The sequence below is a fragment of the Chenopodium album genome, chromosome 13 (genome assembly GCF_948465745.1).
Source record: "Chenopodium album chromosome 13, dcCheAlbu1.1, whole genome shotgun sequence".
Taxonomy (NCBI): Eukaryota; Viridiplantae; Streptophyta; class Magnoliopsida; order Caryophyllales; family Amaranthaceae; genus Chenopodium; species Chenopodium album.
The window spans coordinates 46,999,654-47,071,548 of record NC_137846.1 but is presented as its reverse complement, the minus strand read 5'-3'; the positions used below and the strand labels follow the sequence as shown (position 1 = coordinate 47,071,548).

Here is a 71,895-nt window from a genome sequence, read left to right as displayed (position 1 = left end):
CGAATCCACAGGGAAACTGGTCTTTCTACTCCTAATTAATTAATATAATCAAAATTATTAAGGTAACCAATTTGTTGTGTTTAATATGAAACTATACTACGGAGATTAAGTTCAGGGAGAAAATCAATAATAAGAAGGCCTAGGGTCATAGGTTCACCAATAATTAATATTCCGGGACAAAACATAACAATCAATTAATTAACATTGCACGGATAACATGATTAACAGGCTCTCACAATTTATTAACCAACATAGATCTAACAGGCTCTCGCAATTTACTAGATCTAAGTTCCTATTGAAAATAGCCTTTAATATTAAATTAACATCTGCTCGATTCATCAATTCAATATTGCTAAACATTCACAATCAAATTACATCTGCTCGATTCATAATCCAATTGCAAAGAATTAAAACAATTCAATAAGAAATTATCATGCAATATCAATAATCAATAATAACAAGTCATCCCTTCATATTAATTATGGATCCCCATAAACCCTAGAATTAAACTACTCACGCATAATTAAATCTAAAACATGCAAAGAAATAAAGTAAGTTATAAGGAATTGAAAGGAAGAAATTACTGAAATTAATTGAAATAGAAATCGTACCAAGACGGCGGAATTACAAAGTAGTCAAGAACAAGAGTAAGTAGAGAGAAAAGTCTAGAGAGAGAAAATATTAAGTAGAGAGAGAAAGTAAAGGGAAAGAGTTTAAGAGAAGAGAGAAAGAGAAAAGTTAGAGAGAGAAAAGAGAGAGTAAGGGAAGGGAGAAAAGAATTCCCCCCTAAATTCGCTTAACAAAAGCGTATTTATACTAAGCTAGAAAATCCTAAGTTAAAACAAATTAAACGACGCTTAAAACGTCCTCCAGAAACACGCGCCCGGTCGGGCGAGGCACCGCCCGATCGGGCGCGCCTTTTTGATCGGACGAAGGGCTGCTGCCTGCTGCGATATAAGTCTTCTTTGCCCGATCGGGCGCGCTATCGGGCGGATCATCGGGCAGACCATCGGGCGGATCATCGGGCAGACACCTTTGGGCCGCTTGGACTCCTCGTTTGGGCTCGTAACTTGGCCCAAACCAAATATCCTCTTTGGGGCTTAAATCATTCGGTCCAAATGCCTCGTCTTCACACAAGTCGAGCCCTTATTCACCGGCTTGATTACTCTAACCGATCTTGGGCTATGAAAGATGGTCGTGCTCCTCCAATGCTCGTAGTTGCTCCATAAAATCCCGGGAAAATGCTCCAAAGGTGCAATTCCCTACAAAACTCAACCAAAACTACGAAAACACTAGAAAACACATATTAGTAATAAAAGTGGCTCTAAAGAGCCAAAAACACTACTAATTATGACCAAGGGACGGGGGTAAAATACTATATAAAATAGACATATCAAACTCCCCCAAGCCAAACCTTTGCTTGTCCCTAAGCAAAGAGCTCATCAATGAACATATAAAACATGCCTCACCCCAATATAAAAATCAAGCTCAAACGATTCAAGGTAAATCAAACAAACATGCTTCAACATCAATCAATCTTATTCATCTAATCACCCTTCCTCCCCAACAATTGTCAAGTAGAGCAAACCAAATGAGCATATAGAATTCAAGACTAGTGCTCACACACTCAACTCTCATATATGTCGAGTAAAAGATGTACTCGATCGTTCTCCATCCCAACCCCTTTATGTGAACAATGCCCTCCCAAACTCACAACACTCGTGTGTTTAAAAGACATACACTCAACCTAATAGTCGACTCGGAATATGTCAAGTCATAACTTGCATTGATAAACAACACTTTCACATTTACACAACTCTATGCACAAGGTCAAAAGGTCTTTTAAAGCTTGTAATGTAAGGCTAGGGTAAAAGGGTAGGATAAATTTGGGAATATGTGAGAGAAAAGCTATGCAAAAAGGGAGCCATATCCTAATAAACCCATGATCAAATATAATGATCATAAACATCTCCAACAAAACTAAGTCCAACACAAATCCACCAAATATACTCCAATCATAAAAACCAAACCCAATACTTACAAAATTTCACTCCCAAAAATATGATAATATAAACTAGAGTGAATAAACAAACTTTGAACTCAAACTCAAATATTTACAATGAAACTCAATTTTCTTCTTTCTTATCTTTTGATCAACCTTCACTTAAAACATTTGAACATCAAACTTTTTTTTTTCTTTTTTTTTTTGCTCTTTTTTTCTTTTTTTTCATTAGAAGTTCACTCATTTTTTTTCACTTTTTTTTTTCTTGAACTTCTTTTTTTTTTTTCATATCATCATACTTTATTTTTTCTCAAGATAATTTAACTTTCAAACTCATCAAAAATAAAATACGGTCAAGAACAAATAACTTCTTAAAACCCACCCAAATTGTGCAAATACTAAGCACACCACAAACTCCCTCACCTCACTCACTAATAGTTCCCCCAAGCCAAGCTTGGGACTAGTAACCAATGGGGCAAACATGGCTTGTAATGTGGCTAAATAAACAATGAAAGGGCACAAGCAACAACATGGGTAGCAAGAAGGGAACAAATGTATCTAAAATCATCTGAAGGCTACCTAAAGAACAAATGCCTTCGTCCTCCACATGTGCATAATATTGAGTCATGAAACACTACTCATAGTTGCAAACCAATACTCAAATTCATTGACATACCAGGAACTAACACACATTCCTAACCAAATCAACTAGTCAAGCACTACATTCACAAGTAGTTGGACAAAATTGACGCATGTTTAGGAATCAAAGCAATTAAACTTAAAATCATGATCAACAAATCCACAATATTAATCATCAAATACCAAGAATCAAAACAAATTCGAAAAATTTTCATCAAGGGGCACAGGAAAGCATGATTCATAATTCATTGGAACGAAACTAACTTAAGAAAACAATAAAATCTATACTAAGCACGTCAAAAGAAAAAAAAAATAAATAAAAAGAGAGAGGGTGAAAGATATACCATGCGTACACGAGAACCTCCCCCCAAGCTAAATTAGACAATGTCCTCATTGTCTTAAAGGGAAGCTAGTAGTCAAGGTGACTACTCATCATCATCACCACATCAATGTCACCAAAGCCTTGAGGATTGCAATGCATCTCTTTAGAACAAAATTGGGCAAGAATGAAACAAAGTGTTAGTGGGAAAAAATCTAAATTTGAGTCAGGTGCACTATTCTGATCATAACTTTTGATATATAAATGATAATACAATGATTCTAATTGCATTGGAAACTAGACTTGAAGAGCTTTCCAACGACAGGTCACATGCAAAAATCGGATAAGAAACACAAAAGTTATGGCCTGTCGAAGTTCACAAACTTTGCTGACGCGTACGCGCGCCCGATCGGGCGAGCTCTGCCCGATCGGGCCCGTGCTACTGATTTGACGGACTGATCGCTGTTACTCTCTGCCCAAATATCTTTTGTACTAGTTTGTCGTCTTCTTTTTCGCTCTCTTGATCAAAACCTGCACAAAAAGGTACTCCCACAAGCATAAGATACACTCTCCTTACCTCTCTATAACAAAACAAAAAGAAAATACACAAAAATAAAAGACTAAAAAAAAAAAAAACTAAATAAAAAGCAACAAAATACGGGTTGCCTCCCGCAAAGCGCTAGTTTATCAAGGTCCCGCTCGACCATACTCTTTCTCTCAATCGGAAGAATTCAACGCCTTGAGTAACTTATCAAACGCTCATGCAAACATTTCATTAAGCACTACATAGGGTAAGGTAGAGAGAAAAGTCTAGAGAGAGAAAATATTAAGTAGAGAGAGAAAGTAAAGGGAAAGAGTTTAAGAGAAGAGAGAAAGAGAAAAGTTAGAGAGAGAAAAGAGAGAGTAAGGGAAGGGAGAAAAGAATTCCCCCCTAAATTCGCTTAACAAAAGCGTATTTATACTAAGCTAGAAAATCCTAAGTTAAAACAAATTAAACGACGCTTAAAACGTCCTCCAGAAACACGCGCCCGGTCGGGCGAGGCACCGCCCGATCGGGCGCGCCTTTTTGATCGGACGAAGGGCTGCTGCGATATAAGTCTTCTTTGCCCGATCGGGCGCGCTATCGGGCGGATCATCGGGCAGACCATCGGGCGGATCATCGGGCAGACACCTTTGGGCCGCTTGGACTCCTCGTTTGGGCTCGTAACTTGTCCCAAACCAAATATCCTCTTTGGGGCTTAAATCATTCGGTTCAAATGCCTCGTCTTCACACAAGTCGAGCCCTTATTCACCGGCTTGATTACTCTAACCGATCTTGGGCTATGAAAGATGGTCGTGCTCCTCCAATGCTCGTAGTTGCTCCATAAAATCCCGGGAAAATGCTCCAAAGGTGCAATTCCCTACAAAACTCAACCAAAACTACGAAAACACTAGAAAACACATATTAGTAATAAAAGTGGCTCTAAAGAGCCAAAAACACTACTAATTATGACCAAGGGACGGGGGTAAAATACTATATAAAATAGACATATCAATTCGATTTCATATTTGTATGAAATTCTGAATCTTCCGCAAGCGCATCAGTAGCAGTTGCGCTGGGTGTTGTGCGTAACCTTGTGAGTTGTGCGCGCTAGACCAGCACGACTCATTGAGATGCGCGCAGATTTTTCTGCGGTAGCATTAATTTTAACCTAGGCGCCTTTAAATCCGTCATTTTTAGGGTTTAAGCTCGGGTTTAAGCCTAACTATGATCGGGCTTAGTTGATTGGACCTTAATGCTTTTGTTTTTGGGTTAGGCTAGCTTATTTTTATGTTCTTGCAATTCAATCAGTTATCCATAAGTGTTCTTCACGTTAATCCAACACGAAGATGGTTTTATTTATCGTCATTGCACTTCCTGTCGAGACAGGAGGCCAAAAGTAGATGTCTACAACAATCCGTGATGTATTTTTGTAAATCTAAATACGGTCTGCGAATCATTGAGTATTTTTATACCTTAATATTTAGATTAGTCCTAATCGTAGATACTAGTATTTGCATAATTATGGTCATGTCTTGAAGACGGAAGTTCTTGGAAGACGAAGCCATGAAGTTGCAAAAGCCGACCCTTGAAGACTTGAAGACTCAAGGGGTCATGCTAGTTGCCAAATGCATCTTTATTTATGTTTTCAATATATATATATTTATGATTATATATATGTGATTTATATGTTAGATGCATGTTTAGGATTTCGAATGTTGCGATGATTAATTAAGTTCACTTAAATCAACCAACATAGAAACCCTAGGTCCCTAAAATATTGAGTAAAATTGCCATTCCAAAACAACACTTGTCGACCTATTGAGAGTAGTGATGAGCCACACCAAAGCGAGGCATCACTAGGATACGTAAGGCATGCCGGGTATGCAAGTTGGTTTTGGTTATACTCAATGATATAAGTGATAGACTCCTAACATGTCGTGGCAAAGTGGATAAGTTGTTGAGAGAGAATTAGATGCGACGATTTATCCAACCAAGAGTGGATTTGAGCCATTAGCAAAGAGTTGCTTACCTTAGAAGATTGAGTGTTAAGACAAGCCAAAGCATGCTTAACCACTCATTGTTTTTTTGGATCTTGGAATCGCTTTATTCTCGCTAAATGGGGACAAATTTAATGCATGGATAAGACGCTTAATAAGATTGAAAGTTTGCATGAATTCTTTTAAATTTCAAAAATATTATGTTATTTTCTTGATAAATGGTTATACTTTGCACTAATATTTGTAGAATTCCAAATCAAACTATATTGTTTTTCGTGATTGGTAAAGGAAATCTTTGAGAATAGTTCTCAAAGAAAGGAAAGGCATTTTTAAAATACAATTCTCATAAATGACTTTTATAATTCCTAAAGGACGATTGGACATCATGTATTCAAAATACTAGGTAGTTTTGATAAACATGAAGTATTGAGTTGGAAACTCAAAAATTGTTAATGCTTGACAACCAAAATATCTTTTTGCTTTATACGCTGGTGAGCACAACTCATTAATGTATTAATTCAAGTACGAATTAAAGGAAAAGATGGAACTTTGTTATATGGCGCACTAGATGCTTAATCATGCCTAACAAAGTATAAAAGTCAAACACTCTTAAAGAAATGGTTCTTAAAGATTATGAGATGAAGTATGATAAGAAATATAGGAAACAAGGAACAAAGAAAGGGAATTAGATTCCATTTCTACTAAAGAGTTCATGTTAACTTAGCAAGTCATTATCTTCACAAGTATCAGATACTTCTTGAGTGTTACACTTTGAAAGTGACCTCAAACTATTGAAGATAAGCTAAGTTATTGACTTACAAGCTTAAAATGAAGCAAGAAGTGTTACATCAGTTGTAAGGTCGTATGCTTTGTTTAAAGACCTTTTAAGCTAAGGCTGGAACAAATAAATGGTTATTGTGTTCCATAATCAGCAAACAAACAGTTAACACACGGAAAGACTCACATTCAAAGTAAAAAGCAATAGTTGCAAATTTATTTGAATGGCATGTTTGTCTAAACCATGAGTCAAGAATGCTTGATTATAAACAAACATTTCCCTAACATGAAAACTCACAAAGTTCAAATCATAGGCATGATTTGTGTTCCGAACATCTTTAGCAATGTCACATTAACAAGAATGTACTCAAGGCTATATAGGCTCTTGACAGTTGATCAATTCGGAATCGATCTAAGATAAGCAAGTCTTACTTGTTAAAAACCGACAAAGTAAAGAGCTATTGTTCTTGATATAGACAATTGACTCTAAAAGCTAAAGAGGATTCAATTACTTCAACATTTCACGAAGAATTTGAAAGAATATGGCTATATTCATCAAATGTGAACAAACTTGACCTTGAATAGCTCAAGAGTTCAATGAAGTACAGAATCGACTTGGAAATATATCAAAACGTCTAGATTAGATCAAGCGATGTTTGCTTGAGCCAAGCGTGACCATCAAAAAGTTATGAAATTGAAATTTTCAAAAATATCTCCACAAAGAACATAGTGTGTCTTCACGGAGACCTCGATGCCATTTAAAAATGACTCGAACAATGATGGATCACATCCTTCCTATAAATTTCTTAAAGATTTGCACAAATGACTAATGTTACACTATACAAAATGTCGAAGCTAAGAAAGGACACCATATTCAGTTATGGATAGAATTAACTTCTGAACGTCTTTTCAAGTATATGTCTAAAACTCTTAGCCTCGGTGGGAGCTCACTAGCTCATAGGGAGCTAAGTGACTCAATGGGAGCTCACTAGCTTAGCAAGAGCTTGGTGGCTCAATGGGAGCTTAATGGCTCATTAAAGGCTAAGATAGCTCAAGTAGGAGCTAACTATTTGTTTCACAACGAATGTTTACCCAAAGACAATATACATGTCTCTTTGTAAGCATTCAAGTGAGACTACAGGCATTTCCTCCACAACCTAAATGAGAACATAATGTTTGTTTCTCTAAGTGGTGTCTTTCTGGAAAGTAACACATTTCCAAAACGACAAGTGGGAGGAAAATGAACTCGATGACTATCGAGCTTAGCAACAAACTAGAACTGAGAATCTCGGAAGAATCAAAAGGGCTTCATGAGAATGATTGATCAAGAATACTCAAAAGGGCTTTACAAGTGCCTTAAAAGAGAATTCATTATTCACAAAACTACTGATAAGTTGGAGTAAGATCAACATAATGAAAGGGCTTTGGAAGCGCCTTGAAACTCAGTGTTTGATGTAATAACCTCGTATAAGTATAGAATTCACCAAAGTTTTGGATTGAATCCTATAAATTTTCTATTAAGTTAGAAATAAACCTAAGACTTACAAGCATACTATTTACTATTAGATAGTAACGGAATAATTCCTTGTAAGATAAATAAGACAAATCCAAATTCCGAATAATGGTTAGAGGCCATAAAATCCGAAATCGACTATATGTTTGAAAATCATGTTTAAAACTTGATTAATTTGCATGAAGGGTGAAAGACCCATCGATCGCAAATAAGTTTTCAAGGATAAAACTAACAAATGTGGAAATGTATATGCATACATAGCTAGATTGGTTGAAAAGGATATAATTAAATTCACGGAGTTGATTTTAATAAAAACCTATTCACCAATCGAAATGCTCAAGTCTTTTCGTGGTTATTCTAGCAAAATTGCACATATGAAATATGGCAAAATAGATACCAAAACCGCCTTCCTAAAATAGGATTTTGGAAGTGACTATGAAAATAGTCTAAGGCTTTTGAAATCTAAATAATCCTAGATTTGAAAACAAGCTCAAGAAATCCATTATGGGATTGAAGGAAGAATTGCATAAAGGAATTGGAACGTGTTTTGTCATAAAGTTAATAAAAGGATTGGCTTATGAAGAAACATAGGAATTCTTATGAATAAGAAGTTTAGTGGGAACAAGAGTCAATCTTGTAAGGTCCAACAAGAAGTTTACGAACTCTGTTGTAAATTAACTATCAAATGGTAAATGCTTAGATTTGAAATTATTTTCGACAATGGACCAAGCTAACGACGATACTTAGTATATATTGGGAATTAAGATCTATTATATAGACTTAATAAAATGTTTAAACGAGTAAAGGAATTTACCGTGTTAAACATGAATTGAAGGACTTTGAAAGGCTTTCGACTCGTATGTATAAAACTAAGTATGAGCTAGGCTAAATACTAAGTCAAACAAGAAAGATTCTAGTAGAGACTTTCAAACGTATCACATACCAAACAGTTTAGCAGGACTTAGTGAAACTGGATGAGCTAAAATGTAATGTGGATGAAAAAAGATTAAGAATCATTCTACAATTAAATCCATCATGTACGCTACGATATGGAATCGTCACACGACTTACTTGCTTAGAGCATGTGAAGTATGTATATAGTACCAATCAACCTGAATCAATGTAATAGATTGTTAGATTATGGCCAAGAACATCCAAAGTACTTGGATAAGTATGAGGATGAGTTCTTGACGCATGGAAACAAATATGATTTGAGTATTGATGTTGCAAGCACAAACCTTAACAAGGGTCAGATCCTTAACAAGGACGCCATTTGTAAGCACGAGCTAAGAAGCGTCGTGGCTTGAGAATGGTAACATGGATGTGCATCCATGTGTAAGTGCGGAAATTTAAGGTGAATTTCCATGATCACAAGTGATTAGGGTATCCCAAATTATTGTGAGCCGCTTGAAATGAAACCCAAGCAAAGCATCATTGGGAAGTCTACTAAAATATATGTTGAGAATATGGTTGCCTTAAAGGCAATAATAAGGAAGATGTTCTATGGAAAGTTCATTGTTGAACGTTAATGATTGTAGGTTGTCAAGTTGAATATCTCAATCATGAAAATGAGTGGGAGCTATCACTTGGACAATAAATCCTAAATCACATATAATCCATGACACTCTCAAATTTTTTCATCTTATATATTATGAAAGTGAACAGTAATGAAGATGCTAAGATTAGCAAAGTAATTATAACTAAACCTATGCAATAAGTGAACGACAACATTCACAATTGCACGAAAGAAATCAAGCATATTAGATATGGGTGTGATTTCTATAAATGTTTTATAAAGAGTGTTACTCTTAAAACATTGGAAAAACCATTTATCATAAGATGAACCATTCAGGTTTTGGAGTAATTTAAATTTCATGCAATTTTGTCACTCTGTTTGCTATTTAATTGTGGTTTAGGATTAAATAATGAGTCCATTCGATTATGAGAATATTCAAAATAGGGTATCAAGACCAGTCTTGATAAGGAAACACCTATTAAGTGAACATTAAACATTATAATCGAAAATTATCTCTTGTTTGAGTACTAGTCCTTTTTGATTTTAGTCAAACGTCTGCCGTAAAAGGGGATTATAACGGCAACACTCGCACGGCTAGGTCCTCTCAGTAAGAGAAGCTACATTACAAGACTGGGAATGTCCCCCTACTAAAAGTAGGGAAGATGTCTTTGTTGTTTACAAGACCTCTCGAAGAGCGAGACTGTGAAAATGCATGGCCGTGCTCGGATGGATTTTAGAAATCATCTGTTTATTGACAGTCGGACTCGGATATCGAGAAACACTTCTGGACGTAATAAGGATGACGAATAAATCTTACCTTATAGTTCATGAAGTGACATTAAGAGGAAAAAGGCTATACACTAAAAGCACACTTGTCCGGAAGGACAAGTGGGAGATTGATAGGAATGGTGTCCTTCGAACAAGTGTATTATTCCGATAGAGGGTTAGGAATTATTAGAAAGCTAATTATTCAGTGAGGTCAAGTGATCGGAATGCCTAGGTGGAGGCCGCTTCCGATCAGTAATATTAATGAGTATTTAATATTACAGCTTAATCTTGACTGAACCCTTCGGGTCACACCCAAGCAACTAACGTTCCAACGCGACGAATTAATCCGAAAGGAATTAATAAGTCACTCGAGTATTGTGAACAAAGATGTTGGATTCCGATCTTAGAGCGTCGGAACCGAATCTTAAAAGTCGAGCCAAAATTTAGGAATTGGCGAGACGGAAAACGCTTCAAGTAACAAGTAAAAACCCTAGCCACGTGAAGGCTAGGGAAGCGCGCCATGTGGCAGCACACGTGGCATCGCACTAAGTGGCGGTGTGCCACGTGGAAGCGCGCCACGTTGGCAATGCCATGTGGCAACGGGCGTGGACCCGGGTGACGGGTCATGGACGCGGGCCCAAAAGTGGCGGCCCAACCAAACCCAACTTGGGGCTCAAGGTTGGGTGGCACATGGTTAGCTCACAATGCATGTGAGTTGTCTTGGGGAGCAAGTGAGGAAGTGGTCCTCACCTAACCATGTGACACTTGTTACTTTATTATTCCTTGGTTTATTTAACTAAGGATTAAATTCAACATTCTTTTTATGTGGGATCTTTTTGTGAAAAAGTTCCACATTGAAAGATGAGTGGAATTCACAAGGAAGCACTCCTTATAAATAGCCAAGGCATACCTTGGGGTTCTTCACTTGAGTAAGGTGTTAGAAAAGGCATCTCTATTAAGAAAACCTTTAAAGACATATAATTACTCGAGTATTAGGCCGGGCTTAGCTAACCTCTAAGCATTGGACCTTGTCGGGGTCGAGTTGCGGGCGGATTTCCGTAGGAGGTCTTCGCGCGTGCTAGACTAAAAGCTTTCCCAAGTAAGAGCTCGGATTACGAGCGAAGCACGCATCAAAGGTATTAATCTTTCCTTAATTCTTGTTGTTTAAATTAATTATGTCTTGTGATTATATTAATTGTGAGTGTGGTCTTGGCTCGGGTTTTCTTTCGCGGTGAGTTGGACTCATCGAAACGCAACACCATTTGTACACCATGATTTAAAATTAAACTTATAGATTATCTCAAGATAGAATATGTTGCTCATTAACCTTATTTTATTGGAGTTTTCATTGTTTTTTTTTTCTTTTCTTTTTTTCAAAAATAAATAAACAAGCAATGATACTTGACCAAAAACAACGAATGTAGTTAGAAACAATTTGATTAGTTGTGAGGAAATCGACAAAATTTGTTAGGAAAAATTCAATATGATACCATTAGAATTACATAAATTCTTATGTACGGTTAGTCACATGGTGTGACCACTTCACATACGTACAGAGTATAAGCAATTAGTTAAATAGTAGGGTTATGAAGATGATCAAATGAGGTTACATTGACAGATAAGAGGTTACCGCAACGGAAAAATAGGGTTTGTCTAAAAAACAGGTGGAGTTATTCTTCTATTAGTCAAATCAAAAAAGAGGGGTTACTTGAATGATCAAATAAGGTTATTTATTTTATTAGATAATTGATGTTACTCTTATGGCAAATTAAGATTACTCTTATGGCAAGTTAAGGTTACCCATGATTAATTTAATTTACTTATATTAAAGAATAATGATTACTTCCACTATATTTTATTACTTGCTCCATATCTCCATGCGCGAAATTTTATGAGGAATAGTAGAAAGTAATAAAATATGATGTAAATGGGGTTGGTAGAAAAATAATAAAGGATCTAGATAACGAACGCTCCCGGGGCGTTAGAACCCTTTAAAATAGTTCCTAAAGTGGCACTCCCTCCGTTCCTTTTTATTGGTTACATTTTGAGTTAACACGTTTGCCAGTGCTCTTGTTGACCATTGGTATCTTTTAGAAAAAATTGTCATGATTATTCTCAACTTTGTTTCATCCGCCAACATTAATTTTAACTTTGGATTATTTATTTATTAATCCAAACTTTATATACCCGTTCGCCAAAAACACTCCCAACTAATCATCCAACCTAATATTACAGGTTTCAAGACACGTGTCAACATATAATTGGAGTAAAAAATAAAAATAAATAAATAGATAAAAAAACAAAGAAAATAAAAACTAAACGACCAACACAACCACCCACGGCCAGCGCCCAGCCACCAACGACCAACCCAACCATCTTCAACCCTAGCTTCGTCCGCCGCCCAAATGCCCTTCTCCTCTCCCGGTGCTAGCGCTGCTGTAGGGAATATTTCAAGCCATCCCACACTTGAACCCCACTGTGATCATACACTTAAGCATGGTGGCGTCCAAAGGGAAGGAAGCTGGAGCAAAAGAGTCGCCAACAAGTTTTAGGAACTTGTAAACCGTTCACAAAGTGAAGATTACACCCCTTAACGATCCATGAGATCATCAACTCCAAAAGGTCTTGAACCAAATAGGGTTTGGGGATGAGGGTACAAATCCAACCTAAAAGAGATTGAACCTGCCCTAATAATAGGCCTCTACTTTATTCTTCTCGTATTCATGTGCGCTTTCTGACTAACATGCAAACAATAGGTTAACCCTAAACCTGTTTATCTATGTTGGTTGAATTTAATGCACAAATAAAACTATTATTGGCGATCACTTGAATTATAATCAAATTAGCCTAAACAAGATTATTAATTATCTTATTAAGCGTGATTACAAGTACAAATTCCCTTTAAACATGCATAAAAGGCGTGATCAAGCAATAGCAATAAATAAGCAATATCAAGCAACATAATAATCATAATAATCATCACAATCATCATAATAATAATAATCATAATCAAAATAATCATGTTAAAGCATAATAATAATAGTAAGATCCTAGGCATAATACTAACAAGATTAATAGCAAACCCTAGCATGTCACTAAGCAATAAAAATCAAAGCTTTAGCCCTAACATGATACTAACATGATATTAGAAAAGAGTAAAAGGCATCCTAAACATGATACTAGAAAGCAATAATAACATCCTAACATGATACTAGGAATTAAACAAATTTAAACATGCTTTCTACAAGAATAGAGCAATAAGACTACATACTTTGATGCCTCGTATCTCTTTCTAATAACAAAATACACGTGTTAGTAACTTCAAGGAAAAGTAATAAAATCAAACAATCAAATTAAATAATTGAAAGAGAGATTAGGAACCAAACCATGGGTAATTATAACCTTTCACGTCTAGGGCGAAGGCAACTTCGAACTTGGCTAGGTGTTTCTAGATCTTGTGAATGCAGAATTTTGTTTTAAAGCTAGAGAGATGAGAGCATAGAGAGAATTGATGATTGTAGATGATGAATTAATGATTGAGAATGAATAAAAACAGAGGTTCAGGACCCTATTTATAAGAAAACAGTCCGAAAATAGGTAGAATTTGATAAGGAATAAAACTCTACTCTGTCGCTGCAAAACCGACCTTGTCGCCTGGCGACAGGGTCTGTCGCGTGGCGACAAGCCTTGTCACGTGGCGACAGGCCTGTCGTTTGGCGACAGCCTTGATTCCTACGCGCTTTCAAACACGGAGTCCACTTATGAATCAAAATTGATTTGTAAAGTCCGTATGAAAATCGAAATCGTATTTTTCATAAAATAATATTTTATTCCAAATAAAACTTATCAAAATATAATTATTAATTCTAATTCTATTAGGATTTAAAATAACCTTCTAGAGAATTCTAGAAGACTATAATTAATTCTAATAACTCTAGGAATAATAATTAACATTGGGCCCTCCCCTAAATCATTGGGCCGCATGTAAAGATCAAACCGGGCCCAGTTTAGTATTTTGGCCATAACTTCCTCATTTCATCGGAATTAGGCTTATAATATATCGTTAGAAAGCTCTTTACAAGCCCCATCCAACTACACTATTATTGGACCCTTGTCGTGGACCAAACTAAATTGGATTGGCTGTTTTCATAAAATAGAGTTGTTTTTCGAAAACAGAAAGAAAGAATTTTTAATAAAAACCAACCGCAACACTTGACCTTTCACACTTTCACCTCATTCGATTATCATTCGATGCAAAAGGTATTCATCACTGGGTTTGGTTTTGGGGAGACACATTTGGGTGTCTACAGCTGCTTGACCACCCTCCCCTTTCCCTCTAGCCGTTCACCTGACATATGCGTACCTCATGATCAATCGCAGCGACTGGCTCCCTAGTTGTCAATAACGCGACCCCTCTAGATTTATTGCTAACTAACCGTTCGATTGACATATGGTTTTCAATAGATTACTCAACTTCCTTTTGGTTTAGTAAGTGCTCCTTAATCGATGTTCGCTTCGCGATGAATTCTATTCAACAATTCTCTCCCTAAAGACCTTAGGGTTTTGTTTAACTTCCGTTTAGGACACTGTTAGTCAAACTTTTGACTCGCGTCCAGTGGTTCGTAACTGTGAAATACCAAAATATAATAAAATGACAATTTTAACCCCCGAGATAAACAAAATTCGTTTGTCACCGAGATCAACTTGTATTTACCCTTTTTTTCTCCTACCTTTGTAAAACAAAAGATTTTTTCACTTTTACCACCAAAAAAAATCACAAAATTGTTTTTTACTACAAAAAATTTTAAAAGTTTTATTTTACCACCAAAAAAAAATTAAAAATTATTTTTTACCACCTGCCGTCAAAAATCTAACAGAATTTTTTAAATTCTTCGATTTTTGTGCCAAACACATGGTATTTAGGGGTTTTGGGGGCATTTTGGTCCTATGAGTCCAATTTGAGGTTAGAATTGACAAAAAATGATAGGAAATGCTTCCTTTTGCGTGTTTAAAAATACCTCGATTTGCGTGAAACATGTAAAACAAGGCATTTTCGATCATTTTTTGTCAAATCTGACCTCAAATTGGAACTAAAGGGCCAAATTGCCCCTTTAAACATATGAACAACATATTTTGCGCACGAAAATCGAAGAATTTTTTTTTTTTAAACCGTTAAATTTAAGGAAAATAACAAAAGAAAATAGTACTCCGTAAATAAATTCCAAATCCCCTGAAATATCAGTTTTCCCTCCTTCCTAATCTAATCAGAAGATCAGACACCAAATCGCCGCCGTTCGTCAGAGCTTCTGTCGGAGGTTGAAAGCGCAAGTGTCGTCAACCTTTTTCCTTCAGGTATAAATTTCAGTTGTTCATTGGTATGTTTTCAAAAATTAAGATTTTATTTGCAGAATTAATTGTGATTATATATATATATATATAAAAAAATAATAATAATAATAAAAAAATTACACACTTTTTTTAACTACTTTGTTTGATTACTTACTAATTTTATGCATGTTCTCTTGTTCAAATACCATTTATCTCAATTAATTTGATCTGCATTTGTTTGGTCAATATGTTTCTGGTGTAATTTTGGAAAGAGGGATTATCTGATTATTTTTGCTCAATTTACCATATTTGTGAATTTAGGTCAATTGATATTGATGAAAGTGATTACGTTTAGTTTATAAATAATTTTACGGCCTGCTTGGTACGCGGAAATAAACGAAAAACATAAATAATAGAAATATCAATGTCCATGGTTATGAAACGAGTTAGTGTGTGTATTCGATATGGTATAGCTAGACTTCTTAGTGGCCAATCTGGATGTCTTTTGACAAATGATGTTTCAGTATTTTGATCAATACATGATTGATGAAGTCTGTTCTAGATTGCAACTTAAAAGTTTGAGGAATGGATGTCTGGATCAGGATTAATCAACCATGTAAAGTATGATTAGCAGTCAAAAGTTGTTGAGAACGATTGTTTGAAATATGGAGGTATAAAATAGTCCAGCCATTGAGAAATTTATGTTTTTTCATTGGAAATTTGAGTGATTCCTTTCTGTACATCTAATATTCAACAGCTACTTAGGATGTACTTGGCTAGTGACCGTAATGTCTTTATTTCTCTCAACCAATTGCCATTATAAAATATAATTTTTCATTGTTGCGTGATATAGGCACTTTTCAGTCCATCAATTAAAGGTATATGGGTTTAAGCCTGATCATGCACAATCAAAATATTGTACCCCTGAGATGGCCAACTGAATTCTCTCTTTTTGTTTAGGGTGGACTAGCAGCAAAGTAATTACTGCACTCTATAGCTGTTGAATAGCACAGTTTTGCAAACTTATTTAGCGATTTTACATAGTCCACCACAGGATATAAAAAACTTATGATTGAAAAGGTTTGGTGAGTTATTCAGTAATACCTTTTGGTTCTCGCCTTATTCTAGCTGATCTCATGGGGAGGGAGTGGTTCTTGTTAGCCACTTACCGTGTCCATCTGAATAGCATCATGGTTGACTTTAGTAGGTTTTAAAAGTAGAAGTAGAATGTATATGAGATAATGGATGGAGAGAGGAAAAAACAAGTGCAAGAAGTGCTGTGAAAGAGGGAGAATTGTTGATGTGATGGACAGAGAAAATAACATAATAACTTTCAACTCGTGTCTTTAGCTGGAAGGAAAGGAGGATTTTTCTTTCTGGAGCATCTAAATGTTGTAAGATTTTTGTTTCTTTGAAGGGAATAGTTTTTACCTGTTTTCTACTACCCAGGAAGGAGGAGGAGCTAGATATATGAAATGCTGATATAATTTTTGTGGAAAGCAGGTCATAGACGGAAGAAAGAAAGCTTGAACCCATCCATAAAAGTTGTTTCTCAGGCTCACAATGATGCTTGTATCTCCATCGGCCACCTACAAATGATACATTAATAGAAAGAACTTTTTCTTAGAACTCTCCCAGTACTACTGTGTATTGCAACTTTGCAAGTGCTTTTGACCTTCTCCAAATCAGTCTTAAAATATTAAAGGTATAGGTATTTTTATATAAATAAGCATATTGCATGGCTTACAGTAAATGAAATAAAAGCTGTATTTTCTTGTGAACAAGCTTTGATTACCTGATCTGAATCGACTGAATGTTGTGTAAACATAGGCTGTCTTCTACACAAGATCTTTCCTGACTGTTTGCCTGTGGAGCCATAGCAAATGTCTGATAAAAAACTAGGAACCACATTTGTATGATCTGCAGCTTACACCTCTATGCTGGAGTCAATCACATCCATGTCAAAGGTTATCTAGTTAGCAGGTTCTTTTTAATGAAAATCATTATCGACTGTCTTCTCTGATTACTGTTCACGGGTCCGTACACTCGTGCAATAGGGTCACTATCTTACAAGTTATCCACTTTATAGTTGAAGTCAATGTTTTAATGCTTTGAGTTACTCTTTCTTAAATTGTCACATGTATAACATAAAAGAATAAAAAAAGCATGGCACACTATAACTGTTATTGTGCACCCGATACACGAATGTGCAGGGCACATATCAGTTCCCATTTAATTTGTAACTTCTACTGGTCTTGGTATGGTATTACTCATATAAGTGTTCTTTTTGTGGACTCTTTGGCGGAGCTTTTACAGACACTTAAAGTTTTTGACCATTGATATGCTCCTATATCAGTTAAGCTGCATATTTTGGGATGTTTGTGTACCCTTTGAAGGTTTTGAGCATTGATCAATTCATGTGCAGTTATGGCTTTGCTGCAATTATATACTTCAATAGTTAAACATGCAAGTCCAAGACTCTCTTTTCTATATATTTTTATGTTTGTAGAGGATCATTGTTATATTCTAGGTGATTTTTTGTCATCAGTAGTTTACATTGAGCAGGTCTCCTTTAAGCACAAGGTATTAGCTTACAAAGGTGGTGATGTGAAATTGCAGATGGACAGGGAAGTGTCAGAGCGTCAAGTAAAAGAACGTTCGAGGACAAGGTGGACAGCTGCCCTTGATAAAATCTTTGCAGACTTGGTTGTGGAGCAGATTCAATTGGGAAATAGGCCAAATAACGTCTTTGACAAGAAGGCGTGGGGCTACATACGTGATGAATTTAATAAGCGAACTGCTCTAAACTTCAATAACAACCAATTGAGAAAGCACCTAGATGTTCTTCGTGCTCGGTATAACCAGGTTAAGTCTGCTTTAGTTCAAAATGATCTCATCATGGAAGATTCGTGCTGTGGGGGATTTGACTTATGGGAAGGCATAGAGGTACATTCTCCCTAGTTGTTTCTGCATTCTTTCTCATCTTTGATGTTGCAATTTCCATTGTTGTTGAATTGGCAGTAAGCTGCTTATGCTACTGGACTTTCAGGTTAATCCTAAACCAGAGCCAGCTAAAATCAGGGACTGCCCCATTTATGAGCAATTATGCACTATATTCGCTGATAATGGTGCTGATGGGAGATATGCCCAGTCAAGCCATTATGAAGAAGTGGAGCATAAATCTAGAGCTAATAATGCTAATCCTCTTGGCTCAACCTGTGTTATGAAAATTGAGCCACCAACTCCTGAAGCTCCGTTGTTAATGAAACCCGTGGATGTCAATACTACTTCCTTTATGAAGGGAGGTAAGACTGATTTTGAGAAAAAGAGAAAGCATACATCGGATGTGGATCAAAATGATCAACAACATAGGAACCATAAGACACTTGATTCTATGGCAGAAGCAATGCTAGGTATGATTGACTCCTTTAAGCTGAGGACAATTACAAAGACGGAAAGTAAGGAGCGGTTTTCTATCACAAATTGCATCAAGGCATTGGATGAAATAGAAAACATGGGAGAGTCGTTATACTTTGCGGCTTTGGATCTCTTTGATGACCCTAACATCAGAGAAACCTTCATATCTCTTAAAGGTGTTGACAGAAGATTGAGTTGGTTACAGGTGAAGTGCAGTACTACTAATTGCTTTGAAGTGCAAGGGCAAACCAGAGATCATTTTTGGACACATTCGGTACAGATAAACTGATATTGGATTGAATTTGTTTGTAAGTATCAAGACAAACTAGGGGTAATTCAATGGAAGTAGATAAAGTGATTACAAACATATGTACTATTTTACTGCATCAGCATCACTATATGAATGGAGTAATGTAAATAGTGCACCTCATTCTTGTACCATGCTATTGTTTCAATAAGGTTAATTAAGGTTGCATAGAGAAAGTAGAAATATTATGTCGATAATAATGTGATTAATGTCCATGTTTAGCTCACGAAAACATTTCATGCAGCTCATTACTGCTGATGGTGCTGATTAGTTATTACCATCACAACCATGCATTCTCTGGGTGAGGGGGGAAAAAAAAAAGAAAAAAGAAAAAAGAAAAAAGAAAAAACGAGATTCAAAATCTAAAATATCTGCTGAATTCATCAGCATGCTGCATTTCACAAATAATGTTACTTTACAAGAGAAAAAAAAAAACTAGCAATGACTATTGCAGCACGCTACAATTGACTAATGTTTAACAAAATTGTTACAATTAAACAAGCTAGTAAAAAACACAAGTATAACAAAATTATGGCTTAGTGCCACTCAATTCCGCCAATGGTTTAAGAAGATTCTCAACCCTCAAAGGAAAACTATGGGCTATGGAGCATCATTTAGCAACATACAGTGCTGCTAGGAGTTTGTAGGACCTTTGACATGTCAACTAAACAGTGCTGGGCTCTTTAATCCCCATTGAAGATGAATCTTCAAATATTCTTTTATTCGTTGACTGCGTAAAATTGCAACATTTCTGCCTCCACGGGGTGAGTTTCGCCAACAATGACAAGGCAATGCAGTGGATCTCCAAAATCAATAGTTTGCAGTTTCTTCATTGTACCCGCAACAATGATTTGATCCTCACTTCCTAACCGGGCAAAACCCACACAAAGAGTGTCTTCACTGTAAGCTGCAATCCACATGAAATACACTCAATCACAGGTCATCAAAGTAGTAAAATTACATGTATTAACAAAATAAAATGTTCCAGTTAAGAATAAACATAAAAAAAAGAATATATTCTTCTGAAGCACAACAAAGCGGTAGATAATCATGTGAGGAGAACAACCTACCTGATTGACCACACTTCTGCTCAACCTCAAGGAGCTGTTCTATTGCAGTTCCAATGGACATGAACCTTGGTGGTTCATAAATCTTTTTTCCCCTGAAAGTAGTTATAACTACTGGCATGTTATAATGCAAGTTTAAGAAAGCAACAAATAAAAAGACAAGATTACATTCAATTGAAACCAGATGTTAAGCTCCGGTGAACCGGGTGGGCATCCTAAAAAAAAAGAAACCAGATGTTAACCTGCAGAGAGATTCCAGTGAGGGTTCCTTCACTTTTATATCTGCAATTAACGGAAGACAAATATCTCAGGTGTGAATGCAGTAGATCCAAAGAGACGTATATATGGTCTATATATCAGGTATAGATCCAAGAACATGGCCTGAAGATTATTAATCTAAAGATACAATCATGGTTAAATAGTGTCCATATATAGAACATGGACTCCGGCACATGGAGAACTTATGCTAAATGCCTTTATGATACTTTGTGATAATCAATCTAACCATACATGACCTAATAATTGACAATAAGTTTATTAGAAAGACATAAAGGGGGGTGCTGCCGGCTTAAAAAGTATGAGCCGGGGACAAGAACAAGCCTCAACTTTAAAGGGGAAGCAAAAAATACAAGTAATAATAATGCTTTCAAGCTATAGGGGGATCTTTTCCACAAAATCAAATTAAGTTGAACAATGCTCCAAATGTGTTTGGCCCTAATAACACAAAAATTATGTCACTAGGGCTCAACATTTCAACACAAGCATTTGTGTAGGGTTCTTAACAAGTCAACATACAAAGGAGCAACTAACACACACAACAAAAGGAGCAACTACATGCACACCAAAAGGAGCAACTTACATACAAAGTCTCCCAAAGACCAATGCCCAAGGGACAAATACAACAAATCGGATTTATACAGATCAGTAATCACAAGGAGAAGCCACAAGTTCAATAAATCCACGGTGTTTGTGCAACTCTTTCTTGGTTCATTAGAGGGTCAATGTCCATCTATAAAACTATAATAATCACTTAGCAGCCTTATTCGTTCAATGCTCCCCCATAACCACAGAAGATCAGGCTCGTAGGACCACATACATATTGACACGATGGACTTGATGGTTAAAGCATTTTTACTGTGACATGAGACAATTGAACAGCATTCATGACGCTAGAAGCCATTATTAACCACTCTTGTATTCTACATCACAAGCAAAACCAAAACCAAAAATCCATTGCAAGCTATGGCTTTGGAGTTTGGACCACTATGTTTCTAGAAATACAAGAGTGCTAGAAATGTAGAATATGGATCAACAACATATGCACTATGCATGGAGCAAATGGTCTGGCAAAAAAAAAAATTCATGAATAGAAACACGATTCCAATTTACAGTACATTAATCCAAAGTTCAATATATAATTCATAATTGCAATAAGAACAGCAACTCCAAGGGCAAGGGAAGTTCAAGGTTGAACAATGACGAGCTTAAGCGAAAGGAAAGAGTGAAAACCACACCTAACAAACACAGAGTATGCAGACCAAGATCACGGTTTCTTTTAATCTTTTCATAGAAGCTATCAGGTCTCCATGTCTCGGTAAAGAATGGAATTGAAATCGTCTCTCCATAACGATACAATTGCAATCCACATACTCCAATTGCATTCATCACTGATGCATTGTGCACCACCTTGACCTTAACTCCAATCTCCTTTGCCCGAACAACAAGGTCCGTGTGCGTAGTTGCTCTACATTCCAAATATGATTTAGACAATAGCAATAATCACAAATATACACACCCAAAAGCAAATACAACCATCACAATTACTCTAAAAGACCAATGTCATTCTTCATAGTAGTAGTTAAAACAAGTAACATACACACCCAAAAGGATCCCCAACAACAAGGAAAGCAACATCAGAATCACGAGCTTGCGAAAGCATAGAATCCGCCTTTTCCTCCACCATTTCTCTATCAGCCACAATCACAGGTTTCCCATACAATTTTTCCTACAAAAACCAACTCCAAATTACAAATTACGAATTTTAAATACTTGGTAAAGGGTTTTATGAAATACCCACAAAATTAAACAGAAATTTAAAGGGGTTATTCTTACCAAATTAGAGAGACCATCAGAAGAAATACCAAAAGAAAGGAGTGAAGTATAAGCTTCAATGTAAACATTTTCACATTTTTTGACAGCTTCTAAACCTCTCAATGTTATGTCTTTCTCATCTCCCAACCCCAATCCTATAATGTATAGCATCTTTACTTTGCTCTATTCAAAAATCTTAGCACTGCAAAATCTGGAAAAATACATGTGGAATAATTCAGGGTCTAATTAAAAATTTGAAATTTGTTCGAAAGAGTTAAGCAAGGGAAGAGATTGAAAAAATCCAGTTGATTTACCTGAGAGCAGAATTCGAATTCCGGGAATTATCAATTACAAGGCTTTAGTTTGAATGTGATTGCTGCTGATCTGGGTTCTAAGATTTTGCGGCTAGTAGTTTGTAAGAATAGGCCGAGCCACCGAGGAGAAACACTCAAGTTCGTACCGGAACCAAAAGTCCAAAACTAAACGCTCAATAAATTATTGAAAAAATATACTTTAATAATTCAACTATTGCCGATTTACTTCTAATAATTCTCATAATCCTAATTAAGGTTTATTTTTTAACAATTTTAACTATACCATAACTTTGCCTCCAATAGATCCAACCGGTCAACATCAAGTTGTAATAGATAACCCATACAGGTGTCAGCACGTGATTGATCTATAATTCAAAACAAAAATAAAAAAAAGAAAAAAGAAAATAAAACTAAAAACCCTAACAGCCACCACCCCCTCCCTTCCAGCCACGGCCAACCCCAATCTCGTCGGATTCAATCGGTTGTCCCATCCCAACCCCAAAAACACCCTAACCGGCCTACACCCACCCCCAAACCACCCATCCTTCTTCGAAAACAGCAACAACCACCGTTATGGGGGGGCAACCAAAGCAACGGCAGCCACCGCAATGGGGCAACCAAAGCAGCAACGGCCACTGTAATGGCGCAACCAAAGCACCGGCAGCCACCATTGATTGCAGCGGCAGCCGCAACCCCTGCTATTGATTTCGTTGTGGTTGCAATTGAAACCCCAATTCGCACCAAATTCACAACAATTTCGGCCTTAATTCGCACAACAACCACAGTAAATTAAAACTCAGATTTGTTCTGGCCATTTTCAGGGGGCAAGGGTGGTGGCCGGCGGTTTTCGGTTGGCTATGGGTGGTTGAAATTTTCACGGTGGGGGTTGACTGGGATAGGGTTCTTTTTTTTTTTTTTTTTAATTTTTTTTAATTTTTTTTTAATTTTAATTTTTTTTATACTATTAGGCCAATCATGTGCTGACATGTGGCATTTAAAAATAAATAAAAAAAAGCTTTACCATTTCAACAGGTAACCGGTTTTTAGGTCTATTGGAGGCAAAGTAAGGTCATAGTTAGGATTATTAAAAAATAAACCTTAGTTGGGATTATTAGAAGTAGCTCGGCAATAGTTGGGATTATTAAAGTGTATTTTTCCTAAATAATTTTTGTTCAACTTAAATTATTTTTATTGAAATTTATAAAATTTCAATCAATTGCGGTATACTCTCTCTATTTTTAAGTACTTGTTTTTCATTTTCGGTTGTTTTTAAATACTTGCTCCATTTCCTTATTTGAAAACCTTTTATAATATTTAATTCATTTATCTCAACTAGTGGGTCCAAAATAAATTACACTTCCTCCGTCCCATAGTATAGTTCCTGTTTTCCTATTTTAGAGCTCCAAAATGTTGTTCCTTTTTCTATTTTTGAATAGTATGTAAAGACCATTATACCCTCACTTTTTAAACTTTATTCATTGTACTTCCTAATTTACCCTTGAATTTTGCATATGTCTTGTACTTTTTTCCACACACTCTCTCTAACTTTTGTCTATGATTATACTTTTCACTTTTATTAATGTAATTCATCCACTTTCTCCTCCTATTTCTTTAAATATCGTGAAAAAACATAAACATAAATTATATTATGGGACAAAAGGAGTATTTCTTAAATACCGTGAAAAAACACAGAAGGAAACTATATTATGGGATGGAGGAAGTATCTTATTAACTTCTGATTCTCTCTCCTCCAATTCTCTCAAATACTTTTGTTTTTTTTACAATTTTTCATTCTTCCACCTACTGCACTACCTCCATACTTCATTACTTTCTCCAAATCCTAAAACTCTGCGCATGGAGAAATGGAGCAAGTATTTAAAAATGGAGGGGTAGAAAACAAAGAAATTTGGTGGTTGAACATAATTACAAGTAAATTGTCTTATGATTAAAAAATTAATTTTAAGGTAAAATCACTAACACAATTATGACTTTACCTTTAAAACCGCTAATGTTTTATACTTGAAACCAGATGTTAACAATATACCCTTTTTATGTCAAAATAAGATTGATGAAATGCGAGAGTGGGAGATAACTCAAGTGTTTAGACAATTAAATCTTCTCTCCCGGTTCTATGAGATCGTGGATCAATGCTTTCACAATATTGTACTTACTCTGTTTTTTTTTATTTGCATCAGTTTGACCGGCACATAATGTAACTTTGACAGTGGATTAAGGCTCCAGGGGATTTGAACTGTTGAAGAGCTTTAGCAGACCAAAGAAAATACAGAAAATGGCGGCAGCTTCACTTAGTCATTTCTTCAAACACCTTTCCTGCACCGTGCGCCTCCAATTTCCAAGACGCTCACACCGTCTTCTTCATCGTCCCTTACATTCCCACTTCTCTGAACACACCTCTTCATCCACGAAGCTCAATCTCAATCATCAATGGCGGCCCTGTTCTTCATCTGCTGCTGCTTCTCTCTCTTCTTCTCCAACGACCTCCAAGGATTCCAGTGCACCCCTTTATCATTCTGTCCTCATAAAATGCCGTAAAGATGTCGTTGTAAGTTGCTTTATGCATTAATTTACATTTTAGAAAGTGGGGTTCCATTAGAAGTCGAGACAACATTTGAATTTATATGGGTTTTGATTGATAAATGTTGGAGGAGAAATATTTCTAAGAATTTAGTCCGTAATTTCACTGAAAGATTGTCACTTGGGATTTTGTTGTTAAGCTTGTTTGATATATTTATGCGTTAATTGTGGTCTAAACCGTTGGAATTGTGGTTTATTGAGGAATGAATTGGTCTGCAAAATCAGTCCATCTATTACCAAAGAAAGATACTTCAATGTCGAATTTTGCGCCACGGAATGATGATTTTGGGAATATGCACGAATTATCTTCAGTTTGTATGATTAATTTGTGGTTTAGTATGTGTAAGTAATGATTGATAAGTTAAAGGATGAATTCAACATACCAATTGATTGTTGTAAAATTATTTGAAAAAGGGAAATTCTCTTATGGGAGAATTATATGCCTGGTTTTGGGTGTTGATTTTGGATTACTTAGACATGATTGTTATGGATATACAAAGTACAAGTATATTGAGTATAGCATAATATTCAATTATACAAACAGAAGCTGACTTGAGGGTAACTAGTTTTGAGTGGTTTAACCATTTCTATGATGGGGTGTGTGGATTTGGCTACTGGGTGGTTTTACTTGTAGGATCCTGTTGGAGAACTATCTAATCTCAATAGTAGAATTGTAGCCAATTGGGAACAAATTTAGTAAAATTTTACAAGTTGGATAGATGAGTGTTATGTATTAATGCAAAAGTTGCCCAGAGATGGTCGGTTTTATTTTTCAAAAAGTTGTTGAACCTTTTGTTGTTGATATTTAGGACTCATTTACGGAAGCTCTTATGAGCTTCGGTGCAAATTCTGTCAGTATGGATGAGCATGATGACTATGAGGACTCCGATGAGGTAAATTGAATACAAACCTTGGCATGAGTAATTATTTTTCCGTATGTTTCATTCACCATGCTTTCCTTTGGCTATTTTCATTGTGGTTCCACTATGAACTATGATACCCTATATACATAATGTTGTTACACATTAGTCACATAATTGATTTACGATGTTCCTTACACATTGTTTAAGTGCTGATAGCATTGTAGTGAATGGTTCCATTGAAGTATGGAAGATCTGAACTAAAATTTTCAGTTGAATATCGATTACAAATTGATTTTGATAAGAGAAGGAAAACTTTAAACTTGTTAATGGCTCTGGCTTTGACCTGAAAAATGAGACAGGAACCAAAGTCAGTTTCTAGCTTTATATTACCGTCTGATTATCTTGTTTGGAGGAAACTTCCAGATTTTATCTAGAATAAGTTTCCTTGTGGATCGTCCAGGTAAATGTTTGTTTTTTTTTTTTTTTTTTTTTTTTTTTTTTTTTTTTTTGATTTTTGATACAATCATGCCTTACTCTCATATCAGTCGTATGTTGCTAAATTGATGCTCAAATAATGGGAAGTTTTCCTCGTTTTCTATAGACATGCACGCACCCATATGATATAAAAAGCAGATGCATTAATTGTGGTGATGTTATATTTACTACTCTTACTACCCCCTTACCAGATTTACTTGGTATTTTGCTTATATTTCCAATTCTAAGATACACTCTGCTATGGATGTCACTCAAAGATGATGGGATATTGAAATATTCGATTTGATGCCTTGCTACAAACTTCCATGCAGGTCAGCATTTGTTCAATATTCAGTGGGATGTGGAGATGTGACTTCATCCATATCATATGCTGCTGATTCCATTGGCATAGAAATGCCAGACTTTGAACTCTTAAAATATGATCCCTATGACTGGATAAAAAGAACTCAGGTTAAAATGTTCACTTCCTTGCTATTTCCACTGCATTTTAAATTTTTATATTCCGATGTTCCTATCGTATCATGTTTTCATTTTGTCAGAAATTATTTATGTACTATTTTCTTAATTATTATGACAGATGAATTTGACAGTGAGATCTCAATGGTAATACCATACTGCACCACATTATTTTCCCAGTGCATCAAGATTCTAATGGTTATACAGCTTATACCTATACAATGTTATATAAGTTGTTGACTTTCTGTTTAGTGTTTGTCCTGCTAATTCTGACATTTGTTATTATTCAAAGTAATGTTAATTTCTTTGTAAAAAGATTACTTGAAAGTGATGATTCTTTTAACTAAAATGGAATCCTGAATAGGCTTTGAAATCAAATAACAAGGGAATTAGACTTGGCATTCCTAGAAACTTATTAAATCAAATGTATCAATTCGCGTGGAAATGAGAAATGCATATAGTCTTTGAACTAGATTCTGACAATATTCATTTCAGAAAAGAAAAACTTCTCCCTAAAAATATTTGAAGCACCTAGAATCCATCCAGGATTTTGAATGCTACAGCCTACATGTCTGCATATGCGAAATATGATTAGTAGATTGACCTGAGAGAAGTGCTAAATGCTGTCTTTGCTGATGTATTTGATTTTTCCTTTCCTTCGTGAATAGTTTTTCTTAGTTCCTGATGTAGATCTTCATTACGTTTTATGCAGGAATCATTTGATCCATTGGAAATAACCAAGGGCCTCTGGATTGTGCCCGAGTGGAAAACTGCTCCAGTATGTTCATTGTTGTCTTTGTTTTCTTATTGGAAATAATCAGGTTTTTGTTTGGTTTTTATAATTAAAGTGGCCTTGTTTTTGTAATCAGATGGTCAATTACTTAAGGCCTCTCTGCCTTTCTCAAAATAAACAGATAAAATAGTTGTCACTTGCCAGCTTATCTTCCCACATATATTCTATATAGATAAATTTAGAAGCTTATAAGGATTTAGTGCTCAGTTCTGCTGTCATTCATCTTTATTGAAAGTTATCTTCCTTGATGCAGGATGCCCGAGCAACAAATATAATTGTAAATCCTGGTTTAGCTTTTGGAACTGGAGAGCATGCTACAACCAAGATGTGTCTACTGTTGCTACATCAAACTATAAAAGGAGGTGAACACTTCCTGGACTACGGCACAGGGTCTGGAATTCTCTCCATTGCGGCACTGAAGGTATAAAGCATTGACTCAAAAGAAAAATTTTATTGTTTGAAACCCGTTTGTATTGGACCTCTATCTTCATTCTGTAAAAAGATATACTCCATTTCAATATTCCTATATTGAAAATCTTATAATAATTTCACCATTTCCTTTTTTGGTAGGTATATTATGACAAAAAAATTATAGACTTTCAAATTTCCCTTTAATGACCCCACTCCCATCTCTCTCCTCATCCTTAGTAAGGGTAGTGTTGTCTTTTTAACATTCATTTCCCGCTTTCTTGCTGCTAAATGGTCTATGTAGTTGAAGATCTTATTCCTTTGTTCAAAACTTTCAAAAACTATTGTAGGGTAATCTTCACTGAAATATGTCTTTATGCATAGGAGGTAATCCATTCTCACAAGAAACTGCATTTACACAATTTTAAAAGAGAAGACAAATACTTGACCTGAGAGAAGAGCATAGTAATTAAAGAGGAAAAGAGCATTAAAAAATGGACCTTCTATTTGACTCTTATCTTGTGCTATTTGTAGATTGTCTCTCAGTATCTTGCTTACTAACAAGCTTGACAGTGAATTTTTGGGAAGGGCTAGTGCTGGGTGAAATTCTTAAAATTATTACTGTAGAAATTGTAAATGTATGATCGACTTATTGTTGATATTGATTTCGCTGATCACAATGTAATGTCTATAGCTCTGACAACAATGTCTTTCTGTTGTTGATTGCAGTTGGGGGCTACTTTGTCAGTAGGAGTTGATATTGACCCTCAAGCAATAACAGCTGCTCGTCAGAATGCTGAACTGAACAATATAGAACCTGAGCAATTGAAGTTGTGTCTAGTTCCCTCAGAAGACAGTGCTTCTTTGGTGGATGAAAAGGTGCATGAAGCTCTCTGTGCTAAGGGATTGCCTGCAGATCAAATAGACATGTATAAATATGACATAGTCATTGCAAATATATTGTTAAATCCACTGCTGGCATTGGCAGATGAGATTGTTTCACATGCTAAAGTTGGAGCAACTGTTGGTCTCTCTGGTATAATACATGAACGGGTAACTTACTAACTTACCAATCTCAAGCCAATTGAGCTTACTGTGAAGATCATAAATGGAGTTTATTGTTTTTCCTTTTCCCATCTTTGGTTTAATTTGTGGTAAACTAGAAGAAGATGCTGCTAGATATCTGTTACTCCACATATCTTTGTCCTTGAGACTATAGCAGTATAAAATTGTGACCCGCAAAGTTTAGCAGGGAAAATGAAAGGCCTACTAAACACATAAAGAACAATGTCAGTAGTGAAAGTACCGGTTAAGATCAAGGTTTTGTGTTTTTGTGAAAGTGTGATGAATCAATAATGAGAGACAATTTGCAGACACAGAAAAAGAAGGGGACAGCTATGCACTAGGAGACAAATGCAATTAACATTCCACTAGGAGAGGAGGCAACATGAAATAGCAGACCTGAGATACTCCAATATAATTGGGGCCAAAATTCATTGATGTTAGGGTTATGGTAGTGCTTGAGTATATAAGAGAAGTAGGGTAGCAGTAGGAAGTTAGGCAGAAATTGAGTGATATTTTGAATGTGAGATTAGTAGCCTCAAGCTACCATTGAGAGTTCTAGCCTAAAGCTATATTTATCATTGTAACCTTTTGCTAGTTTCAATTAAAAAGACTCGAGCTTTCTTGCTAATCTTACAATCAAATTATAATATTTACAGCAGCTAACCTAGTCTACAACAAAAAGTCCAAGTTTACCTCTCATTAAAGGTTAAACAAAAGTTAAATAACTATGTTAAAAATGCTTCTAATTACAAACATGGCCCACTGCCAGTTAAATTATAGCCAATATAATTTGAGAGTAATGGCAGCAGCCAGCAAGTAATTATTACTAGAGAAAATTTTGATAATTGATGCGCTGCTTGTTTTGCCTGTGATTTTGGAGATCTTTAAAAGTTACAACTTCTGGTTTACTGAATTTGATGCAGGTTCCATCAGTCATAGAGCGATATTCTCCGTTTTTGGAAGACATTTCAGTCTCAGAAATGGAAGATTGGGCTTGCATACAGGGAAGAAAGAAGGCTGGGATTTGATTGCAGAATGAAGCCGCTACAGATATGAATAGAAGTGAAAGATTGGTTGTAGTAGGAGTTTTGCAACGAGGAAGAAACCATTACAAGAGCAGTGATTCTGTATGTTTCATTGAGATATAATTAAGCGGTTGCTTGCTATATGGCAGGGATTATAATTCTGAGTTTTGACATCCATAACTGAAGGAGGCATTAGTGAGAACTAACTCTTGTTTTCTGTAGTCAAGCAGTGTTATTACTGTAGAATTCTTATGTAACATTTGTTTGAGAGGAAAACAAAAAAAACCTCTACTTGTAACTTGTTTAACAATAATACAAGCTTATTTATGGTTACGGCCAACGGCCAAGCAAGTCATGGTTTCCTGCAATTGTTCAAGCTTCAAAATCAAAACATCACTCAATACGCTGCAACAATTTCATATTAATAATACTATGCTCTGCCTTTAAGAACTTCTAGATATCACAACTCTCAATTAGAGTAATACATAAAGCAACTACCAAGTGCTACATAAAAGCAAGCAGATATGAATACCTGCTGTGCTTAACACCCAAAAGATGCAGCTTAGACAAAATTTATTGTTTGATCCAGAAGAAACATCTTGGCCACCACTTACATTGTCTGCAATGGTGCAAGGAGGAGCTTGAGTTGATCCACAAAGACCTAAATTGTCCTCAAAACTTGAGTTCGGAAAGCTTTGAAACTGCACACCTACAGGTATTTTCCCCTGTAAATGATTATGTGCCACACTAAATTTCGAAAGAAATGTGAGACTATTAAGTGACGAAGGTATTGATCCATGCAAATCATTGAAGGACAAATCCAATACTTCAAGGCTCTGCAAACCTGATAGTGTATCAGGGATATTTCCTGTGATGTCATTCCTGCTCAAATCTAACACATGGAGTTGTTTTAACCTTCCGATCACTAACGGTATAGTACCCTTAAACCTGTTGTTGCTCAAATATATGGATGGTGGAAAACCAGAAATTTTATTGTACTGCAACCAGCTAGGACTATGGTCCCTTTTTACATATAATGGAATAGTGTTGAATGTAAAAGGATTGGATGAGATGTCACTTGAAGAGATCAAGCTTTTTAGCTGCATCAAGGTCTTCGGAATTTCACCTGAGAGAGAATTATTTGATAAATCCAGGTAAAACAAACGCTCCAGCTTTTCAATCCATAGTGGCAAATTGCCACTTAAGTGGTTCCATGACAAATCAAGCACTTCTAACTTCCCACAATTCAGCAACCAAGTAGGAATCTCACCATGCAGAGCTGAATTTCCAAGTGCCAGAACCTTCAAGTTATCAAATCCAGACAAATTTGTTGGAATTTCTTCACCATGAAAGTTCCTCGAAAGAATAAGAATCGAAAGATTTTTGCAAAGTTGCAGGGTGTTTAAAGCTCCTGACAAGTTCACCAAGCTGATGTTTGATAAAGAAAGGATTGCAAGAGATGAAAGATTTCTGAAACCACGAGGTAGTTCACCATTTAACTCGTTCTTAGAAAGTTCTAATATTTTCAGCTTATTACAGCTTGAAAGTAATGTTGGTATGGTACCATTGAGATGGTTTGATGCAAGATGAAGCTCATTGAGATTTGTTAGTCCAGTGAAATCAAGGTTTACATTGCCTTCGAAAGAATTGTTTTTCAGATCAAGCACCTGAAGCATGGAGCATTGAGACAAGCTTGCAGGCAATAACCCAGAGAAAGAATTTGAATGTGCAACTATTTGCTCCAGTTTTGTAAGGTTATGCAGAACATCAGGAAAAGGGCCTGAAAAACGGTTGTTTGAAATCATTAAGGTTCTAAGGTTAGAGAGCTGACCAACTGCCTCGCTTACCTTGCCAGAGAAATCATTAGCAGAGATTGAGAGCTGTTCCAATGAAGTTATGGTGTAGATAAAGCTCGGAAGATCACCATTTAGTAAGTTGTAATCAGCATGCAACTGCTGAAGCGATGTGCAGTTCTCCAAGCTGTCAAGCACACCAGTAAAATAATTCATTGATATGTCAATTACCCTGATTTTGCTTGAACTGCAAATATGGGGATTAATTTGTTCGGTAAACAAATTATTGCTAACATTAAACACAACCATGTTATCGAAGAGGATCCCAAAATCGAGAGCTGGTCCATTGAAAAGATTGCTGGAAATGTTTAGTGATTGTATATTTCTCAAACCAGAAAATGCCACCAGAGGTGATCCTGAGAGCTTGTTCCAACTAATATCGAGAAAAACCAGATGCTGCAAATAAGAAAACTCGATAGGCAATTCACCTTCTAGGTGATTTCCAGAAAGATCAAGAACCTCCAGCCCGTCCAATTGACCAATGGAGTGCGATATTGCCCCTCTAAGACCCTTATTCCGCAAAATCAACTTACTCACTCTACCTGCAGCTGGTGCATTATTGTCAGTTTTACAGGTTACACCATCCCACTTACAGCAATTAAGGGTGTCAGCCCAAGCTAAAATTATTTTCTCATTTGTGTAATTACTGAATAGTTGCTTCAGTGCGACAAAATCATTATGATCACATGCCTCAAATCTAGGAACAGAACAGGCAAACCAAACCAAGAAAACCCATGTCAGAAAAGTAACTGTAAGAGAACTCATACCACTATTAATCAGAGATTAGAAGAATCTGCAATATAATATCAGAGAGATAAAAGCTATGCACACTTGTTTAGCAACCTAATCAAGAATTCATGCACTGACTTACACATGAGATCTAAAGAACACTAGCAGAAAAAGCACTCTGCTGGGTCGACCCTAACACTGAGAGGTGAAAACTAGGGAAAAGAATGCAATTTGAAGCAACTAATTTCAATCAAAATCATCAAATATATGCTTGAACAAAACAATTCGAGGGCCAAAGCTCACAATTCTACTCTAAAGGAAAATGAAATTAAAAATGTGATACACCACGATAAGAACTTCCCAATCAAAAAAACAAAGACGGAAGGGAGATTCACACACTATGAAGGCATGAAGAAAGCGATTTTTTTCGGTAAATAACACATTTTACTTTGACCATTAAGTATGAAGATATCAAGAGAAGATCCCAGTCTGGACACTGAAAGACAGCTCTATGCTATTTAAATTTTAAACAACAGGTCAATTCCCCATATGAGAATTACTCTGTAATCATCAGGAAGATTACTCAATGAAAATCCCAAACTATCAACAACTTGCATTTTCTTTTTATCCCCTTATCTTAATTTTATAAAATTCAACTTGAATTTGAAACCCAAGCAAGTTGCTAACTTGCTATTAATGGATGCTTCATAAATACTAAAAAATAAAACAGATCTGAAAATGTAGCTGACTTTAAGTTGTGTAAAATTTTTACATTTCTAAACACAGCAAAAGACTGTAGAAAACCCCCATTTGACTATTATTTAAATGTTTTAGCATACATGACATTATATACTACAATAACCAAGGTATGAAGTACAAGTGAAGCAAATAAAAAATTAAGGCATATACTGTAACCACTCAAACTGATACATTATTATTCAAGATTTTTGAAATACATGAAACATGCTAAAAAAATGTATTTGCCTTTACCTTGGTGACAGGTAAAACATCATGATGACATACTGATGAGATTCAGTTTCAGGGTTCGCTTCTTACAGTTTCATTCACATCTCTGAACACTAGGGGAAAAAAAAATTGTATACAAAATAACAAAAATATCAATTAATACACAGAAGCTGCAGAACTAGCTTCTTATTGTTTCCGATTTTTTTTCCTTAAAATTATACTTCTTGCAGGTTGGATTACTAGCTAAGGAAAGAGTAACAATGGCTAAGATGAATAGATCCACCCGCACTACAGGCTACACTTACCCACTGCTGAGGATAGGGAGTGTGCCAATACTGCAAGCACAGGGCTTAGTGAAATTATATCCTTCTTACAGAAATACAACGCAGGGGATGTGTTGAATGTTAGGCCAATCCTCCCCACTTGGGTCTTGGCATCTTTCTTTGAGGCATACTGAACAGTTATGAACATCAAGTTGAACAAGGGATGTGAGTTTGGGCATCCAATTCGGCAGTGACTCCAGACCTTTGCAACAGGAAATCTGAAGAGCTTGGAGGGCGGTCAAATACTGCAATCCCTCCGGCAAAGTTACCATTTGTGGAAGATCCCTCAATTGCAAGGAGCGAAGATTGTGAGGAAACCATGGCATGCCAATGTCAGTACCATCTTCTCTAACATCTGAAATCTTCAGATTAGGACTGCTGGATACATATAACTTCTTCAAGGCAGTGAGATGCTCCAACCCTCCAAAAATATTCTTCAATTTAGGACAATTTTCAATACACAAGGACTGCAGGGAAGATGAACAACTGTAAATCACCTCCTCAACTTCTTCCAAACACTCAACCTCTTTGTCACAGTTAATGTCCAAATAGGTAAGACCCGTAAAAGCCCCCATTGGTAGTGAATTCAGCCATGCGACATTGTCTATTCTAATCACCCTTAATCTGGGAATGCAATGGCTTAAATTTCCAGGATCAAACTGCAAAGATGGATGATAATAAGGGAATGAGGGAGTACTAGTTGGCTCTCCATTATTATCCCTTTGGGCATCTATCACTCTCATTATTATTCGCAGTCCTTCATTAAAACCCATTAAATTTAAATCTTCCACCATAGGACACAGTGGGAAAGACGTCAAGCCAGGGCATCTGCGTATTACCAGTGTTTTCAATTGAGATAAACTCAGTAATGGACATTGCACCAGCCTGGTGCTACCAACTAGAAGATGATCAGCTCCCACTTCCATCCACCATCCTTTCAACTTTGGTAAATCATACAATCGAAATCTTTCAAGGGCGGGAAAGAATGAAAAGCCTTCTGCACTTGAAAACCCAACTGATGCTGAAACTGGTGGATTACAGCAAGCTACTGATGCTGTACTATTTTCAATGCACTCCAAATTTAGCAGGTTTTCAAGATCGAGGACTTTTAAATGACACAAGTTTCCCAAACAAGAAAGGTTCTTCAACTCCTTACACTCTGAAAGTTCTATTCTGACAAGATTAGGGAGAAAGGTCATCCAACCTGGCATTCTAACACCTTTGTATCCTGAAACCTCTAATGCCATGAGATTAGGATGTGGTTGTAGCTCTTCCATTAATACTTCCTCATAACCCATTTTTCCATCAACCTCCTGGTTACTCATAAACCTAATGTTTATATGATTGAGATGCTTCTTGCTCCTCAAGTATCCGCCTTTCCTTCCATTATCTTCCATATCTTTTGGTCCATTTTTGGGAAGCCGAACCTTAATTATTAGAGAACCTTTTAGTTTTTCGAGAGCTTTTAGGTCTTCTAGATGATCAGCCCACTGTTTCCAACTTGAGCTTGTTTCACCCAACACAAATTGAGGTAATGTGTGAAGGTACGTCAGCTTACCCATACCCCCAGGCATACAAGTCAGATAAAAGCAACCCTCTATATCCAGGACCCTGAGTTTGATCAGCTTGCTCAAATTTTTGGGCAACTCTTTCAATCTAAAGCAACATTTTAGCTTTAAAGTCTCCAAATTATGCAATTTCACAATTGAATTAGCAAGCACATTCAAGAAAACATTATCTGAAAGATCTAAGTACCTTAAATGTAGCAACTCACCTATTGAGTCTGGCAGACATGTAATATTTGAATTACTAAGGTCCAATGCCCTTAAGCACAAGCAATTTGCCAGTAAGGCCCCCAAAGCAAACTGATCCATCGTGGTACAATGCCCGAAGCCAACTTGAAGACATGAACGAATGCGGGTCTTCATAAAAGAGTATTTTGCAGATTTATTTCTTATAAGAGTTAGATGTCGAACTCTGTTATCCACAATGCTAGTGGTGGAAATTGTTCTGCAGATCTCCTTGCTAGCTACATTTTGAGCAACATCGTGCATAAGATCATGGATCTTAAATGAGGTGATCTCACCATGTCCATCTTGTTGTATATCTTGGAAAAAACATCTACGCAACAAAATTGAAAAATATTCCTCAGCGGCATCTTCCATGCTTTGACCTTCATCTAATGGAACAATGTAGCCCTGTGCCATCCAAAGGCTAATTATCATCTCCTTCTGTATCTCAAAATCCTTGGGAAACAATGCACAATAGCTGAAGCAACTCTTTAATGGAGATTCAAGATGATGGTAACTAAGCTTCAGTATAGGCATGATATCATTATGGCTCTCTCTAACATTAGCAAATCCAATCTCCATAAATGATAGCCACTTGCTTTTGTCTTGACCATACAAAAGACTTCCGACCACTCTTATAGCAAGAGGGACTCTGGCACATCTTTTGACAATCTCTCTCCCAACTTCAATCAAGTCATCTTTAGAGTTTGGCTGTTCTAATCCAAATGCCGTCTTTTGAAACAAACGCCATGAACTCTTTTCAGACAAGCCTTGCAACTCATACTTTAGACCATCTCCTATGATTCTTGCTGTTTCCTGTGAACGTGTAGTAACCACTATCCAACTTCCTTTATGACCTCCAATCAAAAACTCTGCTAATTTAAGCCAGTGGCTCCGATTCTCAGTCCATACATCATCTAAAACAAGTAAGAATTTACTGCTAGCTAATTTTTCTCAAACTTGGCTTTGCACCCAATCCATGGTGGATCCTTCATCCTTCTGACCAGTAGCAGAAGCCAGAATTTTAACAAGAATTTCTGCTGTATCCAACTGTTTCTGATCATGATCAGAGATACAAGTCCACATCCTCAACGTGAAATAAGTTTACCATCCTTTCATCATTAAAAACAAGCTGAGCAAGAGCTGTTTTGCCCAGCCCCCCAATCCCCACAATTGTAAGAAATGATACAGCCCCTTGGACATTACCTTGCAACATATGTACAATATTTTCGACATCATTCTCTCTCCCAATAATAGTACCTGCATACACGTAAGAACAAGTCTCCTCTCTTCTCCTCCTAATAGGCTGATGATCAACACAAAAACCAAACTGCCTGTGATTGCTGGCAACAGAATCCAACTTCTTCCTGACCTTCTTGACCCCACGAGACAAATTGTAAGCAACAACAAGAGGATTGAATCGAGAAAAGAAGAGGCGAGCCTTCTTGGAGACTTCCCCTCCCTTGAGATGTTGCTTCTGCTCAGCGAGAGTGACAAACTCATCAAGCAGATCATCAGCATCATACACCGCATCCTTGAGCTCCTGAATCCAGAGCTGTGCCTCATCAGACAGCTCTTGCTTGGCCTCTGCATCACAAAGCACAGCTCTGATAGTAGAGATGGTGCGTTGGAGATCATCGAGTTCAGATTTGTATCCCAAGATGGAACAAATCTCTTTCAGCTCTGAACATCGGAGTGCAGAAATAAGTGTTTGAACGACAGATAGTATTGCTCCCAATTCCATTATTTCAGATTGAAGCTAAGTAATGTGGGTTTTCTTAGACGATAATGTGTGATCAAAATGATATTAAATATGCAGTCCTACATGCCTCATACAGTGTATAATGGACAATGACTTGTACCTACTGAAAAGAAAGATTAAATTATACAAAGAAATTCTTTGCAACTTGAAAAATGAAGAAAAAAATGAAAATAACCTATGAAATGAGACAATTATTAGCACTTTTCTACTTAAAAAGAGTCTTGCAAATCTAACAAAAGCATCCTAAACAAATCTTAAAAAACAGGTTTCATACGAATACACTTATACACCCATTAAATGTGAGATGTGACAAATTATTATTTAGGGAGAGTATTGACCAATATGACCATCGTGTAAAAAAAAAAGAAAAAAAGAAAAAAAAGGAAGAAAAAAAAAAAAGCGATTAAAACTCTTCTTCATCTGAGCACTCAGTCATAAAACCAACCCAAATATACACCTTCCATTGGAAAGACAACATGTTTGTCAATTGTAAGAACACAGAAGTACATTAGCCTTTTATATTTCCCCAGAAAGCTTAACGCATAAGCATAAGATACTAGTCAACTACGATGGCGCATCCCAAGTACTCCCAATTCCATAATGCTATGATCGAGTTACAGAGATCAATTTAGTTAGAGAACCACTGATGATATTCACAGTTCCCTCTCAAGCGACTAAATATTCAGACAAGTATCCCATTGTTAGTCATCTGCCTAGGACCGATATTTATAGACTCTTTGAATACAAGAAAGTCAAGAAGGTGCTAGGAGAATAGAATAGTCATTAAAAGAAAAGTAGCGGGATTACAAATGCCAATGGCATTGGTGGTTCTTCTTAATGCCCAAAATGAATTGATTTTACCCGATTTTACGTGGACAGTATTTTGAGAATCACACATTTACAAGTACGGAGTATCTATTTTGAAAAGCAGGGTCATTTTAAAACCCAGAATAATGTCAATTGCCTTTTCCTATAACTTATTAGGGAATCTGTTCTTGGATTGGTTAGCCTTTATTTGTTCCTCTCCCTTTCGCTAGAGCAACTTTATCTTTTCATTTAACGAAAATGAAAGCCTTCACAATTGAGAAAGATCACTATAAATTCAAAAGACTAATAGGAACACTGGTAATGCAAAATTACAAAGAAAAAAAGACTAATCCTCAGCTGGAGCAGGAGCTGAAGCAGGAGGTTGATCTTCACCAGATGAGCCCTTGTTTGCCTTCCTTTCCTGCCACTTTCCCCATGCCCACTTCAACACGATGAATCCACCAAGGGCATATATCTGTCAAAGAATTCAAAGGATCAACTTTAATCTCAAACTACTAATAAACATTTAGTTTCCAAAGAGCTTAGAACCAAATATTAGACAACCAAATTGCAAATTCCAACAATCAGGATTCATGAGCAAATCTCGGATGAGACAGTTTTGCACAGAATAATCATAACAATTTACCGTTACAGAAAAGGTTAAGAGTCATTCTACTCTGTCTCACAAAAGTTATACAGATAGACTGTCTTAGACAATATATTGCCCTACAGAATTAGACAAAGCTGTCAAGTCCGTAATACTTGTGCTTTTTTTCTTTTCACCTGGACATGTTAAGTTTCAGGATAGTATAGATACTGCTACCCATGCAAGCCAAATTCACAACTAACATAACTTGTGATAACTTTATGAAAAATATACATATAGTGAAAAGAACAAAGCCTAAAAAGAGCACAAAGATTCTTAAAAACCAAGGGCATATACATAGAGTGATAGAGCACTAATCCACATCATTTAAGCTACGACGCATGACATCTACCAGTAGAAAATAGGTGAGCATTATACCTCACCACCTTCCTTTTCTAGAACATAGAGCACTTGCAGTTGATTTCGTAAAAACTTCCCAAAAAGAAAGTTCACGTGGCAATCAATTATCGTAATTCATAAACCAATATATTTATGGTCTAGATTACAGCTTCTATTGTGGACTTCATTTAATTGACAGCTCCCATAATGTACACCATACAATCTTCAGTCCACTGTCATGCTTCAACACCAATACATATTACAAAATACTCCATATTCAACATATTTTCTTGGTATAAAGTATCCTACATTTTAATTAACATGATGCATTAAAAGCCATTGCAAATAGATTTCAAATTCCAAATCATCGTACATTTGGAGTAACCCCAAAGATTGTTATCAAGTAAACTAGATAGCATTTTGTCACGTGCTCGCACCCACTCAATTTGCATATCCATAAAGAAAAAGATACATTAGCTTCTTATTAACCTTTCAATTTCTTCCACATTCGAATTTAGTTGTCACGTTGTAAATTCAAATTACACTATCATATCAACACGACTATTAGTGAATTCAACCACTCAACAAGGCAATCAATCCTCGAAAATACAAATCACCTAAGAATTTTCATCTCCAATTGAACCATATATCCAATAGATAATCAACAATCATTTTCATTTATTACACAACTGACCATTAATTTTCAATGTAATCTCAAATTACCCATGAAATTCTCATCACATCAAAAAAGTAAACATTCTTACCTCTGTGCTCTGTCTAATTACAAAGCTAAACTTAAAAATTAATCATTTCTACTCAAAACGCAAATTCAACAGTACCCTTAGATCACAATTTCAGTCTAATTGCATAAATAAACAAAACCCAAATCCCAAAAATACAAATTAACCAAAATAAACCCCAAAAAATAACATGAGAAATAGATTAAATGCAAAATAAATCAACAACTACAGAAAAATTTGTTACCTGCCAAAGAATTAAGGGATTAGTATCTTCTTGAGCATCTTCACGTTCAACCTTCAATGGAGAAACTTCAGGCTTAGACCCAGGAAACCTAACAACATCTGGGGTTTTAGAATTACTTCCAGAACTTTCTTCAGCATCAACCTTTTTCACAGATTTCCCATTTTTATCACCCTTATTTTCAAAGGGTTTTAACAAAAACTTAGGAATAAGAGACAAGAAGAAAAAGGGGTTGTTCTGTTGATGTTGCGGCGGCGCTTCGGGGTCTCCGGTGATTATGTCGGTGGTGTGTTGGCCTTCTGCCATCGCTTACGGCGGTTGATTGACGAAATGACGAGTATGATGAACGGCGTGGAAGGTTTTGGATTTTGGTGAGGGTTGGTTGATGATATAATATGAATGAATTTAAACCATAAAGTTTTATATTGGGGTATTTTTTTTAATTTTGTTGGGCTCATATAGGTCTAGTTGGCTCTATCATATTCTACTCTTATCTTGGTGATTTGTGTATTGAGAATTTGAGATCACTTTCTAGAGTGTAAATTGATCCTTGTACCCATATCATGCTTGAATGCGTTAATTGTAACTCTGTAAGTAGAAATAGAAAATGGGTCGTTTAAATTAATTTTTGGGATTTAGGGTCTGTTCACTTCAGCTTAAAGTTCAATCCAGTTCAGCTCCAATCAGTTTAGTTCAGCTCTTAATTTTCTTCTCTCATAAAATATTCATTTCAGCTCAGTTCAATTTAGCTCAGTTCAATTCAGTTCAGTTCAGCTCCTATCAGTTCAGTTTAGCTCATTTCAGTAAATGTGAACAAGCCCTTAATCTAACATGTTTTTGGGGTCAGTGGCAAATTTATCCTTAAGATTGTCAATTTCATGTTTTGTTATAATTTTTGACATCATGAATCACTTAGAGACACATTTAAACAGTTATATAATTAGTATTAACTATTGGAAACAGATGGTGTTTGGAGTTGACCCGCGATGGATTGGGTTTGTTCAAGCCGGGTATGTTCAATTCAAGGTTATCCTTTTAACCTTGGGTCGGGTTGGGTCAAGGTTTGTTGATCGAATTAGAGTCGGATAAACTTCATATCGGTTCATATTCGATTTGGATAAATTCGGATCGGGTCAAAACGGGTTAGACCAAGTTTATTTCGGGTCGGATGACTTTAGGTCAGTTTGATTTCGATTCGGTTGATTTGGTTCGATTAAGTTTATTTTGATTAAAAGTTGATTTGGTATTGGGTCAATTCCGATTTGTATTCGTGTTTGGCTGAATTTTGGTCGAGTTATTGACCAAATTCAATTTTCAAATAAGGTCATTTTTTAAACTAGAGTAATTATTGAGTTATTACCTTATTATTCAGTCGATATCTTGTAATTCATGTGTCATTTTTCATATCAATCAATATAATTTATTTATATATATTATTAAAACTCAATAGCAAGAATTAAAATCTTGTCACGTGTCGCCAATTTCGCCATGTGGCGTCATGTCATGTTATTATTGATCACTAATGTTTCCTCTAAAAAAAATTCTAATTTATTAGCATTGATATTAACACATCTTATAATAAAATTATTCAAAATGAGTTATTCATATTCTTTAATTCTAAAATTTTAATTTTCTTATACGTGTATATTTTAACAATAATACGATTAATTTTATTTCTTTCAGTTACTCATGTAAAATATGTAACCCAAAAAAGTATAACAAATTTTTGGTTTTTTCTTTTAATCACAATATATGTCTACTTAAGGAATTTATGACAACTAAAAAATACATTACTACAACTTAAAAATTGCATACTTAAAGCATATTAGATGATTAAGTTAAACATGTCTGTAAATCTGTAATACATACGAAATCTCCCAACTTCGCCTAGATCTTTCAATGGTACTGCAGATCGATGCTTGAACTTAGTATCGCACCATTCCAGAAGGCATCTGTGGAGGCATCGCGATTCCAGGGTTTTGTCTTTCCATGTTGCCATGCCATCCTAAACACATTCACAATATTTTTAATCATCACATCTATAAACTTAACATTATATTCTCACATTACTTGCAACATTTTGACCGGACACGCTTGTCGATACACAACTTCGACCGTTCAATAAAAATTATCGACAGTAGAAGTTGTGCAAAAAGTCAAAATGTTGCGACTAAGTTGGGACAGAGAGAATACATTTTTTTGTTGTTTAGAAAGCCACAAGGTTGGTGATGAGAATCGATCTCAGATTCTCATGGAATTAGGAGGGACACTTTAACCACTTGAGTTATCCCTCAGCCTCACTCTCACTTAATGTTATACATCAGCGCACATTCAGCACATAATTACTTTGACATATGTGCCCCTGTAACCACATCTACTGCATGAGTTACTTCATACTATTGCTAGAAGATACTTGTACAACAGAATAATGTTGCATTTTTGTCTTAAAGAAAACCATGAGACAAAAACTATTAGTATCATTCATCAAATTATTCTCAATATCATACAGATTTATACTAGCTACACCATTTCCTTTGGGTTCTGATTATGATCAAGTGTGCATTTGTTCTGATGTAACCACATCAATCGCGTGTATTTTGCTATAGGAAACTACATATAACAGAGAGATGTTGCATTCTTGTCCAAAAAAATTTCGTGTACTCTCAATTATAGACTATATATACATACATTATAGTCACCACTCACCACTATACTGCATCGCGTTCTTTGGTTTAATGTAAGTTAATGATCAATTGTGCAGTATTGGATACTGCACAACATTTCTTTGCAAATTAAATCAAACTCCCTTCCCTAATCGAGTATCACATTATCCACAACCTCATAATTATTGACTATGCATAATGCATGCACAAATTAAGACTGTAATATAGGAGGAAGAGAGATTGGTTACCGAGTGCAAGATTGTAGCCGCGGTGTTGAAGCTCACGGTACTCTTGACATAAGGCACAATACTCACAGCAGCAGTGGGAACAGAGATCTGCACAGCAGTTATCTGGCATTCCAAGCTGTGCCTTCAACTTTGAGCGGTATGTGCACGAGTATATCGAATGGCAGCCGGTTAAGCAGAGAAGTAAAGTATACAATGTTCCGCTTGCACCACATCCATCAGAGAAACTTGTCACATATATTGATAATTTGATACTGATAATAGCCATAACATGAGAATAAGATTACATAAATAGTAGTGTAATAGTATTATCTAAAAACTAGGAGTATAACTACTTTCATCTGCCTGGATTTAGTTGTCACATTAATAATTCAGATTCAATGTGTTAACTAATTCCCAATAGCGGGAGTACTAGAGTTAGACTGTTAGACTTAGACATAGCTCGTGGTTCGGATAACATAATACATATTGTACACTTACATGTCGAGCCTCTGTCAACGATCTCAGCTATCCGTCCAAAGGTGATCAGGGACACCAACATGTTAGGCAACCTGTAGAATTAGGAGTGTTAGGGGATAAAATTGAACTGGCAAACTATAGTTATTGTAGTGATTTTGGAACAAAGCAAATTCATGCCTCTCAAAATCAGATAACATCATATGTGTTGTCAAAAATTATAAATAAGAAACAAAAGAAAGAAAGATAACATCAAATAATGTGCTAGACATACAGTGGCAAAGCTAGAAATTTAAGAACATGACTAAAGCATTTGTTATGTTCACTTGGATTATACTTATCCAATTTGAACTGATCTAATCCAAACTTATTTTTTTTCGATTTTATATACACCTGAACCAGGGCCGTTTCTGACTTTTGTGAGGCCTATGGGCAAACTACCATTTAGGGGCCCTATAAATTTAATCATACATGCGATATACACTAAATATTTATTGAAAGTGAAAGTACTTTTTATGAGGCTTTTTATCTTATATTTCCTTCGAAATTTATTATAATTCTAACGTTTCGAATTACATGTTGGAAAAATCCCATATATATACACTCCTTTGATCATTTCTTGTGATTTATATGTTGGAAAAAATATATAACATCTTGTTAGATTTTCCTTGAAATATACTTTATTAAGTATATACGATGAACAACTTAAGATGTTTAAGTTATAAAATGTGCATTAGCATTAGCAAATGTGAAACCTCCAACGTTGCATGTGTGATTAAAAAAGAACAAAGTATAAATCATAACTTTATTACAAAAATAAAGTCATATGAAATTACAAAAGTATCTCATATAAATGCTCAAAAAAAAAAAATAGTGTAAAAAATTTTGTATAAGAATAATTACATGTTGTCATATTGAATAATAAGAAAATTAGATGCAATATAAAAAATTATGAATTAGGAAAGAAAAAAAGAGTAAGAGAAAAATATAGTACTTAAAAAACGGGTAAAATAAGTGTAATAGATTGTTCTTTGGAGTAGTAACTAAGGAGAAAAAAATGAAAGAAAATTAATAGCTAATGGGTTTCGAACCTGAGACAATGTAAGGAAGTACAAAACAAATCTTACCAATGAGCCACTTTGTCCTTTCAGTCATTACATGTTGGAATTAATTTTTATACGTAGGCTTTTAACAGGTTAACGGAAAAATGGGCTTTTGATTTGGGGCCCTGGGCGACCGCCCCAGATACGGCCGTGACCTGAACTTATTTTTATACTAGAATCGATCCAAAAGTACATTTCTAATCTAGTCTAGAATAAGAGTTTATGTATATGTTAAGATAGATGAATTGAACCAGCTAAGCCCATAGTAAATGGTGGCTAATTTGCTATATAATATACTGCATGCATGTGTATGTTGAACAAACTTAACAAGTAGAGATTTTTCTATACACTGGATGCACCTAAACAAATTAAGGGCTAATTCTGATTTACTAAACTGAAATTTAGCTGATTGTTCCTTTATTTGTTTACTTTTAATTTATGTACAATAGAAAACATGTAATATATTATTATATTTATATATCCCTTGGTAACTCTAAACATTTAGTACGTATGCAACTTGCTCTTGTTTTTTTATTTTCCCCCTCTTTTCACTGATAAATTAGTTGGATCTAAGTTTTTAATTTTCTGCCTATTAAATAGCCATAGCCCATAGTTGATAAAATGATAAGAGGTTGCACATGGGTTTCCATCCTACTTCAACTTTTCAAATACCCGTCTTAAAATTTATCAAAATAATATACGTAATTTTTATTATTTTTAATAGACATGCTTTGACTTGTGAGACTATTTCATCTGTGAACTCTAATTAATTTGACTAATTTTCATGATTTTTAGATAAGAAATAAAATATTTTTATGAAATTTTGTTAGATTTGATTTGATATATAATTTCCATAATTTTCACTTATCCAATAATTGATTAAACTTTTGCATCATCAAACATAATAAAGGAAAACATGTTAACTATTGAGTAAAAAAGAACAAAGGAAATTTTTATATATTTTTTTTTATTTTGGTGCGTACTAAAAAAAACTAGATAGAGACATTATCGTCGGACTTAGGGCCTGTTCATATTTACTGAACTGAACTGATTAGAGCTGAACTGAACTGAACTGAACTGAAGTGAAATGAACTGATTGGAGCTGAACTGAACTGAACTGAACTGGGCTGAAATGAATATTTAATGAGAGAGGGAAATTAAGAGCTGAACTGAACTGAACTGAACTGAATTGATTGGAGCTGAACTGAACTGAACCGAACTGATTGGAGCTGAACTGAACTGAAATTAAGTAAATGTGAACAGGCCCTTATTTCTTTTATGCGACATAGGAACAACAATTTTGATATGATCATCACTAAGGGCATGTACTCATACGTTGAATTTCACTTCAGTTCAGTTCAGTTCAATTCAGTTCAGTTCAGTTCAGTTCAGTTTATTTTCAGTTCAGTTCAGTTCAGTTTATGTCTAATGATATTGCTAATGATATAAAGCCAAATTTCATTCTTTTAAGCTCTTATTACAACGACAATAATAATAATAATAATAATAAATTAATCTTTAATAATAATAATAATAATAATAAATTAATCTTTAATAATAATAATGATAATAATAAAAAAATTAATCTTTAATAATAATAATAATAATAATCAATAAATAATAATAATAATAATAATCAATAAATAATAATAATAATAATCAATAAATAATAATAATAATAATAATATTGATACAATTCATTGTTCAAATGGTTATATTTTTTACAAAGTGTTTTGTGTTCTTTTGTCATAATAATATTTTATTTTTTAATTAAATAGTATATGTTTTTAAAATGTTTTGGGGTTTCATGTTTTTAATATATTTTCATAAATATTATAATTATATAGTATATTTTTCTTAAATATTTTAATATGTATATTTGTATATACACATATGTATAATAATAAATAATCAAAGATCACTAATCCGTAATTAAAAATCACTAATTAATCAGCTGATTTCAGCGTATGAGAACAGGCCCTAAGTCTTGACCTTTTTAACCTTCTTATAATATGTTAGTTTAATCTTCTTAAATATGAATAAGCTTTTGAAATATTGAACATCTATGTTAGAGTTTAAAAACCCAACCTCCCAAATAGAGAGATCTAACTAAATAATATGTCGAAATTAAGAAGATATGTGACAGAAGATCAATAAAACACGAATTATAATGTACATACGTACGAATTGTTAAATATGATCCAAACCCACCTCCCCCGCGCGCCTTGCATGGAAAAAAATACTTACATGACGACATATCAGAGCAACAATCACAAAGACCAGTAGAAAAACTTCCGCTAGGACGTTGATACTGCGGTGGAGGCTGAGGAGCATAGGGCTGCTGGGGGATCGGAGTTCCTGTTGTCACCTTCGACATGATCAATGAATAATATGTAACACAAATTTTTATTGGAATAACTAAGTGAGATGTATTATGGAGCTAAATTAATTAAGTGATTTTGAGGAATAAATTACTAAAGACTTATAGTGTGATATGCAAAAGACTGAAATTTATAAATCTATTGATGTAGTAGTACAAGACAGCCTGCCTAGATGTAGTTGGCTATTTGCATTGAATTTTCTAACCACTCCATGTATGTAATGTAGTTAAGGTTTTAACGACGACTTTGACAAGAAGACTTACATAAGTTGCCCCGGTCAATACGAAATTACGAATGAGCTTGGTACTATCCAAGCAGCCAAGAAATTTCTTATCTTTGGAAGAAAATATGTGGTTAATACGAAATTACGAATGAGAATTGATCCCACAATCTTCTGGAATTGGGAGGAAAGCTCTAACCACTAGAGCTATTCCTCACACTCATAGTATACTCGTAGAAAGGAACCCTTGTGTTTCATTATACGTGTCATTTTAATTTTGACGCAATAAATTTGTATCTTTAACTAACCTGAGAAAATTCAGTTTCAACTTGGGATTCACTAATGATGAGTTGATAACTTGATATAAAATGGGCATATATAGGATGCAAGAGGGTACATAAATTTGCGATGAAGTGTGTATGATCTCAGTAGTCTAACATAAATTGTTAGTAATGATGAAACCCCATTTTGGTGAACAAAATATTATCTGATGATGAATTATAATGTAACTGGAGGCACCATGTATGGGGCTCCTTTCAGAGCAGTCACAACAAGCACGCCTTATAAAACTAGTATGCGTGACACACAGTCACACATGTATAGCACATGAGTGACTCGTACCAGCCTTAAGCGCGTAATTGTCTGGGTGTAATTTGTTGAAGATTTACCTTCATTAAGACACTTTACAAATATTGTTCCTTTTATCAATAAATCAACTATCTTATTTTCTATTTCTACTGCTACAATATTTTAGATTATGAGGAAAAACAAGTCCATATCTATGACAAACAAATTTTGTTTGTTACGGGGACAAAAGTGTAATTTTTGCCTTGAAACCTCTACTTGAGGTAGCGGTTTTACTCCATGATAAATGAAATTCGTTCATCACGAAGATTAATTGGGGCAGCCTCTTATGAGGAAATAGCCTTGAGAAAAACAAACCTAATCTTTTCTCAACTTGACATTGGTGGCTTATTTGTACTTTTTTACAGAAAGGAGAAGGACCCTAACCGAACCTCAACCCTCACGAATTTTTTAGTCCGGTATATACGAATCAGACACTTTTATGGGGAAAGGATAAAGGATTCCGCCCTCAAAGTGCCTCTAGTGAAGATTGAACCCTCAAACTAAAGGTTAAAAAGTGCAATCTTTTCCATTAGACCAAGCTTAGCTTGGTTGTGGCTTATTTGTAGTTGCTCAGCAAAGTTTGAAGATATAAATTGGTTGGTACGGTTGATCCTGTGCATCTAATTAAATACACAGCGGATGGTTCAAGGATCATGGGGTCCAATTGTTTGAACTTGTGTTGGACTCCAACGAAGTCATGTTGGCATACACTAGAATACCAATTGCGTTCCAATTTTGTTTGAAATTATTGAGTAATACAAGCTGTATATGTATGCATGTATTGATTGATAAGTTTTCTTCACATGGCACAATTGGTGTGACTGAATGTATTACCCACGACTTTGATCATATGCTGGAAATTTTGGCCTGGATCATCTCGCCTTGTTTGATACATTCACAATTGACCGAGGTTAGTATGTCAATGTGCAGGGACATATGCTGAATAATTCCTCTCTATAACATTGTAAAGTTGATAGGATGATGAATAACATGCGGAGTATAAGGTTAATGAATTACTCCTTATTCCTTAATTACCTTATGGCTTTAGGCTGAAATCTTACCTGACCTGTTGCGAGTATTCTCTACTCTCGTAATAAGTTTTGACATTGTGCTCAAAAATTGGTGTAAAATCTAGGCTAATTAATTTTGTAATGTGTTATTTATTTATCCCATTGTCTCATATATCATGTGCTGAAGTAGGGATGTTTATGAGGCAGGGAAGGGTGGGGGATGTTGGCTTTTCCACCCCCAACCCCATCCTCACCACTCTTTAACATTCTCTTTCCCATCCATGCGACGGGTCCAAAATCCATCCCTATCCCTACCGCGGCAGGTTACATATCTAAAACCATCTCAGCCTCTTATTCAAGCCATATACATTGAACTAGAGTGCAGCACACTCGATTGAATTTTTAGAGTACTGCTTTCGACTAATTTTTAAAGAAATTTCGAAATACTGATCTAACTAGGTCAAACCATTTGCAGGTATAACTGTGTACTGAATTGGCAAAAAATACTCATTGTACATACTGCAATTATTCACACAAGGTCCAACCTTCAGTAGCCGAGATTGGACCAAAATATCTAAAAGACATTAAAAGGAAATGGGGCGAAATATTATTGAATTAAAACACAATTCCACTATCTGTTTTACAAGATTGTACCAGTAGAGCATTAGCCAAATTCATATTGCTACCATGCAATTCAGACACCTTTCATAACTCTAGTCTAGACACTAAAGTACAACATCAGTTAACACAAACGAGAACATCACTACATCAGCAGTTCAAAAGAAATGAAGGGATCAAGAGCGTGTTAGTAAGACAGCTAATTGACCTTCATCATTCAACAAGAAAAGAACACGAAAAATGTAAAGAGACCATTCAAAGATTTAACCTATTTCTGTGTATCATCAGACCCTGCTCATGACTTGCCTGCTCAATTCCATATCAGCAAGAGGAACCCAAACTCCAGCGGCACTATGGATATTTAAATCAACGTTTCAGTTGCCTTCTGGCTAACGCAGGGGCTTTCTTTGGAATATAAACCTTGTAACTTACCTACAAAAATACACGCAAAATACTCAACGATCAGATACAATACTCTTACATATCATGACAACATGCAATACAATCGGTCTATAATAAGAATAAAACCTACCTGCACCATTTCACCACCCCGCATGACAGACATTGTCTTCTGCTGAAACTGTGCATCCTCATCGGCTTTATTGGTACTATCATTTGTGCATTGTTCATCAGAAACTGAAGCTAAAGCTGAAGCCGAAGCCTCAGAAAGAGAAAAAGTATCGACTTTTACAGTACTATCATCGGAATCAAATTGATGAGACGCAGAGTCCCTAATAGAATCCTTACTACTAGTTTCTTGCGGTACAGAAAGTTTACACAGAGAATTATCTAGTGACATCAGCTTATCATTAGAATTCCTCACTATAGTTTCTTTAAGGGTTGACACGTTTTTCTGAGAAGATTCTTGTGGGATCAACTGTCGCTTCCAGGTATTCTTTGCTCCAAGAAAATCTTTCCTAGACATGGATAAGCCAACATTAGGTCTGCTATTAACAAAATCACCGGAGGCCTTACTCTTTTCTTCTGTATGGGCAGTTCCAACATTTGCCCTCAATAGATCAGCATTATTATCTTTAGACAGACCAGAATCTTCCGAAGGACCAGGTAAATTAGTAGTATTACTAAAACATCTAACATCATTAACATTCTTCCCTACTTTTGGCAAAAGTTTATTAATTCCCTCATCATGAGATGTAGGTTGATCAATATGTTGTGCCTTCACAATTGAAGACCTTTTCACTTCAACATCATGGTCATCTTTCTTATCAGAAGTAGTTTTGGTTGATAATTTTCCTTGGCGCTTGAGTAGATTCTCCAAGGCCTTCTGTCTTAAAATTGCTTCAAGATCCACATGATTTGAACCTGCATTCGAAGTTAAATCCGCACTCCTATTTTCCATCGAGGGAACATTGTCCCTGGACCTTACATAACTTGGACTTAATCCACCACTTCCCTCAACAACCTGTCTTTGGATTCCCGGGATATCTGAAGTCCTGACACCACGAGCAACAGATTCCTTACTTGGTTCATCCAAGGACCTTTTCTTAGAACTAACATCATGCATACATGAAACAGCTTCTCTTCCACTAACACCATCAATACTATCATTGCTCTTTCTAGGATAATCATCATACTCAAACACAATTTCATCTTCATGCCTATCATCCTTATTCGACTCTTGTTCTTCAGGGAACTCCTCTCTATCCTTCATAACAACTATAACAGATTTCAGTCTCTTAGGATTACTCTTCTCGAACACCCTCTCCTCACTATGATGACTACTACTCTCGCTATGCACACTACATGGAGAGCAGCTTCTTGACCTATGCCTACTTCTCTTACTCCCACTCTTTTTCCTATCCTTTTCTCTCCCCTTTCGTTCCTTTGATTCCACCTTCACTTCTATCTTCCCAAATTCTTTCTCACTACCACCACTTGATTCACCCACAGAGCAACTCCTAGACCGGAGCCTACTCCTCTTACTCCCACTCTTTTTCCCATCCTTTTCTCTCACCTTTCTTTCCTTTGATTCCACCTTCTCTTCCATCTTCCCCAATTCTCTCTCACTATCACCACTTGGTTCACCCACAGAGCAACTCCTAGACCGGCTACTTGAAGAACTAACGCTACGATCCCTCATTCGCCTCTTCACATGCCGCTTCTTCCTAGAATCAGAACCTCGCTTCCTCTTCAACTTCTTCGATTTCTTAACACGAGGAGAATCATCTCCACTGCTCTCACTCAACAAAGTGCTTCTCTTACTCCTCTTCTTATCTTTCCTACGTCTTTTGTCCCTAGACCTACCTCTCTTCTTACTCCTAGATTCATCCCCTGGACTCGAACACGATACCGACTTAGTAGTGATCGAATCCTCATCAGAAAACGAAACCGAATCATCCCGTTGTTTTAATTTCTTGGGTTTCTCCCTACTGCTCTTAGTTCTCTTCTTGCTATGTTTCTGCTCAGATTGCAATCGTTGCACATACATATATAAGCATCAAAATTGAACCACCAATTCATAAACAATATCATCTAGATTGCAATGAACCAATAAATACCCAATAATCGAATATTTAAATTACCAATCAATAATTAGCCATGCATACAGAATGTTAATTAATCATATACTATATCAAGAAACCTAAATCAAACAAATAAACAGCAGAAATTATAAATTTCGGTAAATTAATGTAATAAATTCACAAATTAATCCATCCAAAAAAATGTCAAAATAATCAATAAAATTGAGAACCTGAGATCGTTTCGTCTTGCTTTTAGATGAACGCGAACTACTTTTCATGGCGAAAAAATTCAGAGAAACAAACAAATTAGAAGAAAAAATAAACACAAATAAACAAGCAAAAAACAGCAATAAATTAGGGTTAGTAAATTGGAATTACAAATAAGTAGGTTAGATTTAGAGGCGAAGATTGATAAGATTGATTTGCAAAATCAGAAAATTTAGGGGAAAATTGTAGTTGAGACGTTGGAATCAAAGTAGGGGAGAATGAGAGCATCGAGTTTGGCTTGGCCGTTGGTTAATCCATCATCTAAAATGTTTTATCCTTCAAATACTCCGCAAACGGGTTACTCACTTTAGATTAATTTCGGGTTCCTCACTTTAGATTTGGTGACAAATCCCTTGTTTCGAACGCGTTTAGTTCACTTTATTTTTACTACTTCAACAGTCAATTTATTTTGAATAATCCCAATTATCGATTATTTTATAATAATCTCAACTTTTAATTACGGGTTTGTTCACATTTAATGAACTGAGGTGACAGTAGTTGAAGGCTGGTCTCGAGATCAGGTAAATATTTATCGTCCCTTGTTTAAAAATGAACATTTTCTAACTGAACATATTTTACAATAAATTTGTATTTCTCAATAATTAAATGTTCATTTTCATGTAGTATGATGTTCATTCTTGATAAATAAATGTTTATTTATATAATATTAGATGTAAATTATTATTTTCAACGTCATATTCTCTTTATTTTATCTTATATTATAAATGTTTATTTTTATATGTTGCAATGTTCAATTACTAAATGAACATTTACTTGCACGAAAGTGTACAAAATAACATGTGCACTTTTTATTGCATAGATGTTAAACAATAACATTAAAGAGACTATGAAATGATATGTTTATTTTTACAACTGAAATGTTCAATTATATAACATTAAATGTACAATCTTTTTTTCAGTTTCATAGTCTCTTCATTTTATTCTTATATTATAAATGTTCATTTTTATATATTGCAATGATCAATTATTAAATGTTCATTTTTTTCTATTAAATATTCATTCTTTTTCTAGTAAATGTTCTTTTTTTTTCTAGTAAATAAACTTAAACAAGGAATATACTCACAATCAACCGTAAAGAAGGGATTAAAAAAACACCCAAAATTATTCAATAAAAAAAAACTACAATGAATCAAAAAAGCAATAAATAAACTTACATTCATCCAATAATGAAGGAAGAATTGCAGATGAACAATTAGTAGCAAGCTCCATTGTTATTCATAAACAAAAAAAATCGAAAATCTTGAATACCTTGAATATGTAGAACAATTCAACACCAGAAATCCAAAAAAAAGAAAAAAAAAAATCGAATATGAACAATGAGAGAGAAAATATTGTAAAATCCAAAAGAGAGAGAATGTAACACTCTAGAAATTCCTTTTCTTTAAAATACCTGTTTTGCTCTGTATAAAACTCAAAATAGGAAAATCTAAGACATTACCGCCACCATTAAAACGGCTAAGGCAACTATCAAAGACACACAGCGGAAGACTATCCTTAAAAACATTCAAAACGACTCAACTTAAAAAGTCAACCAACGGAAGTAAAATCAAACCAAAGTAAAACAAAGTCAACCTACAACTTGGAACCATTGTAGGCCCTTATCAAAACCAAACCAATTCAAAACCTTGCGTTAGTCTCACAAACATAATACAATAAAATAATGAAAGCAGTAAACGTATCATAAACTTATGAAAACTAGCAAGATTCGCTCTTCACTCATGCCCATCATGAATATGCTTCATCACCTGAAAAGTTTCTCTCTACTTGTTTCCACTACTCTCCATTAAAAATGGGTCATCATAGGGCTAAGGTAAAGACAAGGCCAACAAACACAAAATCAGCAAAGCTGAGTACATAAGCGTAATTAAACACACTAACATGCTTTCACCTATCAACACACAATTTACCTCGTTGTACCTGTTTACAAGCACACAACATACAACAAGACTTCTCAACTAAGTAACTAAATAATTTATTTAGTATTGATTACGCATCGAACAAGTTTCCCCCCAACCTGCCCCAATAAAGGGGTACTAACACGAGAGCTAACCGTGCCCGTATAAAATAACCACTCGTAAATGGCGGAATTCCTGCGCATAATAATAAAAGGAAAATACAGCGTCCTGTACTCAAGGTATATACGTTCCAAGAGTTTTGGTGCGTAGTCTCTTTCACTTTACGTTATTTACAATTTATTAAACTTGGTGATGACTCTCAAACCATGACATAATCAAACATTATAATTATCCAAACAACTAAATATCCCAATTTAATTCTTGAATAATTAGTGACCACATAATATTTAATATTGAACCCTTTTTAAATCTACCTTGGTGTCAAAGACACCTTAAACGCGTAATATGCGCCACAATTCCTATCCCTCGGTGTTAGAAACACCTTAAGTGCACTTAGGCACCAACATATAATTTATTCCTCGTGTACATAGACATTTACATAGCTCCTTTCTCATACTTATAGCATCAATAAAAATTATATGAACCATAATAAAATTCCTTTTTAATATTCCAAATCAAATTAAACATGCTCTCTATCATGCCAATAATAAAAGTGTGGTTCATATATAACATGCCCATAATAATTATTTTCATTCAATAATCCATCACAAATAAATCATGCTTCATAATTCAATCACCAATTCAACCTATTCACAATTTCCAATCATAATCTAGCATGATACTACTTAGGATTAAATAATCAAGCTTAGCATGTTACTACATCATCAAAAATATGCTTAGTACGCGAACGTACCTCGTATACGATCTTAAAATCGCCACAACTAATAGAAATCGTTTACTTCAAAGTCTCCTACAAACCAACATCATAATATGGCATTAAAATCTACTCCACACAAATTTTCAGCAATATATACTCTTATTAAACCACTCATAATTTAATTAAAACAAGCTGAAATTTAATTTTAAACCTCATACTTTAATCTCAATTAATGGGTAGTCAAAATTCCTTCAAGAAACTTAATTTTTAGCATACTAACAAAAATTCCAGCAATATTAATTAATGAAAACTTGCTGTAATTATATTTTAAAACCCCTCAAATTAAAGGTTTAAACCACCCTAAATCATATTCCTTCAATAATCAATTATTTATAAATCTAGGGTTTCAAAAATTAGGGCTTTTTTTAATTAAATTTAAAATCTGAAAATTAATTCACCTCATACTTAATATCAATCATCATAAAACCGTCACAAAACTTATAATTTATAATTAGATATAGGATTAAACAAAAGAAAAATAAAAAAAGAATAATTTTTTTTCGAAGAAGGGTGGCCGGACAGCAGCCACGACACCACAGCCGGCTGCTGCTGTTGGTGGTTGGCGGCCCACCGGTGGTGGTGGTGGCCGGCGGTGGTGAGTGCCGAAAAAGGGAAGGGGAAAAGAAAGAAAAAGAAAAGAAATAAAGGAGAAGGGAGAGAAAGTTTACCTTGGGTATTCTCCACTCTGAGCAAAGTTTAATTTGCCCAAGTGTTGAATATTTATACCCCTTTCTCTAGAAACCCTTCTTACCTAAACTTTCTTTTTTTAATCTTTCCTAATCCCTTTCCTAATAAAAATTTACTGAAATAAAACTTTCCTAAATTAAATCCCAACTTAATAAAATAATTAATTAAATAAAACTTTCCTTTTATAAAATATTTCCAAACTTATTTAAAATAAATAATTAGAATGCCATAAATAATTTATTTCAAATTATTTAAATACCTCACAAAATACCTATTTAAAATAAAATACGTGTAAAAATACGGGGTATTACAGGAAAAGTTTGAATTAAATGAAAACAAATACTTTATATACTCAACAAAGGAAACAAATATAGCTGGAAAATAAAATTGGAAATATTAGCCGAAAAAGAAAGCAATATTGTTTAGAGAAAGGATCAGCCAAACAAGAGTGGGCTCCATATTATGAATGTTCATTTTTATATATTGCAATGTTCAATTATTAAATGTTCATTTTTTTCTAGTAAATAATCATTTTGTTTCTAGCAAATGTTCATTTTTATAGTGCGGGACCAGCTTCCTATGGCTGGTCTCGAGACCAGAGAAAATTTTTCGCTGAGCTGAACTGAACTGATTGCAGCTAAACTGAACTGATTGGAGTTGAGCTAAACTGAACTGAATAGATTGGAGCTGAACTGAACTGAACAGAACAGATTGGTGTTGAACTGAACTGAACTGAATAGAGCTGAAATGAATATTTTATGAGAGAAGGAAATTAGGAGCTGAACTGAACTGAACTGATTAGAGTTGAACTGAACTGAAATTAAACTGAAGTGAACAGGCCCTACGTTCTCTTTCCTCAATTCCAAGTTGCCTGTTGAAAAGGTTTTTTATTTTTTTAACTTCTTAATATGCCAAGTGTCACACATTAATTGGTTAAAAAAACAAAAAAACAAATGGAAAAAAAACCCAGCCCGCCATCACCAATCCTAACCTCCGGCAACCGGAGTTCACTCCCTTTTCTCCAACCAACCAAGCCGAAAACTACTCCCCCTCCCAGCCGCTTCCCCGAAACTGGCCAAAACACTTCATCGTTGCCCGTGAAACCGCCCCCACCACCCAAAACCGCCCATAACTCCAAACTCATTATGGGCGATTTTGGGGGGTAGGACGGTTTCAGGGCAAGGGTTAAATGTTTTTTTCTAATATGATTGTATGATTTGATTAAAAATAATAGACTATGGTCAAGTTTTCTTGATCACCTTATTTTTATTACTTTACACTTATTTTCCTCTATTATATACCCAATATGTCCAAATTAACTCACAAAAATGGCCCAAAACCTATATAATTCCACATAGAATTACAATCACGGACGAACTCCTAAACAAACATTATCCACAGTCGTTTTTGGCTTGGCTAGCTAGAGAAGGGGGTGGTTTGGGGTTGTGGCAAGAGTGGTGGTTGGGGCAAAAAAAAAATTCTTTTTCTTTTTTTTTTTTAAAAAAAAAAATTGAACTACACTACTAAAATTCGGTTAAATTACAACCGTTTTTTTACGACCGTCATTAAAACGGTCGCAAAATATAATATTTGCGACCGTTTTTAGGCTATTTAACAGTCGCAAAGGTATTTAAAAATTTCTTAAAAATAATATAGATGTTAAAAATAATTCTAAATAAAAACAATTCTATTGCGACCGCCAAAAACGGTCGCAAATTGCGACCATTACGACCGTTATAGAAACGGTTGCAATTTGCAACCATTTGCGACCGCCAAAAACAGTCGCAAATTGCGACCGTTACGACCGTTATAGGAACGGTCGCAATTTGCGACCATTTGCGACCGCTAAGAGCGGTCGTAATAAAGTGATTATTTTTTTTAATAAAATGGAGTATAAAAGTGCTGCGCAACCCACCCTAACCCTAATCTTTGTTGGATGTAGCCGTTTCTTCTCACCCTAACCTATCATTTTCTCTCTCCTCATTTTCTCCATCTTCTCTTTCCTTCTCCCTTCTCACGCCCTCCTTTCTCTTCATCTCCTCTTTCTTTCTCATCTCCTCTTTCTTTCTCATCTCTTCATCTCCGTTCTTCATTAAGCCATCACATCAAGCCCCACCGTCACAAACAAGCAACGAATGAACGAGCCGTGTCGCCACCATCCTTTTCAAGAATTTCGGTTTTCATGGTCGAATTTGACCATATAAACCCCATGAGGAAGAAATATTAGGAAAGGTATGTTGATTTTCTGATTTTTTTTTAAAAAATATTTGTTTATTTTCGATTTTTGTTGTTTTATTTCAGTTTTTGTTCGAATTTCTGTTTGAATTTTGGTTCGAAGTTTTATTCGAATTTTGTTGATTTTTTTTCAAATATTGGTTCGAATTTTGTTCGAAATTTTGTGTGATTTTTGTTCGTTGTGGGTTTCAATTTTCTGGGTTTAATTTTTTTTTGGTAGTTTTTGTGGGTTTGATTTTGTTTGATTTTTGTTAGTTTTTGTGGGTTAGATTTTGTTCGATTTTTGTTCAAATTTTAATTAGTTTTTGTGGGTTAGATTTTGTTCGAATTTTGATTTAATTTTTGTTCAATTTTCGGTTTGATTTGTGTAATTTTTTTCGAAATTTTGTGGGTATTTTTTTTTGGTTTAATTTTGTGGGTTTAATTTTTTTGATAACTTTATACGATTTTTGGGTTGAATATGGGTGGTGGTGGTGGTGGTGAATAAAGGTGGTTAAGGCTGGGCGGTGGCTGGTGGTGTTTTAGGGTGGGCAGTGGTGGTGGGGTAGGCTGCGAAGTTCAGGAAGTGGCTGCGTTTTTTTTTGTTTTTTTAATTTTTTAGCGACCGCTTAAGACCGTCGCTAAATCCAAATTTGCGACTGATTTTGTCACCGGTCGCAATTCGCAAAGCGACCGTTATCTAACCGGTCGTTGAAATTAATAAAAACGGTCGCAAAAAATCTGCGACCGCCAAACGATCGTAATAATTTTTTTTGCGACCATGTAAATAACGACCACCGCGTTACGACCGTTGACGGTCGCAATTATGTTTAGCGACCATTTTTGCTATTTTTTGCGATTGTTAGAGGCGGTCGCAAAAACGTTAAATTTTAGTAGTGCTACTCACACACTAACACACACTACAAGAAAAATGTCTTTTCGTAGCGATTATTTTGTATCGATTGTAAATTCGCTACATTATGCAAGTATGTTTGTGAAATAATTAATGAAGTCATATCATTTTACAATCGCCATGGTTTTTCCCATATAAAATCGATACGAAAAACATAATAATACATATCCACACTATTTTTACACATTTATATAATTTTGAGAAATCGTATCATTTACAATCGACACTAAATCCCAAAAATCGATACAAAAAGCAATTTTTACACTAGATATATAAATATTGTTTGACAATAAATACATAAAATATGTCATAGCTTATTGGTGAAACATTTAATATAAGAGTTTGAGTTTGCATGTTCGAATCTTGTAAAGATCATATGCATGCTTTTTTTTAAAAAAGAAAATGAGTTCAACATTTATAGCGATTGTAATCGCTACAATAATCACCACAGTTGGATGTAGTTTTTCGTATCGATTATTGAGGCCAACCCCAGCGATATTGAAAACCACTACTAAAGGCTAAGGCAACGGGGGATAATGTATCGAATGACCATTCGTTGGGAAAACTTTTTGTTGCAATTACAATCGATACTAAAGGTTAAAATAATCGCTACGAAAAGGTTATTTTCTTGTAGTGACATGTCAAACAACCTACAATTAGGGTTGTGCATCGGTCCAAAATCGGAATGGACCGGAACCGGGAATCGCCTATTTTGAGGACCGGGGACCAGATCGTAATCAACCGATCCGAGTTCCGATCTAGATCTGTTTATTCCTGTAATACCTCGTATTTTTATACGTATTTTATTTAAAATAAGTATTTTGAGAAGTATTTAATTGAATTTAAATGTTTTATTTATTTATTTTAATAAGTTGGAAATATTTTATAAAGGAAAGTTTATTTAATTAATTATTTTAATTAAGTTGGGGTTTAATTTAGGAAAGTTTATTTTAGTAAAGTTTTATTAGGGATGGGATTAGGAAAAATTAAAAAGGGAAAGTTTAGGGAGAAGGGTTTTAGAGAAGGGATATAAATATCCCACATATGAGGCAAATCAAACTTTACCCAGAGTGGAGAAAACCCAAGGTAAACTTCTCTTTCCTTTTCCTTATTTTCTTTTTTTTTCTTTCTCCTTTCTCCCCTTCCCCTTCTTTATTTTCGGCCCCCCACCACCACTGCCAGCCACTGGCAGCAAGCGGCCACCGGCGCTGGCAGCCGGCGTGGTGGCTGCCGCCACCTTCTTCCTCCCTCTTTTTCGAATAAAAAAAAATTATTAATTTTGTTTTAAAAATCAATTTAATCCTAGATCTAAATATTAATTATGGGTTTTGTGATTTGATTTTGATGTTTGATTAAAAGTATTATGTTAATTAATTTTCAGATTATGTTTTTAATTAAAAAGCCCCAATTTTTGAAACCCTAGGTTCTTGATTTATAAATTATTGAAGGATTATGATATATAATGGTGTGAACCTTTGATTAAAGTGTTTTAAGACTAAATTACAGCAAGATTTAATTAAAATAAAGTGCTGGAATTTTTGGTAAAGCATTAGAAATTAAGTTTTTTTAAAAAATTTTAATTACCCATTAATTGAGATTGAATTATGATGTTTTAAATATAATTTTAGCTTATTTTAAATAAATTATGAGGGTTTTTATAGTAGTATATATTGTTGAAAATTTGTGTAGAGTGGGTCTTAATATTCTTTTATGATTTTAAATTATAGGAGACTTTGAAGTGAGTGATTTCTATTAATTGTGGCGATATTAAGATCGTATTCAAGGTACGTTCGCGTACTTAGCATAATTATGTTGATGTAATAGCATGCTAAATGTGTTTGATTGATTACAAGTAGTATCATGCTAGGTTTGGAATGGAAATTATGATTTGGATGTCATTGGTGATTGGATTATGAAGCATGATTTATTTGTGATGGAATATTGGATGGAAAATAATAGTTTGGAATATTATTTATGAACCACATATTTATTTATGGCATGATAGAGAGCATGTTTAATTAAACTAAAAGTTTAATTTGGTTTGGAATATTGAAAAAGAATTTATTTATGGTTCATATAATTTTTATTGATGTTATAAGCATGAGGAAAGGAGCTATATAAGTGTCTATGTACACGAGGAATAAATTGTATGTTGGTGCCTTAGTGCACTTAAGGTGTTTTTAACACCGAGAGATAGGATTTGTGGCGCTTTATGCGTTTAAGGTGTCATTGGCACCGAGGTAGAATTAGAAAGGGTTCAACATTAAATATTATGTGGTCACTAATTATTCAAGAATTAAAGTGATATATTTGATTGTTTGAATAATTATTGTTGATTGAATGATTATGGTTTGAGAGTCATCACCAAGTTTAATAATCGATAAATAATGTAAAGTGAAAGAGATTACGCACCAAAACTCTTGGAACGTATATACCTTGAATATGAACATATGGGGGGAGTTATGGGGTTTTATATTTAACCATAACTTCTAATAGAGTATAGGACGCTGTATAATCCTTTTTATTATTATTATGCGCAAGAATTCCGCCACCTATGTGTGGTTTTTAATGCTGGCACGGTTAGCTCCCGTGTCAGTAACCTCAATTTATTGGGGGATGCTAGGGGGAAACCCGTTCGATGCGTAATCAATGCTAAATAAATTATTTAGTATCTAGTGAGAATTTTTATTGAGTGTTGTATGCTTGGAAAACAGGTGCAACAAGGTAAGTCGTGTGTTGATAGGAAATTGTATGTTAGTGTGTTAATTACGCTTATGTACTCAGCTTTGCTGATTGTGTGTTTTGTGTGTTTATTGGCCTTGTCTTTATCTTGGCCCTATGATGACCCATTTATAATGGAGAGTAGTGGAAATAGGTAGAGATAAGCTTTTCAAGAGTTGAACCATATTCATGAATGGACATGAGTGAAGAGCGTATCATGCTAGTTTCCATAAGTTTATGATGTGTTTATCGCTTTAATTATTTATGATAATATTATTATGCGTAACTAACAAAGAGGTTTTGAATTTGGTTTGGTTTTAATAAGGGCCTATAATGGTTCCAAGTTGTAGGTTGATTTTATTTTACTTCGTTTGACTTTGGTTTGACTTTACTTTCGTTGATTTACTTTTTAAGTTGACTTGTTTTGAAAGGGTTTGAAATTAGTCTTTCGCTGTGTGTCTTTGATAGTTGCCTTAGCCGTTATCACGGTGGCGGTAATATCGTAGATATTCCTAATTAAAGTTTTAAACAGATATTTTAAAAGAAAGGAATTTCTAGGGTGTTACAATTCCGATCTGATCCGGTTTTGGACCAGAATGGACCGGTTATATTATTTTCTTTTCTTTTTTTTTTTTGCATTTTAATATCTTCACATATATATTTTTAAATACATATATATCATTTTTTAACGTCTTGTTTTTATTTGCGTGCTTTCCTATTTTGCACCTATGGTTTATAAATTACAAGTTTTGTACATAAATTTTTTAGAAATTTAAACATAAAATTTAAAATTTTAACCCAAATTTTTTTTTAAAAAATACATTTTCCGGTCCAGATCGGAATATTCCGGTTTCCGGAATCACCAATCTGTGAGGACCAAAGACCGACCCGGAATCCAACAGTCCGGTCCGATTTCCGGTCTCGGTCCTTTTTTGCATACCCCTACCTACAATAATAGGTTGTTGATCGGTTTGTGATTGAAGAAAGAAAACAAAGGTGAAAGTTGGGATTATTGTTGAAGAATCAATAGTTGAGATTTTTTGAAGTAAATTGGTCAAAGTTGGGATTATTAAAGTGTATTTTTCCTTTTACTAATCTAAGTTAATCTAAATTTATTTTTTTTTTCTAATATGATTGCAGCCTTGTAGGATTTGACTAAGAATAATAGACTGTGGTCACGTTGTCTTGATCACCTTAATTTTATTACTTTACACTTATTTTTTTTTCTATTATATACCCAATATGTCCAAATCAACTCACAAAAAGCTCAAAACCCCAAATAAATGAAATAATTCCACATAGAATTACAATCACGAACGAACTCCTAAAAAAACATTATCCAGAATAATTTAAATAAACATCAAATATAAAAAAAAAAAAAAAATCGTAAAAATCATATATTGATAATAGAAAATTTTAGAAAACTAAGCTCAAAACTATTTAAAGCAATTAGGCTAACGGAAAGGTAAGATACACGTTGGAAAGAAGGTGACATATCTTGCAAAGGTCGTATCTCATATTATATAACTCCGAATTGGGTGTTCTTGAGCCTAACCTCAAGGATTCTTTGAGAGAAATAATTTTTTCTCACACGGCAGGAGGCTAAAAATAATTAAGAGTGAAAAATGACTTGGAACATAAATGGGTTAAAATATTACGAAACAGAGAAGAAAAAAGATCTTCGGCAAGGCTGCTGTGGCAATGGTGCTGCAAGTGGCAACAGAGGTGGTTGTGTTGGTGGTGCTCATAGCCAAGGAAAAGGGAAACAAGAAAATGGAGCTTGGAACCAATGTAGGAAGAAGAGCCTTTTAAGCTTTTGAGCTTGAAGATGGATGAAATCTTCGGTTTTATATCGGTATCATGCATGAGGAGTTTTAATTTATTCTATCATGTAACATACGAGTATATTGATTGATTATAATGTATATTTTCGTAATATCAATATCTCATAATTTATTCTAATAAAAAATCAAAGATATTAATGATCAAAATTATGTACTACCTCCGTTACATATTATTTGCAACGATTTGACATAAAATAGAGAGAAAAATTATCTAATCGTTACAAATAATATGAAACGGAAATAGTATTAAAATCCCAATAAATCTTCCGAAGACTAGAAGTTCCAATTAAAAATAGTAAAATTGAGTATGTCTACTTCATACCTCTTGCCATTATAAAAAATGATGTCTTAATCACAATAATAATAACAGCTAACCGTACAAAACTCTGCTGAGCTGCTGTCTCATGATTCCTGCAACCTCTTTCTCTCTCTTCAGACATCTATATCTTTCTTTCTTTCTTTCTTTCTTTCTATCCTTTAGGGTTTATCCTTAGTTCCTTACTAATCTAATCTCTCATTAATTTACTTCACTTCAACTTTCTATTTATATATTTATTTACCAATTATATTCAATAATCAAATTATAAATGGGAAGAATATTCGTGATTGAGCTTGAAGGCAGAACTTACAAATGCAAATTCTGTAAAACCCATCTTGCTCTTGCCGACGACCTTGTTTCCCGGGTATTTTTTCTTCAAGCTCGTGTATTTTTCTCAATTCATCTTTTATTTTGTGTATTTTTAATTTTAATTTTTCATCTCCCCTGTTTTCAATATATGTTTGTTTCCTTATTAAGTGATTTATTTTTTTTGGGTTTTTAATAATTAGATCAATATTTGAATTTGGGGTGTTTTATTTTTACATTTTCTTTTCTGGGTATAAATCAGTTTTTCAAAATGTTATGTTATTATTGGGTTCTGTGATCCTTCAAATATAATCTATAATTTTGTATATATTTCTGTGCTTGTAGTAGTAATCTGAATCAGGAAAAGACTTGGGGTTGGAGATTTTGTATGTTTCGATATATTATGTACTTCGTTCGGTTAGAACTAGTGATCACGTTGATAGTGTAATTTGAACTAAATCCGGACTGATGTCGTCTGTCACAATTTTTTTTGTTGTGCTACAACAAAAGGTGTCATGGTACAACCAATGCTATTTTTTTCGAGCTTGCTCGAGTAAATGAGAAAAAAGAAGTTTAATTTGGTCGTGTTATCCGGTTGTACCATGGACATTCTTGTGAGTATGTTTAAATCTGTAAACAACAACTAAATAAGGCAGCTATTCATGCAAAGGTTTATGTTATTTACTTATTTCTCCATTTAAGATTCAAATGCAATGGTATTATTTTCAATTTCCAGTAAAATAGGAAGGATTGTTTAGTTTTTGATTAGTAATTTATGCACATCTTTATACATCATCTATCTCTAAATGTTGTTCTAGCTTTGACAAAACCATCAAAGTAGAACAGCAATTAGTGACAAAGGGAGTAACACAAGGAACGGAGGGAGTAGTACTTTGTGTTGCTAGTGGTGACTATTCTAACTTACCTTACTCTCATGACTTCTCTAGACTTTTCACTGTCGCAGAGGGAAAGCATATCTGTTCAAAAATACGTGAGTTTCTTTTCTTTTGTCACTCATCATGAATTCCCGATTTCAATTTATCTTAATTTGTAGTTGAGAATTCAATTTATTGTTCAATATTTATATGCATAATGGTTGCTCATTATCTCCAAAATTTAGATTTTTTTTTGGACCAAAGAATGTATTGTTGGACAACAATCTTCATCACTACACCTTTGTACCATACTACCATGCAACATGACTCCCATGGCTCATGGTACACTCGAAAATATTGTGGACATTAGCGAATTTGCACTTGAGTCTTTATGAGGAGCAATATCTTTAGATTGCATTCCTCAAGTCTAGGTTACGGCTTATGACTCTGTGTTTAATTACCACCACTTTCCTACCCTTGAATATTATCACAAGGAATCAGCTAGGTTTATTAAACTTTGATCCAGGACATCTTCCACCTATTGGTTTGAAGTTGATGGCTTACCAAATTACGTGCTTTAGTTTTATTCTTGTTTATGTGACTATATTATCTTAATCAAATTCTGGTCTTTTTAAAACCTTTACCACAGACATGAGCTTTGAATTTGTAGCACTACACTTGCTTGTTAAAATGTCAAATTATTTGTAAAAAATACTAGCCCTAATAAAATTAAGATTTGATTGTGTCAAAAGAAAAAATTAATATTTGATATTTTTATGTAGTAAAACTTTTTTATGGATTAACTAGGTGATTTTCTATCTTAAGTTTATCACTAGGAACCCATGATTTGGACCACAAAGTTGTCTTTTCTTGTTCTATGCAAAAAGGAAGAAATGGTATTAATGTTTAAAGAGTACAAAATTACCTTTAGCTATTATAGTCCTCTATTGGCTTAGAGATACACATATTGAAATTTTGAGCCATATAGATTACTGTTTTATTCCTCATTGATATTTCGAACCTTTGAAATTTCAATGAGAGGAAAGCTAAGGTTCAATTGAAGTTCATTGAGGAAATGTTCAACATTGACATCTGCTATCACTATCAGCATTTTTATAGTCAAAGAACTGGTAAATTTTAAAGTTGAAGCATGTGCATATTGGAGTTATTTATTATGGAAAGTTGGAAGGGTTATGTCTATTGTCAATGAAACTGACTTTAAGAGTTTCAAATATATTTAGCCAACAATAAGTGAACCATTTGATTCTTTGTTGTTTAGAAATGCTCAATGTATGTGATTATTGTTTATACTTCTGACCTTGGATGTGTTGTCTCGATCACTAACATTATGCCTTATTGATCAATGAATACGATCTCATTAAAATCAAATTCAAATGACTTCTATTTCAGGGTAAATATAATCCTAGGAGCTTCAGAGGAAAGACTGATGCTTTCTGGGATGCATACTGTTGTAGATATATTTTGCTGCTGCTGTGGACAGATCGTTGGATGGAAATATGTACTGTTCTATCCTTTTTTATCCTTCTCCTTCACTTCCTTCGCTGTTAATATAACTGACACTGAAACACTTAGAGCTAGAAATTTGTCAGGGAAGCATTGTTTAAGCCAGCTAGCCATTGTCAAAGATGCATGTCTAGTCACCGACAGCCCATACGTTTGTTTATTTTGCTGCCTACCATTGAAACACTACAAGCTGAATTATGTCTGTTGGCTTTAACCTTCCTCACGTCACATTCATTAAAGCTAATTATGCGGCTTCAATGGTTTTATCTGGGTCTCTGGGAGCATATCACTGATAGTCATTTTTGTTATTTTCCATTGTCGATGTGGCTCTCTGTTGTCACCAAAAACTTGCAATCTGTTTTCTGTGAAGATATTGCTGGCTTAAATGGTGAAGTTGTATGGTGTGTACCAGGGATAAGGTTCAAAGCTTATGTGCATCTATCAGCCTTTTGCTACCTTTTCATCTCTGCAGAAAAAGCGGATAGAATAATAGCCTGGTCTGTTGGCAATTGTAGATTGTGTCATGATGTTGACCTGTTGGCTTGACTTATTTTAGTCAATGGAATTGAAATTTATTTAAGCTAACAATTTTCGTTGCCATCTTTAACCGTCTCATTTTAATATTTTTTTTAAGTTTATACGGTGTCATGTTAATATTTTAACAAATGATTGCGGTTGTTGGGGTTGATTGGTTTTAATCTATATCTGTTAATCCGATTGTGACCAGCGACACCTATTTTTTACTTGGTCATACATAAAAAAAATCTAGCTTATTTTGCGTATTTGGGTAGTCTAAAGTTGGTTTCTATGGTTTTGACCTCGTTGATCCACCTATTTTGACAATTTTGTGCTCTCAATTTAGGAAGCAGCTCGTGAGAAAAGCCAGAAATACAAAGAAGGGAAATTTGTTCTCGAAAGGTAAAATCATCTCCTTAGTCTTTAGATAAAGGACAGAGATATGGGCTCTTTTTGGCCCTCTCAATTACACCAATTTTTTTTATAATTATATTACTTTGTAATTCAAATAAAAAGTTCAGCCTACAATGTCAATCATATGTGTAAACAGAGGCAGGATTATTGATGGATTCGACTCTGAGTTCTACATTGATGCTCGTTTGATGAGTGATGCTGAGGATGTTTAGATATGTCGCCATCCCACATGTAAGATGTGCTCTATGTTGTGAGTGGAAAACATGTTTTAGCATCTATGTTTGTATGAATAGATTCGGTAAACCATACCTGTATATATGAGCATGACAATTCCTACTGGGTGTAATCACTGAGTTCTGTGGTTGGCATGAATTTTAATCCCCGTCTATTCTGATTGATTTAATTTTTTATTTTAATATAGTCTATACATGAATAATAATAGGAGATGGATCTATTAGAGATGGTGAATTAAATATATTTCGTATTCATTGCACATATAATTTATTGTAGTCTAGACTTGTGAATAAGATCTTGTAGCTTAAACTTTTTTTAACTAACTAGATAAACAGGCAAGTGTTTAAATACGGATGAAAACACATTAAATCATTTTCAAAACTTCGAAAAGGGAAATGTACTTGTCTTTTGTATCATTGTATGTACACACATTTGATATGAAGTGGTAAAAGTATAGCTCTATTATTTGTCCTAATACTGTTAAAACCCAAAATTATGCCTTGAATGTGGATGGGGGAGAGTAGAGGCGGCTGCCAAGAACACAGCTGGTGGAGTGATGGTGGAGCGGTGGGAACAAGGATTGGCTATTCGACCATCTGGAGGTTGGCCCTGCTGCTTGGTGGGTCAAGGATAATTTCGACACTTGGTGCAGGTAGAAGTTGGTGGGTCTGTATAACAGTGGCAGTGGGGTGGTGCCTTGTGCTACTGTCCAGTTTCGGGAGCTGTAGGGGCCAAGAGTGATGGAAGCCAAGGCGGTTTTTTGAGGTTGAAGATGGCAGCTAGTGGTTAGGAATTAAGAAAGATTATCTCATGGTTACTTCCAGCTTCCTTATACATTGCCCTTTGCCAAATGAACACTTCTAGTCTTATTCATTTCTTCTTCTGGCACACGATGAAATATGAACTTATTAAGAGCACATTTCGCCTTTTGACTAATATTATAGCCTATGTTAAGCTAATTAGATTGTACATGAAGAGAGATCGAACAAAACTAAATGCAAGAGCAAGTTATTAGACAACTCTGACTTTAGGGCCTTTAGTTTTGAATTAAGAAGATATTTTGTTTAAGTACTTGACCAAGACTTCGTGGGCCTAGCCCAAGTGATACATGAATGTGTGAGGGTAATTAGGGTCATTTTTTCCTGAGGATTAAGCCAGCCTAAACTTCTACAGTAATGTCTAAAGTACTTGCTTGGTGAATCAATCAATTAGAAAAGTGATGATGATAGGAAACTCTTTCCCACAACCGTAAATGGCATTAATAATCTTCTTTTTTTTTTTTTAGTTCCTGAAATTCTGTTTTTCCGACATGATCAATAATAATCTTAATTGTTAGTTCTCCCCGCATGGTTAATATGGAGTATAGGCTTTGTTTGTTTTAGTGGAAAACATTTTCCTGGAAAACGATTTTCCTTCATCTTTTCATTTTCCTTTGTTTTGATAAGAAATTGAGAACAATTTTTCTAAAGGCAGAAAATTGTACTTTAAAAAAAGGATAACCGTTTTCCCTTGGGAAAAAAAGGTATGCCACATTTTCCTCTTCTTCTTTATACTCGATCTCCTCCCGTCCTTGCTTTCCTTTTACTTCATTTTTCCTTTTGTCCTTAAGTTTTCTTCTAATCAAACAAACAAAGGAAAACTAACTTTAAAATCATGTTTTCCATTGAAAATTATTTTCCATAAAAAGTAATTATTCATGACAATTGTTTTCTTTCAAATCAAACGGAGGCTAAGGGTTTAGTTAACATTTTCCTCCCATTCCTTTAACTTGTCCCATTGAGTAACAGAATAGAGTTGATAGGCATAAAATAAAATAAAATTTGATGAAGTATTCACCAGAAAGAAACAAAACATGTACACAACGAATAATTTTGATTTATTTTAAACACCTCTATATATAACTTTGTCATATTAGACAAATGTAAATACCCTCTCTTACCTTTTTTTTTTTTTTTAATTTGACTTTTTACGGTCTCTAAAATACGCTTTAATACATACATAAATATCTCTAAATCCATACGCACAAAAGTTACAAAATATTTTTTAAAAAACAAGAAGTTGTAATACATCCAACTAGATCCCTCTTGCAGTGGCACGAGAGGTCGTCTCGCATCCTCGAGGTGAGAGGTTCGAGCATCATTAGCAATAAATCCCACCCATTAACTTTCTAGGGCATTGCCAACTAAGGTTTCGAGTAGAGTTGTTAAAAGCTGACCCGACCCGAAATATCGACCCGAACCCGATTATTAACCGACCCATCTGAACCCGAAAAAGATGGTGACCCAAACCCGACCTGACCAGACCTAAAACCAACCCTAGACCCGAGTTGACCCGAGTATGTGAGACCCGAACCCGATCATGAACCGACCTGGAGATGACCCGACCCGAATGTAACCCGTAAATTATTGGCCTGAACCGAACCGACTTGAACCGAAATTGACCCAAACCCGTTTTAACCCTTCAAAACCCGAATTTAACCCGATTTGTTACTAACCCGACCTGAATTCAACTCGACCCGTTCCTAACCCGACTTGTTACTAACCCGACTCGAAATCCAACCCGACCTATTACAAACCCGACCAGAAATTAACCCGACTTGTTATTGACGGACCCAAATTCAACCCGACATATTATTGATCCGACCCGAATTTTACCCGACCTATTACTAACCCGACCCAAAAATTCAACCCAATCTGTTACTAACCCGACCCGAAATCAACACGACTTGTTATTGACCCGACTTAAATTCAACCCAAATTGTTCTTGACCCGATTTCAAATCACCTTAAATTCAATTTAGACCACCTTATTATTGTTGATTAAAGCATTTTTTCTAGGGAGACCAAGTGGGTCCAGGTCAGCAAAAGAAAGGAGCATCGACCCCAAATTTAAGAGTTAAATATAGTACTGTAGACACCCATTTGTGTCTCCCCAAAACCAAGCCCAGTGATGAATACCTTTCACGTCGAACCATAATCGAATGAGGTGAAAGTGGTTGAAAGTCAAGTGTTGCGGTTTAGTTTTATTAAAATTCTTTTCTCTCTGTTTTTGAAAATAACTCTATTTATTTGAAAATAGCCAAACCAGTTAAGTTTGGTCCATGATTAAGGTCCAATAATAGTGTAGTTGGATGGGGCTCGAAAAGACCTTTCCAACGATATATTATAAGCCCAATTCCGATGAATATTGAGGAAGTTATGGCCAAAATACTAAACTGGGCCCGGTTAATTATTTACATACGGCCCAATGATCTAGAGGAGGGCCCAATGTTAATTATTATTCCTAAAATCATTAGGATTAATTATAATTTTCTGGAAGTTTCTAGAAAGTTCTTTTTAATTCTAATATTATTAGATTTAATAATTATTTGTTTTAAATAGACTTTTATTTGGAGTAAAACATTATTTTATCATCTTAAAAAATACGTATTTTATCTTCTGTACGGATTCCGTAGATCAAGTTGATTAAAGATCGGATTCCGCGTGAAGAAAACGCGCTAATACAGGTTGTCGCCAAACGACAAGTCTGTCGCCACGCGACAGACCCTGTCGCCTCGCGACAGACATTGTCGCGTCGCGACAGAGTCGATTCCTGGCGACAGCGTGGAGTTTTATTCCTTATCAAATTCTATGATTTTCCGTACTGTTTTCTTATAAATAGGGTCCCGAACCTCTGTTTTTATTCATCAACTCTCATCATCAACTTTCATGATTAATCATCAATTCTTACTCAATTCTCTCTATTCTCTCTCTAAGCAATATAGCTTATTCTTTCCCTCTATTTCTAAACCAACCTTTTTACAAACACAATATTCCGCATTCACAAGACTTAGAGTCTCTTAGCCAAGTTCGAAGTTGCCTTCGCCCTAGACGTGCAAGGTTTGATAATTTCTGAGGGTTTGGTCCAAAACTAGTCAAAACTTTATTTAATTTGATTTTAATTTAATTATTTAATTGTTCTTTGTTATT

General features: G+C 35.0%; 5 protein-coding genes and 4 pseudogenes across 8 annotated transcripts; 3 read left to right on the top strand and 6 right to left on the bottom strand.

Annotated features, from left to right (window-relative positions):
- Window positions 1–15,268: 15,268 nt before the first annotated feature.
- Window positions 15,269–19,240, top strand: LOC145574844 (L10-interacting MYB domain-containing protein-like). 2 transcript variants are annotated; one of them, XM_081632700.1, is made up of 4 exons: window positions 15,274–15,406; window positions 16,886–17,087; window positions 18,002–18,328; window positions 18,432–19,240. In XM_081632700.1, the coding sequence occupies exons 3-4, from the start codon at window positions 18,002–18,004 to the stop codon at window positions 19,086–19,088; spliced, it is 984 nt and encodes a 327-aa protein (XP_081488826.1). In that variant the 5' UTR covers window positions 15,274–15,406; window positions 16,886–17,087; the 3' UTR covers window positions 19,089–19,240. The 2 variants fall into 2 exon arrangements, with proteins under 2 accessions (XP_081488827.1, XP_081488826.1); XM_081632701.1 differs by lacking the exon at window positions 16,886–17,087 and having other exon boundaries at window positions 15,269–15,406.
- Window positions 19,241–19,460: 220 nt separating this feature from the next.
- Window positions 19,461–22,835, bottom strand: LOC145574845 (putative diphthine methyl ester synthase). The gene is made up of 7 exons (XM_081632702.1): window positions 22,579–22,835; window positions 22,286–22,475; window positions 22,054–22,178; window positions 21,688–21,917; window positions 20,416–20,455; window positions 20,177–20,268; window positions 19,461–20,013 (listed from the first exon to the last, which is right to left on the bottom strand). Exons 2-7 carry the CDS (start codon window positions 22,433–22,435, stop codon window positions 19,826–19,828), a joined length of 825 nt encoding a protein of 274 aa, XP_081488828.1. The 5' UTR covers window positions 22,436–22,475; window positions 22,579–22,835; the 3' UTR covers window positions 19,461–19,825.
- A 2,027-nt stretch (window positions 22,836–24,862) lies between these two features.
- Window positions 24,863–30,611, top strand: LOC145576741 (uncharacterized; annotated as a pseudogene). The gene is made up of 7 exons (XR_014098542.1): window positions 24,863–25,141; window positions 25,983–26,066; window positions 26,843–26,981; window positions 27,700–27,765; window positions 28,034–28,201; window positions 28,918–29,241; window positions 30,177–30,611. The product of XR_014098542.1 is annotated as an uncharacterized LOC145576741 (transcript).
- LOC145575597 (phytosulfokine receptor 2 pseudogene) lies at window positions 30,609–33,011 on the bottom strand (annotated as a pseudogene).
- A 557-nt stretch (window positions 33,012–33,568) lies between these two features.
- On the bottom strand, window positions 33,569–38,590 carry LOC145574841 (putative disease resistance protein RGA1; annotated as a pseudogene).
- A 145-nt stretch (window positions 38,591–38,735) lies between these two features.
- LOC145574842 (uncharacterized) lies at window positions 38,736–41,007 on the bottom strand. Its single transcript, XM_081632699.1, has 2 exons — window positions 40,478–41,007; window positions 38,736–38,983 (listed from the first exon to the last, which is right to left on the bottom strand). The coding sequence occupies exons 1-2, from the start codon at window positions 40,778–40,780 to the stop codon at window positions 38,855–38,857; spliced, it is 432 nt and encodes a 143-aa protein (XP_081488825.1). The 5' UTR covers window positions 40,781–41,007; the 3' UTR covers window positions 38,736–38,854.
- Window positions 41,008–42,188: 1,181 nt separating this feature from the next.
- Window positions 42,189–47,496, bottom strand: LOC145574843 (protein PLANT CADMIUM RESISTANCE 2-like; annotated as a pseudogene). The gene is made up of 4 exons (XR_014098196.1): window positions 47,189–47,496; window positions 43,859–43,933; window positions 43,386–43,609; window positions 42,189–42,479 (listed from the first exon to the last, which is right to left on the bottom strand). The product of XR_014098196.1 is annotated as a protein PLANT CADMIUM RESISTANCE 2-like (transcript).
- Window positions 47,497–49,780: 2,284 nt separating this feature from the next.
- On the bottom strand, window positions 49,781–52,807 carry LOC145574840 (uncharacterized). Its single transcript, XM_081632698.1, has 3 exons — window positions 52,511–52,807; window positions 50,330–52,216; window positions 49,781–50,229 (listed from the first exon to the last, which is right to left on the bottom strand). The coding sequence occupies exons 1-3, from the start codon at window positions 52,556–52,558 to the stop codon at window positions 50,164–50,166; spliced, it is 2,001 nt and encodes a 666-aa protein (XP_081488824.1). The 5' UTR covers window positions 52,559–52,807; the 3' UTR covers window positions 49,781–50,163.
- Window positions 52,808–64,154: 11,347 nt separating this feature from the next.
- LOC145576740 (protein yippee-like At5g53940) lies at window positions 64,155–68,194 on the top strand. The gene is made up of 5 exons (XM_081634454.1): window positions 64,155–64,423; window positions 65,313–65,356; window positions 66,651–66,759; window positions 67,627–67,682; window positions 67,831–68,194. The coding sequence occupies exons 1-5, from the start codon at window positions 64,328–64,330 to the stop codon at window positions 67,904–67,906; spliced, it is 381 nt and encodes a 126-aa protein (XP_081490580.1). The 5' UTR covers window positions 64,155–64,327; the 3' UTR covers window positions 67,907–68,194.
- Window positions 68,195–71,895: the final 3,701 nt, after the last annotated feature.

Coding starts and splice junctions, on each gene's coding strand:
- LOC145574840 (XM_081632698.1), bottom strand. CDS start 52,558: ATGAAAAGTAGTTCGCGTTCATCTAAAAGCAAGACGAAACGATCTCAG. Junction 52,217..52,510: donor GCAAGACGAAACGATCTCAG/GTTCTCAATTTT, acceptor CAATCTGAGCAG/AAACATAGCAAGAAGAGAAC. Junction 50,230..50,329: donor GGGGTGGTGAAATGGTGCAG/GTAGGTTTTATT, acceptor GTATTTTTGTAG/GTAAGTTACAAGGTTTATAT.
- LOC145576740 (XM_081634454.1), top strand. CDS start 64,328: ATGGGAAGAATATTCGTGATTGAGCTTGAAGGCAGAACTTACAAATGC. Junction 64,424..65,312: donor CCGACGACCTTGTTTCCCGG/GTATTTTTTCTT, acceptor TGACTTCTCTAG/ACTTTTCACTGTCGCAGAGG. Junction 66,760..67,626: donor AGATCGTTGGATGGAAATAT/GTACTGTTCTAT, acceptor CTCTCAATTTAG/GAAGCAGCTCGTGAGAAAAG.
- LOC145574842 (XM_081632699.1), bottom strand. CDS start 40,780: ATGGCAGAAGGCCAACACACCACCGACATAATCACCGGAGACCCCGAA. Junction 38,984..40,477: donor ATCCCTTAATTCTTTGGCAG/GTAACAAATTTT, acceptor ATTCTTTGACAG/ATATATGCCCTTGGTGGATT.
- LOC145574844 (XM_081632701.1), top strand. CDS start 18,002: ATGGACAGGGAAGTGTCAGAGCGTCAAGTAAAAGAACGTTCGAGGACA. Junction 18,329..18,431: donor ACTTATGGGAAGGCATAGAG/GTACATTCTCCC, acceptor CTGGACTTTCAG/GTTAATCCTAAACCAGAGCC.
- LOC145574845 (XM_081632702.1), bottom strand. CDS start 22,435: ATGCTATACATTATAGGATTGGGGTTGGGAGATGAGAAAGACATAACA. Junction 20,456..21,687: donor GCATACTCTGTGTTTGTTAG/GTGTGGTTTTCA, acceptor CGTTAATTGCAG/ATATAAAAGTGAAGGAACCC. Junction 20,014..20,176: donor GCAGAAGTGTGGTCAATCAG/GTAGGTTGTTCT, acceptor TGTGGATTGCAG/CTTACAGTGAAGACACTCTT.